The 72,089-nt window shown below is 38.9% G+C and overlaps 1 protein-coding gene across 1 annotated transcript; it reads right to left on the bottom strand.

Annotated features, from left to right (window-relative positions):
- Positions 1-19,345: 19,345 nt before the first annotated feature.
- On the bottom strand, positions 19,346-59,812 carry ALKAL1 (ALK and LTK ligand 1). The gene is made up of 5 exons (XM_068933758.1): positions 59,464-59,812; positions 30,156-30,209; positions 25,050-25,130; positions 23,020-23,096; positions 19,346-20,000 (listed from the first exon to the last, which is right to left on the bottom strand). Exons 1-4 carry the CDS (start codon positions 59,810-59,812, stop codon positions 23,032-23,034), a joined length of 549 nt encoding a protein of 182 aa, XP_068789859.1. The 3' UTR covers positions 19,346-20,000; positions 23,020-23,031.
- Positions 59,813-72,089: the final 12,277 nt, after the last annotated feature.

Genomic DNA, 72,089 nt, shown 5'->3' with positions numbered 1-72,089 from the left:
CTCTGTCCTGTTCCCCACTTCTTTCTTATCTTCCTCATGATACAGGTAATTTCTCATCTCTTTTTACATATCAACACCATTCAGAAGTCATCTATCCAACTTTATCAATTTTTATTAACAGTGTTTTCATTGTAAGCTTCCTACATAATCAATGGAAAGAATGAGCTTCTCCAGTGAAAGATTTAGACTGTAGATTTGGGGTTTATGTGGACTCTCTCAGTGTCACCATCTCTCTCCCTCCTTTCACAATGTAGGGAAATCAGACAACTTTATCCTTAATTTAGGTGGGATGTCTTCAGTCCTAGACACGTGATCAAATCGCAGGACTAGATTCGTAATATTATCCAGCAGCGCTGTTACTTAGAAAATATTTATGAGTGTCTTGGTGTATAGAATTTCAAGTATTGCTTATTATGGGTAGAAACATAAACAAAAAAAGCACTATCCAAATTATTTTTCAGCCTTGTTTTTTCTGATTTTGGGCAAAGCAGCCCATGACATAAAAATACTAACTGCTATGCTGTCGCAATTTACAGTTTTCTGATAACAAGCATCAAATTAGGAGAGGGACACTACTGATAGCTAAATACAAACCATCTAGGGACTTTGGAAAGAGTAATTCTACTGTCTCATAAATCATCATCAATTATTCAACAAGTTATACTTAAGAGAAACATAATGTTAAAAGAAGCGTTTTATTTCTTTTGCCCAAAGTGCAGAAAAACAGTAACTGAAGTGATTTCAAAGATTGTCTATAGCTAGAGAACTATCAAACAGATAAAATAAAGGATATAAGAGTAATAGAAATACAAGAAATAGAAGCTGCCACTTGTTCTTCACAAGAATACAAGAGATTTTACAGAAATAAGTTAAAAAAGTATTAGCTTCCTTTTGAGCAATCACTGAATAGACTACACTAGCAAAAATTTCTCAGTACATTGAAAAGTAAAGAGATTTTCAGATTGTTTTCTGGTACCATTTTGATCCAGAACAGTAACTCCCCTACACAGACGTAGGACTTGTCTGCCTTATGCTTAGTTAAAGATATGTGGTGACAGTCTTAGGTTGTTGATTTGCTTGATGCAAAAGTTTATTTCCTACATGTCCTTACCATTTTTTAGAAGTAGAATCTCAGCTTTCCATCTCTGCTAAGATACAGCATGGAAATACATTGAGCTGCTCAAATAAATCCAAACTACTTTAATTGGCAAGTGATGCCTCATGATTTTATTTGGGTATAATAGTAGTAAGAACATTTTGCATTGCCTGGATACACCAGAACAAGAAGACCTTTCCTTTAAAAATAAGAGGAAGTCATTAAGGTGTAAGGGTAAGGCAGGGCACTGCCTGGACTCCCGGCAGGGACGGATACACAAACACAAGGCACACTGAGGTCGATACTGAGTGTTGATTACCTCTGCATCTGAACAGGGGCTCCCCAGCAATTTCCTGATCGAGGCAATAATGGAGCAGGAGAGTCCCTAGCACCTCTAAGCATCGGTCCAGGGCGAGGAACGCCGGGGTGGGGGGCACTATGTGAGGTTTTTATGAACTACACATAGGCACAGCAAGCATATTGAGCTCATCACTGCTTCTGATTCAAAGCCCAGGTGCAGTGCCACGCTGGCACAGGCTCAGCCACCTGACTGTGGGTCAACATGCCCTGTTGATGCTTCTTTTCCCATGGAACAGTCTGGCTAGCTTCCATCGCCTATCTCCTCGACATTCTTCTGCATTTTCCTATACAAAAGGAAACACAGGACTGCTATGTATGTACTACATGTACTTTCTATCAGCTTACTGTCATTTGATTCGTCTCTTCTAAGTAAGTAAACAACTCACATCATGTGAGCACTTGGTATCAAAAGGTCACTGGTGGTCCTTACATGAAAGTATCACTGCACAGTGTGCTCAGATAGTTCTGGTTGACTGTAGCACACAGCAAGACACAGCTGCAGCAGAAAAATACAAATGCTATGCAGTTTACCAAAAACGGTTTATGTGACTGCTCACATGTTACACACAAGATTGTTGCAGGATATTCTAAGATCCACACTATTGCCCAAGTTGTCTTAGACTATGTACCTGTTCTTACAGTTTTCTAATATGTCAAGTATCCTTCATAAGGCATAACAGTCTACCTTAGTGAACCAGAGCACAGGAGTAACTTGTGAATCTGGATTAATTGGTTTTCAGGTCACATCTGTGCTACAGAATAGAGCATTTTCTTAACTGATGATCTATATAATCAGCCTTAAGATCAAAAAGTAAAAATATATGTTTTATTACTGTGGAACAGGTTTGGCACAGTGGACATGACGGACAAGTGCTGTGGAATGCCAGATGGCATAAACATAATTTTAATGTGATCTTCTTCTTCTTCTTCTTCTTTTTCACATAACTGTAACTTCACATTCTTTGAAGACACACACCACTGGTGTGAATTAGTGCAAATCTGCCCCCTGCGGTCACAAGCCTCTTAGGAACATGACCTTTCCTTATGTCTTCCCTCGTGTTTTATATCAGCTAATCCTTGTCATGATTCAGATATACAAAGGATATATGGAGCAGATCTCTGGCATGCAGGAACTCAAATTTGGCCAAATGAGAAACAGGCCATGCAGGACACAAAGAAGGTCACTTTCATCACAAGCCAAAACTGTGGGAACTGTTCTAGACATTAGCAGACCTCTACGTAGAAGTGGTTCAGCATGGAAGAAGATGCATAGCCTTTTCCATGACAGCCAAAGTAAACAGGGCTAGCAGGACTCCCTTATTTCTCTACTTGTGTACTAGACACTGGAAATATTTGCCTATGTGATGGTGTAATATATAAATTCAGTGTATATAATGCCACCTTGCTATTCACTTGCAGTAATTTAATGTTGTCAGTCATTCTTTCTTGTAGTAATCAGTTAAACCAAAGTGCATTTCTTTTTTTTTAGGTATGTCATTTTAGGCATTGTAAGAGTAGGGGATAGGCAGGGGAAAAAATCACAAAACCCTCTAAAAATTGTGAAAGTCTTTTCTTATCTTATACAAAACTATTATGTTGGCATTCTTTTACCATAGCCTGTTTTTCATCCTCAGACAATTCAATGTTATATTACAGCAAGAATTCCTGGATGTTTTTGAAGTTTTCTTGGATAACTCCTGAGAGATGTTGTCCTTTCCATTTTTCTCTCCTTAGTAATTGAACAGGCCTCAAATAGCTGCTCACAGTCAGTCACAAAATGCATACATCCTATATAGCATTAGAATAATGCCTGGAATGCTTGGAAAAGCATGCAAGTGTTTTAAATATTTTTAAATTTAAAAAAAACATCTGTCAACTTCAGAAAAAGGTAAGTTACACAGAACAGTTGTTCAATCAGTTTGATCTCCTGTCACATATGCAGCCAATAAGAGGGAAAGCCAAAACTGAATGATGTGTCATTGCCTGTTAAGTCAGTAACATAACAGGGATGTTTGGCTTGTTCTTGTATACTTCTGTGCCTAGAACAAAGCTGTCAAGAAATAGTCTTAATTTTTAGTTTGAGGAATAGGAGAGAAGCGTCAACCAAAATAGTTTTTATTCTTTACCCTGGTATAAGGAACTGGCTTCAGATAGAAATGCCCTTCTTGCATCTCAGATTTCGTATAAACCAAGACTATTTCAGAATACTGTACAGTATCAGTAAAATCACATTTTCTTGCAGAGAAGGGCATGACTGCCATATTTTACAATTATCAATGATATTTTCACATAAGAGTGTACCTAACTACAGAGTATAGCTGTTGCCAATGTCTTCATAAAGTCTTATTTAGAAAAAAAATAGAAAGATAGAGAGAAAAGCATAGGATTAAGGCCGGAAAGGATCACTAGACCATCCAACTTTTTATATGTTGCAGGCCAAGACATCTTAATATATTTAGCTACTTACTGGGCTGAATAATTTATGCATTAACCTAGCATATTTTTTAGAAAAGCCTCCACCCTTAATTACTTCCTGATGTTTCTGTAGAATCCACCATATCTCTTGATAGATTAACTTTTAGAACAGGTTCTCAGTGATTTAGGGCCATTCCAAATTTGAATCTGCCTAACACCCAATTCCAGCTTTTGGTCTTTATTATAGCTCTCCATACAGATTTACAGAGTTCCTTTGTGCCTCTCCCTTGGGGAAATAATTAAACATGGAAATCTATTCATTACAGGGTAGCCTTTTACAAATCAACTAAGTAAACTGAGTCCTTTAATCTCTCATTCTAACTTATACTCTGCAACTTCAATACATTCGCATTCCTTCCCTGCACTCTCTCAACTTATGCAACAACTGCATATAACTTAGAGCTGTACTAAATGGACGAGATCAACACTGCAAGGCAGTGCATTACAAAGGCAGCTCCACTTTTACCTCTCAGTAAAAAGCTTGTTAGCGTTTCTGATATGAACCTAGAACTCTTCTCAGAGTGTCTATTTTTCAGGATGTAATCTTTCATTCTGTATATATGGCCTATGTTTTGTACTCCTAGACGTGTGGCCTTGCTTTGATAATATTAAAGCAGTATTAAAACAGGCCTGTCTTATAAACCAGTCTGGTCATCAAGTAATTTATATGACTACCATATTTTCCTAATTATTTACCAATCCTTTTACCAGAAGTAACTTCGTGCTTCCAAATCATAAATCGAAAGTCATTAATGAGCTATAAAAGCATTAATTTCTGTGTATCCTCCTTTCAACAACATTCCAAATGAGTAACAAATCATGACGGGCAATTCCTTTAAGATCAACCTCTTAGCTGGTGGTAATCTGTCTAAATGTGCCTTTCGATGCTGCATAGACAGAACGTAGAATATATAGAACATAGCAGATAAAAAATATTTGAGATCATGGAACTGACAGATTTTACTAAAATGGGAAAAGAGCACATACTACTTCTTCAAGCACAGCTGATTGAATTTGCCCAGTCTACCACATAAAGCTTAATGGGATAAATGTGTCTAGAATTTGGGACAAAAATCAGTAAAAATAGATGTGCTAATAAAGTCATTGCCAGTTGTGATTTTATGTATCAGAAGGCAGTGAGGTGAATAAGCAGCATACTCTTCTCCCATTTTTAATCTTCTGTTTGTTCAGACTGGCAACTTATTAAAACAGATTGCCGCTCTCCCCTTGTTCACATACCTGATTTTCCTCATAGAGGAAAACAGATTTAGCTGGGAGATGGCAAAAAGATAGGAAACATATATTTTTCAGCAAAGACTACCACCACAAAAACAGAGTGCATGCTGATACCAGAAAGCATTTTCAAAGAGATTCCCTGAAATGTGGTGGAAGTGAAATGTCATAGATAAAATCTGTGTTGTTGATTTGGTTGTACCTAGGCAAGTGTTGTCATAAGGAGCCCTTTTTCTCCCCATGCTTCAGGCCTCTCCTTTCCTATGATTAGGTGCCAAAAGGTCAAAATGAATTAATCTCTTTTTTATCAGAGAGAGAGCGCTAAAGCCTGTAGAGAATGAGTCAAGTCTCAGGGTTATACCCAGATCTTTTTGTTACGATGACATTTTCTCCAGTTAACAAGTTACAGGAATTGTATTTAGGGATGATAGATTTAGAGTATATACAGATTCTTCAAGTGAAAGTTTTGACTAGGACTCATCTTCTTTGAAATATTTTGTAAATATCATTTTGCAAACTATTATTAGGCCTTCTGTTGATTTAGAAATACAAATTCTGCATGGCAAGAATATTATTGCAAATGTGCTTTCTCTGGCACAAAGCCAGAAAACATCCTGGTGAAGTAGATATAAGTTATGGGATTTCCATACTAGACCAATGAGAGAATGTTATAGTCCAGCTGTGGCAATAATTCCTGGTAGCTTTCAGACGCTCAATCTTAATAAACTTAAACACTTGTATAAGCCAGATTTATTGAGGCAGCTTCACATATTGTGGTTCTGGTTTAGGATTTTCTATTCTGGGCAGAGCACCAACTGGAAAGATGCCTTGGAAAATGCACTCGCTGTCCACAAGGCAGTCAACTCAAAACATCACACACCTTTTCCTCTTCTGCTCCCTGTCCCCCACCACACAGTGTCAGCATTAAATAACAAGGTACTTCACTATTTCATGCTGCACAAGTTAAAATTAAAACAAAGCATAAGGACTGTGTTTTATTGATTGAAATAGAATGCCAGATACTGGGCTTACACCTGAGACAGCGTGTTTCTGACAGCTCACATGTGGACTTACCTGCGTATCTGGAAATGCTTTTACAGTCCTGTTTATTTCCCATTTTAATTAGGAAAGAAAAGAGATAAGTACACTCTAGCTTATATATCTGCCTATTTCATGCTACATTTTTAACACTCAGTCATACCACCTTGGGTTTCCCTCTTTTTAGATTAATATAACTTGCCTCACATTTCTTGGTTCCCCCTCCAGTGTTCTAGGATGGGTTCCATTTGGATTTTGTTTTATTCATCTCCAGATGCTTGTGTCATTTCTTTAAGCACTTGTTCTGTCAAGACTACAGGTTTCATTCCTCCTCCCTGACTTATTCAGAGAATTTTTTCCTTTGGCATCTATATTTCATTTCTGTTCATGAATGTAAAGGCCTATAATTTAATTCTGGGAGTTCTAACTGTCATTTCCCTCCTTCCAAATTCAAACCAGTCTGGAATTCATCTCTAATGTTTTGAATAATAATTTACACATAGGAAAACAAAACTTTCTTTTCTTTCAAAGAGTATTAATATTCACCATATTGTAAGGTATCCAGGATCTCTTGAATCCAGGGAGACTCTACCTCAGTTCTAGTGTAATAAGCCAGAAGCTGTGCCTGAAATACATATATTCCTCATGCTAATAAGAATCCGAGTTCCTTGTTTCTTCTTCAGAGTTCAGTATAGTGATTAGAAGATGAAGAATATGACTCAGTCAGTGCCTCCTGTTACTATTCAATATAGATGAGGCTCAACACCGAAGATAAAAGTCTCAGAATATTATTATTAGGAAAGCTCAAGTGATGCCTTCAGGTCTTACTGCTAAATGACTAAAAAAATCTTTCCAACCAAAGTCTTTTCTAAGCAAACCAGTAACAGTGACTGACAACACTGCTACAGAAAATTCATCCCCTTTTTACATGGATTATTCTTTGTGTGCTCACAAAGGCTGGAAGATACTATTAGTTCATTGACTAAAGTTCTATCTAACAAAGAATTAAGGTTTTTCCTCTATTAACCTTGCATCGGGCCTGAGGCTATCAGATGGTGGAAAACAAACTAGTTTCCTCAGTAGTCTGACACTCAGTTTGATGTTACCCTTCGACCACGAGCCTGTATATGGATTAACTGCAAGAATAAGAATTCAAGCAGTACCACTGTTATTTAGTTTGCTTGGGAAAACAGAATATAACCCCATAACGTAATCCAGTCTCACTAAGAGCAGTTCAGCCTCATATAAAATTAAGAGCACATTTCTGTTATTCAGGTGGCAACTAAACATAACCTGCTGACTTGAGCACTATGTCATTCTGCTCTGTACCCTGGATCTGTGTGTGGCTAAGCCTGCCAAAGCTCAAGTGTTCAAAATCAGTGTTTTTTGAGGTAGTGTCTGGTTATCGCCTCGATATATGCCATCAGCATGTTTGAGATGCTGCGGCTGCTGCGCACAATTCAGTAAGAGCAGTGCAGGTTAATCTCAGGATGTGAAAAGATGGAGGAACCCTTCAAGAGCAGCTGGCATTTAAGACCTCCTTTCCCCTCACATTGAAAACCTCAATCTCTGATGTCAGTACTTCCGTTCATCGCCTTCCTTTGTGGCACAGGAATGTAAAAGACCTCTTGAGACACAGAATTTAGCTATTACAGAAAGGTATCATATAATCTCTTCATTCATAAACATACTAAGTCCCATCATTAAAGCCTTAATCACTGCCATTAGAAGGCTGTTTCAGAATCTGACAGCTTTCTGCTTTCAGTCCACTTTCTAAACGTTATCCTAAAGTTTATTCATAGCCAACTCCTATACAGTACATCTGCATGCGGTCTTTTCAGATAGCGACTTATGCAAAAGAGTTAGTGATTTACACTATATGGAAACTGCAATAACGATCTCAAGATCATGTATGAGTTGATGACAACTGTGAGATGTGTTTTCAAAAATGAAAGTCTAATCTACTAAACTCATTGCCCCCTCTTTAAAATGTTTTCACCTACTTAGTCCAGAAAATCTCGAGTTAATACTACCTACTTGGTTCAACCTTATGATACTATCAGTACGTTATATAAGCCCTGAAAGACTGTAGAATTAAGGTGCATGGATTTATTTAGCCATTTTTCATAGTTAGTTTTAAAATATTAATCCTAAAATAAACTTTTATTGTTAATGGAAGAAAAGGTGTTCGGAGGAAAAAGAACATCTGTATTATAGAAAAAGAAGCTGCTTTATACAACTGTAGCTAAGAAAGCAAAATAAGAGTTTTGAGGTATTACAGCTGTTTAAAAGCCTGATTACTGAAGAGCTTCCTCATTGTCATAGATCTGATTTAGCTACTGTTCTGCATCTTCCTAAGAAAACAGACAAGTACAACTAAATACTTAAAAATTTTCAATAATATCAAATGGTGAGTATGAATGCAAGTGAAGACTAATTATGAGTGCTGTCCAAAGCACTCTACAGTGGATACATCCATTTTAGTAGAAAGGACTGCTTTTTCTTCCCAGTTACATTGAATAGAAAAAGACAGTTTGGTTCTGCTTTTCCTGAAAAGAGATATAAAAACCCGAGATTCCAATAAATTATATACAATTGATATAAGTTAAGAAGCTTTCTTTCGAATAGACTATTCATGAGGCATTTTGTTATATCTTCCTATGAAGTATCCATTAGTAGTTTCACTCTTGGTGAAAATATCAGAATGGCACATTATGGTTTCCCCTCACTGTCTACTGTACTGGGATCCAATTCCAATCTTACATTCCTGGAACCTGGTAGAAGAATAGTTAGAACACACTTGCACATCCTGGCAAGTTCAAGCATTGTTTTATTTTACAGACTAGGATACAAAAAGCATGATGACTAGCAATCATGAGAAAGGACTTGATCCTCTTAATCTAGACTGTTTTTATCTGAAGAGAGGTCTCTGAATGGGTCACATCTCTCTATGTGGTTTAAAACTGGAGTCTCTGGCACGTTTAAAAATAAATGATGTACTTTGGAATGTATTTTCAAAATAATTCCTGTTACACACCTGTGTAATTGGTGTTCAAACATCCCTGAACACGTTTGCAAAGTTAAGCAAGTTCAGATGTCACTGTACAACTGTGTATGCTTAATTCCACACGAACTTTTACATCAACTATTTAGACATGAGAAATATCCGCTCTTCTTGTCCTTCTGCATGAGTTAATTTGTCTAGAAGTATGAATAATTGTCATTTATATGCAAGGTGCTAAATATCTCAAGTTCACAGAATTTTGGAGATATAAAAACGGTAAGCAGCATTTTCATATAGTGCATGAGTTGCTTCAGCCAGTAACTTAAGGAGAGGAAAAAAAAGTCTGCTTGAAGTTATATACAGTACAGTAACACAATAACATTATTGTGTCCAGTGAAAACATAAAGAGATCATTAAAGACAAAGCAATAATGGCTGATAATTGAAAAGCAATATCTAATAAAACCGTAGAATGAGCTTACAAAGTAAGAAATAATTATATCCGTACGATGATTTAAAAGTTAAATGTAAGTTATAGATTGTATAGATCAGCAGAGTAAGATATAAGGTAGTCACTCTATTAGCTTGTGGGTTGTTTAGTAAGAGTTATATACGTAGCAGATGGGAGGAAGGACGAAGACACTTTGATTTGAAAATTTTCCTAAGTATACATTACCCTCAAGACTGAGTCATCTCATAAAACTGTTTGCTCAGCGGGAATTTTACTCTGAAGTGAAGAGAAATTCTCTCTCTGTGAAAGCTCTCCGATGCACTTTTGAAAGTATTTCATCTCAGTATTTGAAAACCACTTGTTCAGCTGTATTAAACAGAGTTATTTGGGAAAAGCAGACAGTTAACTTACTTACATAAAAAAATCCCTGAAACAAGCTGTCTCATTTTTCAGTAAAAGCATTATAAAGCAGATATTACTGATTTTGCTACTAAGGGACAATTTAGCTGAAAACAGTAAGATTTAGGAACAGGAGCAATTTTAGTTTTGTTGTAATTTTAGTTCTTGACTGTGAAGTAATCCTGATATATCCAGATATCCAGATAGACAGAAAGATATCTGTGCCTATCTCTATGTACCAGATATATAGAAGCTCTATGAGAGGTTACATTTCTAGAAAGTTTTTGCAGTTTTAGGTTTGTGATGATTGTAGATAACTGACCATACCACAAATGGCAGGCAGCCCAAGCTCGTGAGGTTTAGTGAAAGTTTTACCCTCACATTCCTCTGCTTCAAATCTTTATTTTAATTTGTATCAGAAGTCTTAACTTTACAATCCTCCCATTAAAAAAAAAAATCAAAATAGATATAATCTTTACTGTTAGGCACAACGACTGTAGAAAGTTCCACTGGACAAATCTGTCAGCCTGTTTACGAGTCTTCAGGCCAGCTATTAAAAACTTGAAGCTTTAAATGTTTAAAGCTATAGGTGCTCAAACTCATGTTGAAATCAGATCTAAGCTGATCTAATCTGTAGCTTCTGCTAGTCTGCTGCAAGAGTGATTTCAAAGGTTCAAGAGTTTAAGGGTCAGAAACAACTTAAGCTGTGCTAAATTTTCTGTTTACTCAAGGCAGAGATCCCTTAGGTGGCCACAAGCCTGTAAAGGTTCCATCTGAAGGCCTGATCGTCCTTAAAAGTACAGTTTAAATGCAGTAGATACTTCAACCTGCATTAAAGCAAGGCTTTTGACACTGTCTCCCATCACATCCTCCTAGGTAAACTCAGGAAGTGTGGGCTAGACGAGTGGACAGTGAGGTGGCTTGAGAACTGGCTGGATGGCCGAGCTCAGAGGGTTGTGGTGAATGGCGCAGAGTCAAGTTGGAGGCCTGTAGCTAGCGGTGTCCCCCAGGGGTCAGTCCTGGGTCCAGTCTTGTTCAATGTATTCATCAATGACCTGGAGGAAGAGACAGAGTGCACCCTCAGCAAGTTTGCTGATGACACTAAACTGGGGGGGAGAGGCTAACACACCAGAAGACTGTGCTGCCATTCAGAGGGACCTGGACAGGCTGGAGAGCTGGGCGGAGAGGAACCTCCTGAAATTCAACAAAGGACAGCGCAAGGTCCTGCCCCTGGGGAGGAATAATCCCATGCCCCAGAACAGGCTGGGGGTTGACCTGCTGGGAAGCAGCTCTGCAGAGAAGGACCTGGGAGTGCTGGTGGACAGCAAGTGAAGCATGAGGCAGCAGTGTGCCCTTGTGGCCAAGAAGGCCAATGGTCTCCTGGGGTGCATTAGGCAGAGTGTTGTCAGCAGGTGGAGGGAGGTGATCCTGCCCCTCTACTCAGCCCTGGGTAAGGCCTCACCTGGAGTCCTGTGTCCAGTGCTGGGCTCCCCAGTACAAGAGAGACCTGGCACTCCTGGAGAGAGTGCAGCGGAGGGCTACCAAGATGATTAGAGGGCTGGAGCACCTCTCCTATGAAGAAAGACTGCAAGAGCTGGGCCTGTTCAGCCTGGAGAAGAGAAGATTGAGAGGGGATCTCATAAATGTGTACAAGTATCTGAAGGGGGAGTGTCAAGAGGATGAGGCCAGCCTCTTCTCCGTGGTGCCCAGCAACAGGACAAGAGGCAACGGACAGAAACTGAACCACAGGAAGTTCCACCTGAACCCGAGAAAAAACTTCTTCACTGTGAGGGTGACAGAGCATTGGAACAGGTTGCCCAGAGAGGTAGTGGAGTCTCCTTCGCTGGAGATATTCAAAACGCGTCTGGATGTGATCCTGGGCAATATGCTCTAGAGGTCCCGCTTGAGCAGGGAGGTTGGACTAGATGATCTGCAGAGGTCCCTTCCAACCTAAACCATTTGGTGATTCTGTGAAAGCAAATGTTACCATAAACCCTTCAGGAGGAAAACAAGCAACCCAACCCAAATGCTGCGTATTTTTCTTGTAAGATAGGCTCTACTGTCCAGGAAAGAAAAAAGATGTTTACAGTCTTGGATTTATAAAATCCTTAATTTTGTTGTGCTTTTACTCCAAATGTTTATTCAGGAGTGAGGTCTGACATCACAACCTCTGGTGCAATTATCAATTCATAATTTAAATAAAAAAAGATGAGACAGGTGAATAAAGGATCACATAATGAGCCCAATAAGCCATAATAAATGTGTACTATCAGCCTGGTTAGTCTTCCTGACTGATTATTCTCTTTGCGTTATGTGATGCAATGGTATAATATGGGAGGTTACTGTTAGAATGATATGGCAGAATTACTCGTGAGGGATATTTCAACAACATCTTTATCACAGTATATTATTCTGATTAGTTCACGTACTCTTAGATCCACAAGGGCCAAACTGACCAGCTCAGTGACATAAATAAGTATATCTTCTTATAACAAAAAGAATGTGATAGGCTTTGTGTCAAAATTGTTGACCTAAGAACTTAAATAAATTAAAACAATTTCAATCATATATTCACCAGAAAAAGTGCCTATGCTATACTTTGTCTGAATTTTTGCAACCTTCAGGATAAAAACCCCGCATCCCAAAGTGACAAGCTGATTCTCCATCTTCTTTTTTAAGCTTTTTAATGACAATATACTGCAAGGATTAAAAAAAATAAATAAATAAGAAGAAAGAAAGAAACCTCCATCTCTACCATCTGCCAAGATTCTCAGTCTGAACCCTTCCCTCTCTAGACAAAAGCTGGCAGAACACCCACAGCTTTATGGCTGTTTTCATCTCTCCCAAAGGCAAAGATAGTAGGGAAAAAGGCTGAAGAGTAGAACTCAATTGCAACTGCTCCCTGCAGAGTACAAAGGTTATCCCCCGGGTATTTCCCACCATAGTCGCGGGAAGACCCTCTGTGGCTCTACCTCTGCCCTACATTAGTGTTTCCATAGGAGCTACACAGTTCCTGTCTCTTCCTGCAAAATTCCTCAGCACAGTACTGCTGTGACGCTGTAGCTTTCGGGGACACAGCTGCTCAGAGGCTCTGTCTCTTAAGCAGGTTCTCACCCTGTGCTCCATAGCTAGCCCCCCACACACATAGCATGCCTCAGTGTCATGCCATTTTTGGTAGCAGCTTTGATCTTCCTATAGGAATACTGCATGAAAGATGATTTCTCCACCTCCAGAACCAGTATTTATGTTAAACCATGCCAGTTCCTCATTTCCACAGCTCCCGAAGGATTGGAGAGAGAGCTTCTATCTTCATCCCTTGTTACTTTTGTTCTTGTGTGGCTTCACTGCAGATAGTAGCACCCTTACAAAGAGCATTGAGGGCCAGCTCTATAACGTCACTAGTAAATCAGAAGTATATTAAGAAATACTGAGGTCCAGACCACCTGAATTAGAGGGAATACCGTAACACTGAGGCAGATGGCATAGAGGAGCACTAGCAGCAGTGTAAATACAACTGATATGGGATCTGTGGAGTTCCCCTTGCAGCCAGCTGCAAGCAACTATCACAGCTTATTTTCATATCCAAGTTTGTACAGTCCTATCCTTTTCACAGTCACAAATACTGCAGAGCACAATAATGGTATTCCACATCTAAATTGTTCCACGTTGAAGCTGTCAGTGCTTGCATGCATGCATGCAGGATGAAGGGGAATGGTAATTATGGCTAGCTGAATGCTGGACTACTGGTTTGGGGAACTTACTCTCATGGGGAAGTATCAGCTTGTCTGATGCAATCAAAAGCATTCTTGGAAGAAATGAATACTTTTGATGAGTACTTCTGTCCTTATCCCTGATCATTCGGCATAGGAATTGTGGGTAGGTGCCGCACCCAAATTTAGACCTAAGCAGTCAAGCCTCCACACAGCAGATGCATCAGTTAAAATCTCCTCATACCTTCCAGCTGGAGCAGAGACAGTACTGCAAGGCAGAGCATATTTAATGGGACAAGCCGGCAGCAGAAGGGAGAACAAGGGAAAGACTTCAGTTTCTTCTCCCTCTTAGCACTCTCTTAGCTAAGGAGTATATTATGCTTTTGGTTGTATGAAGCAAAATCGGTAACTAATCAATTATAAGTAATTTTTGCTGATGGAGAGAAGTCACTCTGGATAATAGATGAAGGTTGAGCTGTAAAAAGTTACCAATAGACCTTATGATACTGAATGACAGGACAAAATTCATATAGTGAAATTCAGTATGGATAAACATAAAGCAATGCACGTGAAAAAAGTCGTATTACATATATACATACATCTATTTGAAACATACAATGGGTATATAATTTGTATGTATGTTTGTATGTATGCATATAAAATGATGGGCTCTGAGCCAAAATTTACTACCAAAGAGTGAGTTCTGGAAGTTAAATATTTCCATGAAAACATCAGTTCATTTCTCAGTGGTGTCTGAATAACCAAACTGAATGTTACTAGGAAAGGCATATCAGTTATATACATTGCAAATATTTACTAGACGTACTATTTAGGCAATGTATCCTAAGGGAGTCAAATGGGAGAAATGGGGTTCATATTACAGAGAACAAAAGACGGCAGCAAATTGTGCTTCAGAAATAGAAGTGGTGGTATGACCACCAAATAATATAGCATATAAAAAATATCGGTTTTGTTTGTAGTAACTGAGGTAGTGACGATTCCCTGAACTTGTGGCTTCATATACAAAATGCAAAACCAACCACATTCAGCATAAAACTGGACAACAGTTTCCATGATAGAAGAGAGTTCCCAGCCCTCACAAATGGCACTCTGTAGAGATTTTTTTTCTGATACAAGTAAGTAAATGATTCAAATACCAAAGAAAAGGGCAGAATTATAGCACTTTCCAGAATTATGGAAAAAATAAAGACAAATGAACATGAAAGCCAAATTAATCATATGCAGCCAGAGCAAAAGCAGCCTACATGTATGGTAAGTGATTCTGGGTTGGTGTGGACTGCTGAATGTAATGTAAAACCACACATCCTTGGGTCAAAGGGCAGCTTGCAGGCTACCAGATGATATAAACTTGTCTATTGAAATTTAAAAGTGTTGTGTTCTTACCATGAATCTACATCAAAGCTTTGCAAAGTCTTCACATGCGCTTTTCCTCTGGACTTCTCTGTCCTTTCTCTCTGTTCTATCTCAAAAATCATGACATACTGGAATTTTAATAATGACAGTTCATATCTGCTTTTTTGAACATCCAGCTGGGAGCAGAAGATAAGGCTTTTGTACTCACAGGGACAATGAGGAGATAATGTCCCAGGCTACATGGTAAGTTTAGCTGTTAAGATTGTTCAGGAGGAGGGAAGAAACGATGTGTGGGGCAGCAGCAAATATTAGCATAGAGAGTTCACTCCCATATACCAGTGCGGTAAGTGTTGTCTCCGCTCATTCCTTTTATTTGCACCTGTCCTTTATTTCCCCTCAACTTAGCCTCTTTTCCAGCTCATGCTGCACCTGGCCATGGGAAGGCGTATGGTAGGTGGGTGCCCCTACTCTCTTTCCCAGACCAGCAGCCACTAAGCCTTGCTGTTCTGCACCAACCAGGTGTCTCAACTCAGTCTCTCATGCTAAACCACCCTTTGCTGGGTTGTTCTGACATGTGTGGGAGCACTGTCTTTCTTTCTGCTGACCAATACAAAGCTCTAATCCCAGTGAGTTAGGGAATCCCATGAGGGGCGAGAGAATGAATGGGATCCAAAGGGATGTTTGAAATGATTAGAGTCTCTGTGCTTAGCGGTCACCTGCAACCCATATACTCTTCCGTCTAGTCACCAAGTCTCAATTTCAACTTTTCTCTTCCTGAAAAAAACTATAGTCATTTATATAATCTTTCTAACACATGATCCGAGCATATATTAATGTTGCTATTTTACACATCAGTTACTGCACCACCATTTTTACTAGCCTTCACAAAAAGTACCTCGCTGCCTGTGTCTAAGATGATTCTGCAACTTTTCTCTTTGTGTATTTTTAATTGTCCTCATTTTCAAAGCTTCCCATGGTTGTTTGTGGAAGATATTATTGAATACTGGCTACGTGACAAGGGGCATGACGACAAGATCACAAGACCTGCTTAAATGCAGTTAGACACAGAATGTAGGACCTTGGTTTAGAAACTAGAAAAATAATGTAGATACTAGTGTCTTGAGAAAGGTACATGACTTGCTACTAGTGTCCTGGGAAAGGTACATGACTTGCTACTAATGTCTTGGAAAAAGATACATAACCCTCTACTGTATCCACCTATAAGGAGCTTGGCTTTTGCAATATGTATGAACTAATTAACTCTGTTATATAAGTAATAAGATAATTCTGAATAAACTGAGACTTGTTGATCATCATCGGATGTGCTTGTCTCCTGTTGTTCTCCGACAGTTGTTATTTTCTTTTCTCTTCATTCCACGTTGAAAATTCAATTTCTGACCCCTACCCTTCCAAGAATCTCCTTTCTGATCAGAGCCCTCATTGTGGGAAAAGCTCCTTACAAAAATCTGTTTAGCTGTCTTATTGTCTGTTGTCAAATCTCGCTTTGAGTGATGCCTGTAGACAGCTTACAACCAAGCCACCTCACTGATCATCACAAAGTCATTGTTTCCACGTATTCTTTCCTAACTGTATTTTACTCTATGGCTTTAACTTCTTTGAGATGAGGATAGGGCCTTTGTCCTGCATTTGTGTATCACCCCAAAAAATAGCCTGGGATACCTTCCCTGTGCTATGATACAAAAAAAAAAAAAAAAAAACCTATCTATCTCAGCAATAAAGAGAGAAAACTGAATTTTGTTTTATTATCTCTATTTACTTAAGAGGTTAATCCCTCTGCAAATGCCAGGGGATCGATATTATTTGCCTACAGTGGTTTCCATTACAATTTCAGAAGTCTCTGGAGCAATAAAGCTGCTTGAGAAAGGTGACCAAAATTAAGTAGAACAAAAGACTGGAATGGGACATTACTATAGCTGTTAGTCCTGTCCCTACACAATATTCTACATCAGGATAGAAATTCAGACAGACATTACAGGACAACATGGAAGGACATGGGAAAAGTCATAAGCAAACCTAATTATTGAAGTGAAATCATTATTTAGATTTAATAATACGAAAGTATTAAAGGAAAGATAGAAAGGAAAACAACCATGGGTGAAACTGTTCTAACTATAACCCCCCTTTTCCCCACACTTACAAGTGTACTATCTAGTCTCAGGTTCTTTATTGTGCTTCCAAATAACCACCCTCCTGACTTAATTCCTGAAATTTAGATCCATTAACAAACTTCAAAATAGAAGGCAGACACAATATGTTTCATGTTAAATAGTAAAGTGACTATGTTATGCTATCATATGCTTTATGATTTTTAGACTGACAAATTTATTAGGTTTTCATCTAAAAACTACAGTGAATAATGGTGACATATGAAACTACAGAAGGAGGGTACCGAAAAGCTTTTTTGACTTCCAGCCATTCAGAGCATACTGAGCATTAAGAAATCTTTAGGGTCAAATAGAAAAAGAGGAAATCATGAGACAGATGTCTCAAATAACATCTTGCTCCAGCAGGAGCTAAGCCTCACATCATGCCTTCTTCTGGGAAATTAGAAAAACACTTCCTTCACTAATGTTTGCTTAGTATCTTCACAACATCTACGAATCTTCCCAAAGACAGGGAACTGACCACATATCTGCTCAATAGGAAGCATTTTCTTTCCTTTCCTATACAAAGAAAGGTAAAGGTATTGATTTAGCACATTAGATTTTGCTCAAAATTCATCTGTATTGGTTTTCTCAAACCAAAAGTAAGAAAATATGAATAATTCAGTAAGCTTGTTGTTGCCTTAGGTGGAAAGTTCACCCAATCAGCATATTCTAAGTGGTTTTTGTGTTCTTTAGCTTTTTCCCTATGTTTACTTCCTCTTGCCGTCAGCAGACTACAAAATCTCATTGGCAGAGAAACCATTTTTTTTCTGATTCTCCTTTCACTGTTTTCAGTCCCTTGAAGAGATGGACTTTTATTTAAACTGAGGGAAAAAACAACAACAGAAAAAACATAGAATGGAAATATGAAACCTGGAGTCAAGACAGAGGCTTTCTCAGAGCCTCTGATCTCACTCTATTCTGGGCCTGCCTGGCCTCATCCTGTCTTCTCTGGCTGCAGTACTTCTGAACCACTCACGTATTTGTTTTGGCCAATATTCCTGCTATGAAACACATTGCCCACAGAGAAGCAGGGTTATCATCTCACCATTCAGCCACTGTGAGTGAGACACAATGCTGCTGTATCTTCAGTAGGGATACTGCCTTCAACTTGGCTTTTATCAGAAGAACATGATGTCAAAAGGCTTAAGAAACAACTGCATGACGAATAAATACAAACAGCACGGGACAGCCTTCTTACCAGGATTACAAAGGGACTAATTCAACAGCTGTGGCGAAGGAGCTAGTTAAAAACAGATGCTGTAGTGTGGGGAAAGACACTGAAAAATGTAGAAAGAAATGAATGCTTTTGGATACCAAGAGCTAATAAGGCAGCTGTTAGGTGTTTAACAAGGAATCCTATGACTGAATTTCTCTGCTGTTCTGTAGATGCAAAAGTGCTAGCCTTAGAAGGTAAGGGGCTCGTGAACCCCACACAGAGGGAAAGGCTAGAGGCAACATCTAATCTGAAGAGATTAGTTTGAATGTTCAGCTAATCACACAAATTGTGATTGCGCGTAGTTGTCAGTGATGTCCTTATTCTAGGCCTGTTCATAAAAACTTTACCTCATGCCAAGTTTTTTGTAAAGCAGTCATATAACCTTGCAATAGAAGAGCTGGGAAAAATAGATAGCAAATGTTAATCATCATAATTGGATTTTAAATAAGCAACTGTGCTTTGGTTTCTTCCCAAATATTTAAGCTACATGTGTTTTCAGCCAAATTGCAGCCAGATCATTACACTCATTGGTTTTATGACTTTATACTTCAAAGTATTTTCTCCTCTAGTGGGCTCTCTTCACTCTCACAGAAGGTGTCTTGTTGTGCGCAGTAGGTGCACATGCATATGCATTCTACTTTACACCCTAATCAGCTGAAGAATACCTGCAGAAAATTTACATTTTGAAAGTAAAATGCTGTAAAAAGCATGAGTTTGAAGTTCTCAGTGGAAAATTATTTCAAGTTCACTGGATAAATTACATGTGAAATATGAAATACATAACCCCTTAATAAGTTTAAATAACTCTCCCTGAAAAATAGATTATTTTTATGTTCTTTATTCCATCGAAACTGCATTGCAGTTTTCCAGTCTTTATATTTACATTATTTGCAACTCTTTCCATAAGTGCCAGTACAAATGTAACTGATGATAATCCAGAATAGTCATACAAATGTTCCTGAAAGCAAGGTGCATTTCTGAGCATTTTTTTTTGATGCGCAATAATATATATGTATATATTAACAAACCTTCATAATATAAAATATCTTCCACGGCAAGTAAAACTTCCCCACTTACAGCTTATTCAGGTTTCAGTTACATAGACTTCTGCATTTCAAGTTAGTGCAAATAATGAAAGTAAGAGCCTGAGCAAAATGATGTAAATACAATGGAACAAGAGAAACAGCAAAATTTTACCAACTCCCTGCACATGATTATAGCATTTAATTAGTATATTATTAGTATTCTTTATATACAATATATTTAAATAATGGGCTTGTCTGAACTATAGGCAACAAATTTACAAATTAAAATAAAATAATGTTTCACACAAATATGGAATGTCCGACATATATGAATACAAAATGCATCTAGTAACAAAATGTTGTAAATCAAAAAGGTACAAGATGTCTTCTCTGTCTTGGAAGATTTCAAGGCACTTTCTTGGCAAATCAGATTTCTCTCCTTTGTAGAAAGTCTGCAAGAGAAAGGGACATGCCATTTTACAGCTAATTTCAAAACACAGAGGCAGACTGCTCAGTATAATCCTGTTTATAAGTCACAGTTTCCTGTGGATTGTATAAATCTTAAGACTAACAACAGAATGCCAGTGGGTCTTGCCCTCCTGCAAACGCTAATGAGTTTTGCAGTGACAGATCCTCAGTGTTGATGCTAAGAGGTTTGACATGCAGTGGTCCATGCTGCACATGTTACAAGCAGTTTTCCCACGCATATAGTCATGCACATTTCTAGATTCTGGATTCCATCAAATGCTTTATTGCCACTTGCAGGTATCTCCTACCACCACACTGTGTGGAATAAACTCCCAAAAGCTGAATTAGATAAAACTTACAAAGACTGTAAAGGCAAATAAATGGTACAAAAGCATATTAAAATACTTCTCACACTGCGACTGATGCAAGCAGCCTGTGAGCTCCCCCGAGGAGCCTGCACCCAGGGCGCCTCACCAATGCAATGGCCTTCTCCATGGTCCTGAAGCCGAGCCCGCAGGATTCCCACTCAACTCTTACCAGACTTTTTGCTACCAATTTCGTTACAGAAGACTGGCTTTTCCACGATAAAACTTCACTCCTAACACAAATTCACCACATGCCCTTTTTGTTCCCGGGCACTTACAGAGGAGGGAAGAAAAAATGTGCATAATAGGACTGCTCTTACTTTTATGGAGAAAATAAGGCCTATTTTAACACATGCAGACGAAATGTTAAAAAATGGTTGTAGGTCTTTCAAACAGGTAAGCATCCTTCCTGAAGACAAGAGAGAATCTCCAAGACTCCCTCAGATGTTAAAGCAAGGGCATATTCCCTTGTGGAAAACAGGACTCCGAGCATGCCCTCTGTAAGCTACTGTGAGGGTGGTGAAGGAAACAGACCTACTTAGCCAAAAGGTGGAGTACAACCAATTACATAAACACCCTAGAAATGCAGCGTTATTGAAGGAAGGACTCACATCACTCCTGCACTGCCCTGTCTAGTCAGGCGGGGAGGAGAGGGGCCCGTCACCCTTCCTCCTTCTCAGATAAATGTTTCTATTCTAAGAAGAAACTTGGTAAGAGAAAACATGAAAAATTGAGCCTGCCTTACTTCTAGTGGAAACTACCCACTCGCTATCTATCTGGTAGAGGAACAGAGCAAGGGACCCCATACAGGCAGCAGGAATACGCTCAGATCATAGCTTTACTTTTCTCTGTTTTTAACAAAGTAGATAGAAAGTCAGCCTAGATACAGTTTTTAATGAACACACTGCACATGAGCTGCTAATGTTGCTTACCATTTAAACCTTCCCTTCCTCACACATCAGCTCAATGAATGCATTTTTGACAGGTAAATTAGAACAGCTGCATTTGCAAATCAGGAGCAATTTTTGATCCTTTTCATGTTATAAAGCTGGAAATAGACTAGGAGAGATGTTTTTGCACTTTGAATACGGAGGCAGATCTTTGACTCATCCTCTTGAAAGAACAGGGGGAAAAAAGTATTGGAACACTCAGAAATCTTTCTAGAACACCTGAACCGTGAACCTAGAAGAGGAAAAGGGATATAGATGAGGGAGGAAAAAAAGAGACTAAATAGGTGATAGGAAGTGCAGAAAATTAGATTGGTGGGACACTTTAAAGTTAGAAGAAATTTGAAAGAGAAAACTAACAAATAAGCAAACAAGAATGTTGGGTACCCAAAGAAAATGAATTAAAGAAGAGCATTCAGAAAAGTCTTCCTTCCCTTAGTCACAAAAAGAAGCAATTTGCAAGAAGCAAATTGGCAAAGCAGTGAAATCCCTAGTTAGTCTCTGGTTCAGTGCCCCAGATATATTCAAAACCATCTGGAAGACCTGGAAGGTAAGAGGACAAATAGACTGCAAACAGTTAGGAAAAGAAAAGGTGAAAGAAATTATTATGTCTTTTCTTCACAGCAATGAAATGTTGACATATTCTTCTAAGTTTTTTCTTACAGTCACTAAAATGGATCCCACCTCCACTTGAGAATCAAATCAGCTAACGCTGACTCACATCCTACTCTTCTTATTTTGATTAGTATAAATTGAAGTCTTGATGCAGGAAGAAGTGACATATACAACTCCCCCAAGCTCCAGGCTTGCAGTACTTGTCAGGAGGCGGTGGGGAGAGGAAACCATGCTACTTTCCAATGATATCTTTAAAGATATTTGAATAGATTTATTTTCCCCAATGTTTATAGTTTATTGCCCAATAGTAACTAGTAGTTTTTCAAATTAGTCTGAGAAGTGTATACATATTGTATACATATTATTGATATTCAAGGTACTTGAGAAAAGAACTCTCTCAAAGACATTCCTTTTATCAGTGGTACCACTGTTTAAGTAACATATTTAATATGCTATCTATAAACACCAAAGGACTTGTACCTTCCACAGCCTGTAACTTAAAGTCTTTAATTTTGTCATATCTTTACATTCAGTTTACTCCCACCACCATGAGGTGGTGTTACCCTTAGTAGTACTCAGGAGAAGCTTTGGGAAAATAAAGTGACCCTAGAGATAAATGAAATGACAGGGTAGCTATGAAGACTGCACTGGCAGACTTGACAACTAGACTTTCTTCTTCTTCCATGGAGTAACAACAAAGCTCTCTTACTAAACAAAAAGGCTGAAATTAATGTGCTGATGAGGTCTTCACGCGTTTTTCTCCCTCACCAGCCAGGGTACTTCTCAAAAATTTTGTCAATAAGTCGTGACCCAGAGCATAATTATAGCCTACGGCGCCACAAGTTACTGGTAGGACGTTACAGTGGGGTCAAGCACAGAGGTATGTGTGCTTCCGTGTATTTCTGTGAGAAAGCAGTCAGTCCTTAGAAGAGCACAGCACTGCCAGAGCTGCATGCTGATATACTCTATTAATACAACATTTCTGTATGCACTACTGCTAACAAGGTAAATGTATATAGGAGATCATCAGAACATGCAACAAGTAAGAAAATGGGGGTGGGGGAGATTATACTTACATAGTAAGCATCCTAGGACTGTGTACATAAAGGGCTCATTGCTAATCTTGTTAGCAATCTTGCACACCTTTTATAATCTATAAAACAAAATTATCCACAGCAGTAATGAGCATCAGTTGCCAGATATCCTGGAAAAACTGCATAAAATTAAGCATGGAACTTGAACTAGAACTTCAGACACTCTACACAATGAAACTATTTTCTGATGAAAATTCATGAAATTATTTGTGCAAGATGCAAAATTATATTGTACCTCATCCCAGTTAGGGCTCTTGGGGAAAGGTCAGTGAAGGCAGCAGTTCATTTTTTACTAGTTAGCTTCCTCCTAAGAGGTAGAAGACCAGGTTGAATTCTCAACTTCATCTGAAGGAACTTAACTTATTAATTGGGAAGCTGTCCTAACCAGAAATCTATGAGGTATTTTGAGGTGCAACTTTCTTCTCTTACTTGACAAGCATTTGTATTTAAACTTAATAGAAATTGTGCCCAACTGCAAGAGACTGGGCACAATGATAACCTGGGTTCAATGTTTCAGGAAATGTTTATTTGTACAGAATATAAATGTGTCAGTAGGATGCAAAGTGACCCATCTACAGATATTCTATAGCAGCTAGGGTTTCCCTGAAAGAAAATTTCACATCCCTCTAAAGGGATAGGAAAAGATCCTGGCTATGGTCAGCATTAATAGCTATTCTGAAATCTGAGTGTTTCATAAGATGGAGACAGTTCTGAGGATTTACCCTTTCTTTTTGGGTCTGCTTTGGGTTTGGTTGAAGAAAAGGATAAAAAAATCTGCTTTGGTTTTAACCACATTTTTTATTTTACTTTTCTTTTTTATTTTGACAGTTGAACTTAAAAGTCAGTTCTTCTAATCTTGTTATTAACTTTAACAAAAGCTGTTTAAGTAGAAGAGAAATATTATGACGGTATTTCTTCATATATAATGTGAGGCAACCAGAGAAGAAAGGGAAGTCCAAGTAATATCCATGTACCATGTATCCATGTACATAAGGTATGCAATATGCAACCTGCATGGTATTTTTGTTATGCAATAGATATAGGTTTACCTTCCTCATTATGCCTGCTTACAAAGCTGTATGTTTATCCTTTGAGGCTCGTCTACATTCCAAACTCTAGTCAGTGTAAGGGCTGATGGAGTCAATGACAGTTCTATCTCTTTCTGAAAGCCATCAGTTTCATTACTTTTTCCTGCTAAGCCCTGAAAAATTTCCAAGCCATAGTACTCCATGGCGTGTGCTTACATATCACTGACAGATTTACCTGTTCTAATTAAATGATATTGCTTATTTTCCATTCGTTGTCTTTGAATTGTCCATCGCACTATAGAATACCGGAGTAAATTCTCTTTAAGAAATTTCTATTTTGATTTTTTCTGTTTATTTTTTCATTTAAAAATGTCTTAGGATAGTTTTCTATTTCAGTAAAGCTCTCTGGCAAATTTGCATTCAGGCCCTGTTAAAGTAAAACTGTTTATCCCACACTGGAATTTTGTCTGCTAAGAAGTGCATTTATCAGTATTAGAAATGATGACTTAATTGATTCTTGTTCTTTAACAGTGGGCAAAAATTAGAAAATTTTCATCACAAATGGGCATATATCGAAAAACAATATAAAGCCATGCTGCTCATCTTGTAATGAAGATAATTTGGGGTTCAGCTTTTACCTCATAGCATAAATTAAAGAGTAGAGCTAAAAGGAGAGGGAGAGAGACTATGACTTTATATTCCTCCCCCTGCAAAGGCATGCCTGTCTGGTTTTAGAGCCTAGTTTTAATTTCATCTATGCCAGTCACACTTAGAAGGAACTCTGTTACGTGTAACTAACTGTAATTGCAGTAATATAAAATCTTTGTCGTTTAGAAGACTTTGAGTATATTGTGTAGTACAGTGTTAAATTAAAGAGTAAAAGTTACAAAAAAAAAAAAACAGTACATCAAACAATTAGCAGGAAAAGCAGCTTGTTTAAAAAAAACTCTCATAGAATTAAAATGTCCTTTAGTTGCTACTTACAAGCTGGTGTTGAACAATCCCTTGTGTTGTGATACAGTCGGTGAAAGTGCTTGCTGCACTCTGATGAAAACGTGACTGGCCCTGTTTAATAGGAGGCAGAAGTTAATCACAAAACATCAGTGAAATTATTTTGTAGCTTCAAAGACTGACTTCAACACAGAGAATTAACGTTAATTTTTTTGATACAATCATGCTTAATCCTTTAGTACAACTTAAAAAATTATGATGTACCACAAGCAGAATATATGTGACTGAAATAATGAAAGAAATACTACTACTGTGTTACTATGAGCATGATCTGGATAATAGAAATATGGCCCTTGAACATGACAGACTAATTTTGCCTTGAAATTCCAGTAATTCAAAATTAACAGTATAACTTACAGTATGGTAAAAAATAGAATGGTATGGCTATAACAGTACTTAGTTCGCTCACTAGCCAGTATTCTCATATAGAAGGAACAATGTAGAAGAAATGTGCATACTATTTCTGAAGTTACATAAAAGCAACATTTTAAGCAAATACAAGTTTCTAAGCCCTGGAAAGATGAAGTATCTTAGAGTTACAATTGGTATGTGGAAGATTTATGAAGTTCTTAATATACAATGTGGGTGTTAAGAAAAAATTACAGCTAAATATTATATAGGAAACTTGGGGAATGAGGAGAGAGCAGTAGCTGTTATTTACCTTAACTTTAGTAAGGCTTTTGCCACTGTCTTTCATAACATCCTCATACACAAGCTGATAAAGTACAAGCTAGATAAGTGGTCAGTAAAGGTAGATTGAAAAGTGGATAAACTGCCAGGATTAGAGGGTTGTGATCAGTGACATGAGGTCTAGCTGGAGACCAGTCACTGCTGGTGCCCCCAGAGGTCAGAGCTTCGGCCAATACTCTTTAATATCTTCATAAATGCCCTGAATGATGGGACTGAATGTACCTTTGGCAAGTTTGCAGATGACACAAAACTTGGAAGAGCAGCTGATGCACCAGAGGGACCTGCCATTCAGAGGGACCTTGACAGGCTCGAGAAATGGGCCGACAGGAACTTCACAAAGTTCAAAAAAGGGAAGTGCAAAGTCTTGCACCTGAGGAAGAATAACCTCATGCAACAGTACATGCTGGAGAATGATCTGCTGGAGAGCAGCTTTGCAGGGAAGGACCTTGGAGTCCTGATGGACAACAAGCTGAACATGGGCCAGCAGTGTGCCCTCCTGACAAAGGCAAGCTTAGACTGCATTAGGAAGAATGTTGCAGCAAGTCAAGGGAAGTGATTCTTCCCTGCTACTTAGGAAGAGGCGACATCTGGATTACTGTGTCCAGTTCTGGGCTTCCTAATACAAGACAGACATGGACGTACTGGAGCAAGTCCAGCGAAGGGCTGCAAAGATGATGGAAGAACTGGAGCACCTCTCATATGAGGAGAGGCTGACAGAAGTGGGAGTATTTAGCCTGGAGAAGAGAAGGCTCAGGAAGAGATCAATGTGCATAAATATCTGAAGGGAGGGTGTAAAGAGAATGGGGCCAGGTTCTCTTCAGTGGTGCGCAGTGAAAGGACAAGAAGCAATAGGCACAAACTGAAACACAGGAAATCACACGTGAACATAAGAAAACACTACTTCACTGTGAAGATGACAGAGCACTGGAACAGGTTGCCCAAGGAGGCTGTGGAGTCTCCATTCTTGGAGATATTCAACAACGAAGCGGACAGGGTCCTTGATAACCAGCTCCAGGTGACTCTGCTCAAGGCCCGGATGATCTCCAGAGGTCTCTTCCAATTCCAACTACTCTGTGATTCTGTGAACTTGGTTTCCTGTTAAAGTAGTCTTAACTGCAGACCTGCAGTGGGCAGCATGGCTTTTAACGTTCGGCTGAGGCAAATCCCCATGTTCCCAGGATGTAAAGTGCTGTCTCCCTGCTTTTCCAGCCTGTGCTTCCTTTTCTGTATATATGGTCAATGTCATCTATCTGCATTAATATTTGATAAAAACAAATAGCTACACAACTCTGCAAGTTTGATTCTCCTGTTCCATCACACCACTGATCTCCAAACCGTGGCTCGTATGCAACAAGTTGCCCGAGAGTCCTTCCATACTCACTGATGGTCCCAGGAAAATATTACTAGTGGGATCCAAGTTGGAAAGGACAGCAAAGTATAATGTCCACATCATGCAACTTGCTCAGTAATACTGCCTTTGAGAGCTGGGGACCAGTTTTCTGTGATTTAGACAGAAAACACTGACACTAACTGAACAAGACTAAATTTAACCTGCATCTTCTAATTTCAGCACATTTAGTAGTCCCAAATAGGACTTTATAACTTATTTCAGGCTATACTACAAGACGATCCACATATGAAACATGGCTGCTTTGACTGACATTACAGTCAGAAAAAGCTGCTAAGCATTTCTGGGCAACAATTATTTATTTCACCACTTGGGAGGAGATTTACCAGCCTGGGTAAAACGTAAGAAGCCAATTCTACCTGGGTAGCGGATCCACAAACTTAACAGAAGATTCTTTACTATTAGAGTGAATGCACTTGAATATTGTTCAGTGTTAACAGTGAGATGTAGATTCCCTGGGATATTTCAGCCATAGATGAGCTTTAGAATAAACTGGTCAAAGCAGCCTTTGCAAGTATAAACTGGAAGACTATTGCTACTTTTTATCCAAGAGAATAACTAAGCTTTACAGAAAGTATGTAATTTGAAATTATCTCAGATATACAGATGTAGCACCAGCTTTTGTCACTAAATAGATTCCATGTCCCTTCAGATAATATATGGTTTTCCAACTGTCTTCCTTGCCATCAAAAATAGTCTGTTAATTTTATTTGTGCTTTATAGGGCGATATGTGTCAGCCGTGTTTCCAAGCTGTATTGATAGACAGCTTTATAAGTCACAATATTATTTATAATTATTCCTAGGGTCAAAGTTTTTTACATACAGTTCTCATTTGGCTTAAAAATGTGTATAATTTTCTTGGCATATTAGAAGTGTAGAATAATTTTCTTAAGTTAAACTGTAAAGATAATGGACTGTAAAGATGATACTGATTTCCCCTTCCTCCCCTCTTTTTCTACACCTCCATTAATTTAGGATGTCCTAACACTTGAACTAGTAAGGAATGTATCTGAATAGTTTATATAACTAAGGTTGATGGAGAAAGGATTATAATTTGAATGGAATCAAGAGAAATAAAATTAGATTGTATTTTAAGAAAAAGCCTACAGATTACAGGAGCTAATAAAGCTGTGGAACAGGAAAAGCAAGCAGAAAATACCATCACCAAAGATATTAAGAGCATAACTGGAAAAAAAAGAAAGAAAGAAAGAAAGATGTAGGCAACAGTTCTGGGCCAACAAAGAGATAACCTTCAAGAATTTTGGATTGAACCTATTTTCCTTATTCCTTCCAGCCACTGTTTGTCAAATAACTTCAGAATTTTGATGGCAACTACTCAGGCAGAACAGGACTATACATTTAATCAGTGCCTTCAGAAATAGGTCTTTAAGTATTTTTTGGCATTTCTCCTTTCTGTGATTTAGTTTTGTGAAAGATTCTTCCACTATTGTTTATGAGCAATGAAATTTGTCCTGTGTGCATTATTTAGCCTCCCACAATTCTTATATTGTGCCTGTAACGGTAGCTGAGCAGTTTCCAAAGTTAAAAGTGAAAGAGAAACGGAGAAATGAAATCAGATAAGCAAAGCTTTCTTGTCTGTCGTCCCAAGGAGAGTAATTTTCAGTATTTCAATGCTATATATAAAAGCATAACTGGAATATCAATGTTCTTTTTGTTTTTTTCTCATTTGGATTGAAAACGGTGAGGCTTGTAACCATTCTTGTTTACCGTAACAGTGAAGGGCCAACTGGGTGTAGCACATCTCCTGTAGATGCTGTTAGGTTGTAGTTAACAGCTGGCAGAAAGATCCTTAACTTTGTCCTCATGTTAAAGGTTTGATAACAACTATCCCTTGCAAAGCAGATAACAAATGCTTTTCTTTCTTATCAAGGACTGTCATAATTACCTCCATTTCTCTTTTTCCTGCTCCAACAGCCCTCTATTTCTCTAGTTTTTAGTTTCACTAGTCCCAATATCATTTAAATGCCCCAACAGATTTGCAGTGTCATAATCATCTGAGATCTTCATTTTTCTGAATTCCAGACCATTTGGAGCAAGAGAACAAAGACTCAGAACCTGTGTGTTGTTGTCGGCAGCTTTTTTGCTTATAACCAGAAGGTACAATATTTTTGCCAGTAGTTACAAAATAGAGTCCCAAAGACAGTACGTTATATAATTTCATCTCAGTTTTAAAGTATGAAGAAGTATTTGATTGTAATTATCTCGAACTTTCATATATGTAACAGTGAATGTTTTTTTCTGATTGATCTTTTCTGATTGATTTGAACCGATTTGACCTTTCTATATTCTATTTGTTTATCTCGTTAAGATAAGTGTCCACAAGGATAAAGCATGAGATAGAGATAAAAGACAAAAAGTGCTTCCCTACTGCAGTGAAAAGTTACACAGGCACATAGATCTGTTTCTGAGTGGTGTCTACAGCCGAGAGAGAAGCTTTAAAATGAGTGGACTCAAATATGGTAGGACTGACAAAAATTACGGACAGAATACATATATATTTAAAGATAAAGATATACTGAGTTCTCTTGCTGAAATATTACTGATGCAGATAGGTGTTCATATATATCACATATTTTAACATCATACTATAATATATAGGGCCATACATTTATACATTCAATGCAGCTGCAAATCAACATCCCCAAAGTATGGTGAGGTAAAGGAAACAATAGATCTGAAATCATGAATTTTTTAACTTACCATATTTTTAAAGATATTTTAGGCTAAGTTACTCAAAGAGAATCAAATCTGCATGTGATTAGAGTCCTTTAAAAATTTCTAGCACTAAATAATAAAGATTTAACTTCAAAAATGTTAAATTCAGTGCAGAACCTCAAAAAAGCTAATGATGTGACTATTTTCTTGTGGCTACTTAGGATATGCATATATAGGTAAACTTTCTTGTGGCTACTTAGGATATGCATATATAGGTAAACTAAGAGCAAGTACCTTGCCTTACCTGTAAAATGCTTTATGAACTTGTCTTTTAGACTGGAATCTCTTGGAAAAATTTCTGAGGAGGGAAGAAAAAAAATTATGTATGTAGTAGAGGGATTAAAATAAAAGCCGTGAAAGCATAATATGCATAGAATTACGCTGTAAAGACTCACAGTAACTTCCCATATTAATTCGTATAATTATATCCATATAATACTCTATGCTTTGTGTAAACAACATTAAAAAATGTTTCAGGTAATTTGCAGATTAATGCCAAACAGTCATCCTACAACATACTATCAGATTTTCTGTCAAACATTTCAGCACGTCTTAGGGCTGAGCTAAGCTATATTTTTAGAAAGACCCTAAATAATATGAACATGTTATCATGTATTACAAGTATTTCAGTACCTATGCAAATTATCTAAAATACCTAGATAAATAGAAACCAAATACCATACCTTGGATTTTGAAAAAAGAGGTAACTGAAAAGGAAGATCTCCCAGAGATCATCTAAGATAAATGAGCTGTGTATATTTTCCTTGTCAGTATTAGCCAAAAAATAGTACTCCTCTCCTCTCAAAATTGTTGTGAATTTTAAAATGTTCCCTTTCCATAAGTGATTTGATTTTTCCACAAAACACAGAAAAGAGTACCTATCTCAGAATAGCCAAAGGAATCAGACAGAATAGAAATTTCAGCTCACACAAATACTCTACTCACTAGGGTGTTTTGTCACGGGATGCTGCCTCTGGCTTACAACTGAAGCTTCTGATGCAAAAGTAGTATTTTCTCAGGACTAGTGCATTTTCCCTAAGTTCCACAGCTTTTCCACTGGAAAATTGTTTTCTTAGAAAATTCTTAGGTGACTGTAGTCATAACTGCAGACAGTAGCCACTCTCTCCCTAAGAATATAACAGCATGTCTTATGTTATTTTCAATCATTGTATTATCCTTCTGTTTTGTCCCCAGTTCCCACAAACAGTAGAAAATTGCTTTACTTGTATTTTTGTTTTATCACTAGCAATGGATTGAAGTCTAGTCTGAATTAAAATTTAGCTCAGAAAAGAGCAAGTTGGTAATCTGCCACAATAAATTCTTACCACTGGCTTTAGGCAGTTTCTAAGGGGACATACGAATGTATTTTTAGGCTTGGATTTTAACCTAAAGTGCCCAAGCCTTATTGAAACTCAGCAGGATTAGGGGACCTAATTTACTTAAGGTTCATTGAAAATCACAGTCTTAACTGGCATAATTTTAATTTGTTTCCTCATTTCAAGTGAAATATTACCCCTTCCCAATTAAACTTAAAATGTTATGGACATGAAATTTCAGGTGATTTAAAATTATTTGGAGTGAAGCATATGAAAAGCCCAACTAGTGAAACAGCTGCGTGAGTTGTGAGTGGGATGCCTTGAGTGAGTCAGTAAATAGGAATAACCAGTCTGGTGAAATTTCACTAAAGAATAGACCGCTCTTGCTCCGAAAAATAACATCTAGAGCTGTGTCCATTCAAAGTCTGTAGAATTTGCTGTGGAACGTGAACTGCCCTTTACCACATAAAACTGTGTAGGAATAGTCTGTAATACAACTAGTATCATCAGAGAGGACAGCAGGCCAAAACCCTACCCTTAAATGCACAGAAGGTAAAATAGGGCAAAAGATTTGATGCCCAATTTGATGCTTGCTCAGGAAAGAAGCTAGGAATGTCAAGCATGAACTGCAGCTCTAGCTCTGTCCTTAAGCCTTAGAATGAATGCTGCAGGGTCTGCTTCCCACAAATAACCTACATCGGCCCGAGAGTTCACACCAGCTCAGTTATGCATGTCCCAATAGGGAAAACTAGGTCAGTCTTGAGTTGCAAAGTGAATGAATGATCCTGATTGCGTGCTGGTTTCTCCCCTGCTGTGGCTGCCATCCCTCCAGGCAGCAATCATCTTTTCACCATGTGCCCATGTTTCAGCTCTCTTGAAGTGTCCATTTTGTTACAATGCAGTACTTTCGCTTGGTAAAATATGTCAGTGAGCTGCTAGCCCTCTACAAAGACAACCTAAGCTCATTTGTATAAAAAGCATGGGCAGGCACAGGTTACTGGAACACTTCTGTCCACTTAATCTAACAGCAGGGGCAACTCGGCCTGAACTATTAATTGCTCTACACAAGTACAATAATCACATTCTGTCTTCCAGCAGCATGAATGGACTGTGGTACTATTTATGAGACCAGGCAAACTGGGAAATCATCCCTGCCATAGCTATTTCCTATTTTTTCCTCAAGGACAGGTTTTTAGAATTGCCCACTTCGAACAGCAGCAAAGTCCGCCTCTCTGCACACAGATGTGAGGCTGAGTTCTCAAAGGACTCAGTATTCAAGCAAATTAATAAACACCCGTTTGAATAGGATACTTATCACTGGCTCCCAGCCAGATTGCAAGGCAGCCAGAAGCAGGATCTCAAGTTCATACAGGAAACTTTTATCAATCAGTCAGTAAAAAATCATCAAGACAGAACCTCTATGCTAGGTTATTCTGGCTTCTAACCAACTCTTAGTTGCTCCAGTCATATTTCATGTGGTATCTATCTCCTGTTAAGATAGATATCTTAATATCTACTCTCACAATGCAAGTTAAATTCCTTTGATGGATATTAATTTCACAAAGGAAAAGCACCACCACATAACATAAATAAGGTGGATGGGCAAAGTATTACTAAAACTCAAACAATATGAAGTGGCACTAGGCAAACAGGAAAATGAAAGAATAAAACTCTGTAAGTGTAAAATCCCCATGAAAAAGAAGTATTGAATGGAGTGTTGATTTTTGCCACAAGACCATGTTACATAGGTTGTTAATATACAGTCAGTACACTGTCTAAATATCACAGGCCATCACATGGGATGTGGTAATTGTTTTTCATCATGTTGTAGAATATTCAGCCTGTGGCATTCCTGTGCCCAAACTTACAAAACCTGTGCTGCTCATGAAAGAGATTATAGAGGAGTTAAAAGGGACTTGTGCCATTGATACGTCAGATTCATCCTCAGTATAATCCCATCTTATAAGCATAAAAAATCTTCTTAATTCAAGGATTTCTTTCTTGTTTACTTTAGGGCCTCTATATGTGGCTTTAGATAACTATTTTTCTGGGGCAAAATACCACCTATCCTACACCACTTCCACAGTAGCAATGGTCGTGGAACACTGTTAACGCTGCTAGGACAGATCCACTACTGGTCTGCTGCCTAAAGAACCGAGAGCATTTTTATGCCAAAAATCATGACAAATTTTGAGAGTTTTTCAGGTCTGTTCTACAGATGGATGATAAAGTTTATACCACAAATTTGGTTCTAAACCATCCAAACTTTTAATTCTCTTACCCCTAGGTATGATATATCAGGGAAGGTCTTGGGGCTTCAGGTAAAAGGCCTCTGGATCTGCCAGAGTTTTATCCCATATATGGGATAAACAGGGTGACAGCGAGTTATTCACATAGCTTGCTTGAGAGCTAGGCTGGTCTGGGCTCAGAGGCAGGGAGTAACAGCTGCTCCAGCTCTCCCCTGTAACCACCCCTGTTTGTTTTGCTCTAAACTTTCCAAAGTTGATTTAAACGACTCTTGTTAAGCTATCCCCTACAAAACCATTCTGCGTGCTTTTCAGTTGTTACTAAGCACTTCATAGCTGAGGTAAATGTTTAATTTTTCACTAATTTGAACACACTCATAGACAGTAAGAAGACTAAAAGAGCCCAAGCCCAGGGCTCAGGCAGCCACTTAACCTGCAGTATGGATATAGCTCCTTGACCTGGCATGGGGCATTTCATCCTTCTGTGCCTTTGGTGTCTCTGCCTTTTGCCTGTTCAGCAGGTGCTGATTTTTACCCTGTGTCTGCATAGTGTCCCGTGCCATGTTGCCACGAGCATACCTGGAAAATTCATGTCCTGCTGTAGCACAAATAACAAGAAGAGATGTGCTCGCAGCACTGAAACAAGGCCACGTCTATGCAACATGGCTCGTTTGCTCGGGGTGTGAAAACTCCACATCCTCAGGTGATATCCCCTCAGCAGAAAAATCTAGATCTAAGCTTTGGTTATTCCTACAGCAGGCAGCCAGAGAAGCAGTCTCCTTCAGAGAAGCAGTTTAAATGAGCTAGCAAAAACTGCTCCTTCTGTTGGTGCAGCCTGGGTCCGCACCAAGAGGCTCTAGAACGTCCCCGGACGCACTGAACTAGCAAGCAAGTGTAGAAAATGTGAAATGTCAGAGCTCCGGCTCTACTTCGTTGGCTACGTTCCTTCGTCTTCCCACATAGGAAAAAAAAATCATCAAGAATTTTAATATTTTTTTTTTGTGAGAATATTCATGCATTGAAAAAAAAACCCAAAACCCAAAGGATTTTTTCTGATTTTACAAATATAATGCATATAGTCCAAGATATGTTATCAGTGTCAATAATAATATACTTATTTATTTATCTTTCAATGATTATATGACCTTGACTTGTTTTTTTATTTACTTTGGCACTGCCATTTTGGGGTCATATAATTGTCTGTTTTCAGCTAGGGCAATGCTTTAGAATTAGCCTTAACTCTTTCTTTTTTTTTTTTTTAATATTTTGCTAGTCTTATTTTGTCTTAGTTATATTCCTGTCCAAGTCAAATTAATTTTATTACAAAGCAATACATTTCAGTAGGTTTTGCTTTACCAGTCTTACAAACTATTTTTCCAAGTCTCATTTAGGTTTATCTAGATTTTGCACAGCTGTCACATGTATGATCTGATGAAAATCTTAGGTTTCCACATATTTTGTTTAAAATTATTTTAGAACCGTGGCGTTTAGAAAACATATATGTTTTATTGTAAGAGGGCAGAAGAAAACTGTCAGAATTGAGATGCTGCTGACTCTTCCATTTTTTTAAACTGAGATGTTCAGGCTTCCAAAAATGTCATTTTGGCATGAAAATAGCATATGATCCTTTTTTTTTCCTAGAGGATCACTTCATGTCATGAAACTACTTACAACACAGTATGTGTTAGCAAAGTTTTAATTAAAAGTGACAGTTTGAAGGACAAGACTCTTCAAAGCTTCCACTTAAACATAGTCTGTATTTATTTGTAGTATAGGAATAAATCTTGCAGTGATTGAAATACCATGCTTCTATAAATATTGGAACATTGTCAGTAAAACTGTCAGGAGTACTTGGTAAAAGAGAAATAGCCCATTTATTTGAATGAGTCTTTTCTTTACCAGAAACTCCCCACAGTGCCTAAAGATGGGGATAGCAACCCTTATCTACTGTGACAGTATTACAAGGTAAAACATTAGAAATAGGTTTGCATAGATGAAGCGGTGCCAGGATGGAATTTGTTTATGTAAAAATAAAATGTGCGGTGATAAATGTGATAATAAAATCTTTCAAATGCAAATTCATGAAGACACTAGTAAGGCCTCAAAAGGACTTAAGCAGCAGAGATGAAAATTCACAGAAATAAGAGAAAAACGTCCAAGTGAAGTGATATACTCCAAAGACAAGTGAACGGAATGACACTGCAATGCCAGTATAAAAGCATCATCAGTGTGATTGTACTTTTTCTTAAAAACAAATGAAATCTTTAAGAAAACAGGGCTTTTAAAGAAACCACAAAAGATATTCAGAAATCATAATATCTGGAATCATCACTCCTCTGCTTCATTCTAAATATAGAAAAATTTCTATAAATGTTAGGAAGGGATGAAAAGCTTCAGTAGAAACAACTTTCACTCAAAAGCAACAAGTGAAATAGAAAACGGTACAAAGATAAGGTATCCTAGTGGGAAAAAATATTAACATTCATTTTGATAAGAGTAAGGTGTGATGTCGAGTAAACCAAAGGCATTTGACTACAGTCAGTGTCACACATTTACTTGGAACGGGTTTTGCTGAAAAGGCCGATCCTTCTTTGTACCTTTTCAGACCACAGAGGTGGAACAGACCTAAGCCCCAAATGGTCAGGAATGGAGGTATATCATTCTGGTACATTAATTCCCGCCCAACACTCTTGACTTCTTTGCAGAAATTTGCTGGCTGGGGTAGGATAGGCTAGAGGGTTATTTTTAAGAAATTAAGTGTATGTAGCAGGTGCATTGTGCTCTCCTAGTATGACATCTGATTTATTTACTGGCAGCATCTGGATCTAGGCTACTCTGAGGAACCATCTGGCCAAAGACGTTGTGCATAAATGGATCAAGAAGCATGGACACAGAGATCCGACCCAAACGGTTCTGCTAGATGGAGACAGTAAAATGTGGACAGTACTGTGGGTAGCTGCCACAGGGGGTCGATCCCATTTCCTGGCAAAGAAATTTGCCACCCTGCTGGTTCCTGGTGCTCTGGAGAACGGCTGCTAGAGCAGCCTCAACAGCCGCTGATATTAAATAGAGGTGGATTAATGAATGACATATACTACTGTATTTAGTACTCTGATGAATTTAAATGTCTTAATTTCCTGATTTCATCATCATACTTTGGCTGGGAATATTGCTGAAAATTATTACTCCTGGACCCACAGCTGGACAAAGGTCTTGTCTGTGAATCTGAGGATTCCCAGCCGTTTTGGTGATGTTTCACATTTCACACTTGTAGCTGCTACTATCCCATTGCAACTAGAATGGTATTACTTTTTCTTCTGTAAACAATAGCCGTATTAATATAGATTTAAATGTTTGTCTGGATCCTCATGTGGTGTCTGATACAGCACAGAAACAGAGTACAAAGCTCTTTGTTTAAAAAGTGTGACATTGGTATTCCTTACTCAGGGTCCAATAATTGATTCTGGGATCTGTCCGAGCATGCTCTATATCCTCGGGACAAATTTGCTGTTGTGTTACAACTCAGTTCACAGTCTGACATGTTTAATGCATTTTCTATTGCCGTTTTCCATAGGGAGGCAAGAAAACCATTGCTTTGTGCAACAGAGAGCAACTCCTTCCATCATTAAAAATCATAAATCATTAAACATTTTCTATTATTTTTATTATTTCTATTATTTTTTGTTAGAAATAGCTGCCAGGTGAGAAAATATATGCCTAAATGATATAATTTAATTCTTGTTAGTCTCCTCGGTTGTGGTTTCTACCACATACACCGTATTTCTGCTTTGATTTTATTCTTTTTCTTCCAGTTTTCCATAATTAAAAGCTTTATAATAACTTTTAATTGCCTCAGTAACTTGTTTACATATGCACACACACACACACACACACACACACATGCACACACGCACACACACCCTTTTCCCCCTGCAGACTTGCAACTGACTCCTTTAGAAAAGATAAAATATCTATTTGTGTATTCTGAGAAGTCATTGCAGCAGTACTGCTGTTAACATACACCATTCCCACTTAGTGAATACATTTAGTTTGAGACTTTGATGAGTATATATTAAGTTTCACGGGACACAGATAGAAAATAATTCAATGCTCCAGACTGATTCATTCCTTTCTCTATGTAGCAGTATTGTCTGAAATTCGAAATTTATTAGATGCTAACAAGTGGCATGTAATGAAGATTTCAATAAATTAACAAAGATTTTTAGCATTTCCTATCACTGTCTGTTCCAACACGTGAAAAATTATCTGATATCTTAGTATTTTCTCAAAAAAAACCCACAAACCCCAAAACAAGATTGTTTGATTTCACAGAGGTCACACTGTCTGCTCAAGAGAAAAACCTAAATTACTTTACAACTGCATACCACTGCCATCTACTGAATGTAGAATGTGCTGAATGCACTTGCGCTGCATTTGTTAGGTTTCCCGTTTACTCCCCTTAACAAGAGCCATTCTTTTACTTCTCACAATAAAAGCGTACTCTAGAAATTAAGGGTTATAAATAGAGTGCAACTAAGAATTTGCCGTGAATGATTTGGTCAGTTTATCTTCTATTTTCCTAAGAGTAGATATAAATAGTGTTTTAAACTCTTTGGATTTATTTACTGTTCAGTATTTTGACTTTATTTATAGAGAATATTTGGAATTCAAACTGTGATACTTGATTGTACTTCATTCACCAAGTCCTACAATGCTAGTCCATGTCAAATAAATGCTTCCATGTTTATTTACTCGTCCAGACTTTAAAGTATGTTTCTAAGGATATTTAAATTAGTGATTTACTTCCCCTGATATTCATTCCAGTAATATTTTTCTGATGTGAGCATGGCAAATAATATCGCATTTAAAAAGTTGAGTAATTGATATCTTTAAAAATTCTCTCAACTTTAGTTATGAAATGGTATGGTGTTACATATACAAAATTAGACATGTATTTCTGTAGAATTTATTCTGTAACAAATAGGTATGAGGAGCTTGAACGATAAAGTGGGATGTGACATCAGTCATATTATGACCTCCAAGAGAAAACCTAACAGTGCCTGCTTTCACTATGGCTGATACAAGTTTACCATTTCAGTCACCACTGGCAAGAGCATAACATTCAGCAAAAACAAAAATGTGCTAAAGATAGCCATAAAATGAGGTACTAGCTTCGTAAATCTGTCTTGCATTTAGTCAACATCTCTACTTTTCTTCTCTCTTCCCTCTGCCAGCCCATCGTATATGGTGCCAACCATTCATTCTTATCCCAGGGTCTTTACTGGGCTACCTCACTCAGCTCTTACTCGCCGTGGTAAGCCTTGTCTACATCAGGCGTTCCCTTAAACCCAGTGGGATTAATATTCACGTGGAATTCTTGGGGGAGTGATGGGGGCGGGGGGAAGAGGGTAACTGCACTCTGTCTACTTCTACCAAAATTACAATATTGAAAATACTAAACATTTTGCAAAATAGAAAAAGCATTGTAAGAAGGGATTCCTAAAACAGATCATAAAAACAGATAAGGACACCTCCTACAGAAAGTAGCAAAATGAGAAAAGGAACGTGTTAAAAATATATATAAACAGCAAAGGCATGCTGTTTTCCTAATTCAGCCTGCCTTGTTTTTGTCTAGAACTATATGTTTATATGTTCTGGAAACATTTGTTTCAGGGATTGATATTTGTGCGCTACAATTTGGCATAGATTTGAAATATCCCATTTCTAGTCCACCCCCCTTTGTTTGGAATGCATTCTTTTTAAGATTTCTAAAAATAGTCTTGAAACAGTTTGAGGAGTTACATTTTTATAATAACTGGGGTCACATTCCACTCTCACTCATCAACACCCCATTAATGGAATTGCAAAGGTATTACAGAAGGTTTTTTGGACCTAAATATTTTTCAGTTGACTATCTGTACTATTACTACAGCGTCGTTGAGATGAGTACCAAGATAAGGTACTAGAAGACTAACTTTAGAAATTTGATTTAATTCGGTTGGTTGTATACCCTTTACTTTAGCAATGGGGCAATAAGTCTTAGCAACACTCTTATAAACAGTATGGAAGACTGTACATACTAGAATATAATATAAATAGTAACATCAAGAAGCAAGGCTAACGTGACTTGGAACTTTCTTCAAGAAGAAAGAAATATTTATTGATCTCTGCTAAGTGATAAACAGGCAAGACAAGTCTTACATTAGCTAGGAACATTCCAGTTCGTAGAAAAGTTTATGAACAAGCTTCTAGGACATGTTGCCTGAAATAGCAGATGGCTGGAGTTAATAAACCCAGTAGGTTCCAGTCATATGATTCTAAGTGTCAGGTACTAGGTTTAATTCAATGAATAACTGTCCCATAGACACGCTGTGTACTATTATCCCCATTAGGTCACAGCCTACAGGTGCCTAAGACAGAGGAATTTCTCCTGGAATCCCCACTACTCTCACCCCCTGGAGTTCTTTTGATTAAATGCTATGTATTATACAAAGACTACGTAAGTTTGTAAAGATATGACATGAGGATGGGTCATATAAAACACACACTTTTATCCTCAGTAGGAAACATATTTGTTTGTTACAGTGCGTTCTTACTAACTCCTTCATTCTTTGTTTATGCCAATTTATTAAATGGTGTTAGTCTCTGAACTGATTCAATTTATTTATTACTACAATACAAAGGAGCACATGGAATTAGAAATAAAATGTCTCAAGCGCCTCGTCACATTTCTAGCACAGCATAAATATGTAACAAATTCATCTGGTTTTTTTTATGAGAGGAATGTCCATTATTTAGTTTTGATGTTCCAGGTCTTAAAACACTACTATTTTCATGACAAGTTATTAATTAACCTGAGGTGTATGTCATGAAGTAGTTTTAAAAAACACTTTCTTTAAGTGTCTGTTTCCAAAATGTAAGGAGTGCAACTGTGATGCTTTCTCAGAAGACACATGTATGTGGTGATTCGTATGAAAAACTGAGCTTCATGTTGCACCCTACACAAGAAAACAGAAATTCCAAACTTTCTTCACTGCTGCAGTTTCCTCTCTGTTCATCTGTGGTAGAAAGTGAATGAAAGTAAAGCTTCTCCTCTCCCTTAGAAAGCTAGTATTTCAGCTCCTAATCCATGTAACTCCTTTACTGGACATCATAAGACACAATGAAAGCAAGTGCTCAGGTCAAAGCTCCTGTGCTTTTACCATTAGTTTCATTTCACTCTTGCTAATATAGACCCTCCTAGGCCCAATCTGTGTGAAAGCTGCCTTGTTTCATGCAAGGGAAGGGAAGGTGAAGGTGATACAAAGTCCTCAGAAGTAAAGTTTTGTCTCTAGCGTTTTACACTTCAGATGAAATTAGTCCTTCAACAGAACCTTTCACAAGTTCTAAATAGTAAGGGTAAACAAAGCAAATACATACTAACTTTGCCTGAGTTTGTTTTTTTTCCATGCTATTATGCTGCTGCTGCTTTGGAGGGATACAGAAGTATTTTTTCTTCTATAATCCAAATTTGTGACTTAGCTGTCTACTAGGGAACTTATGAGACCACTTTTGATACAACACAACTCCTGGTATTGTCTCCACATGGAATAGTTTGGCATTCATCTTCTACTCTTGACAGCACCTAGGCAGGATAGAAAGCACAGAAGATGGACAACTACTTATCGTTCCTGTCCGCAATCATACGGACAGGATTAGATTATTCAAAAGTTATGGGGGAAAACTATTTTTAAATAAGTCTCTCCAGCAATCTGAGTAGTAGAGAAGGCTGATAGGCTGAAAAGCAAGTGGCTTGAAAGATTTAAAGAGAAAAAAAAAAAAAGAAGCTACAAGGACATAGAGCTAGCAAACTTAGTCTGGGGGTAAGGAAATGCTACCTTCTAGAACAACATGAGAGGGAGGAGGGATGCTTTTCACCCTTCTCAGATTACTAGTGACAAAAACCAGAAAAAAATAAAAAAGTTAAAATTCAATGATAAGGGATTTTTAAAATCCTAGTATACAGCTTGTGTCCATTGAGAGAAAAACAGTAATCAGAGGTAACTGAGGCTGCTGATACTGTTAGTAAATTGTACTGTGTAAGGGGAAGTAAGATTTGAGCAACAAAAATGCCTTCCATATCTTCCATACACTTGATGAGACATGAGGGAGCAGAGCTGAGTCTTAAGAGTATAGGGTCTACGATCTGATCAAATAGCAGCAATCCCACATCCTCAGACTGGACCTCTGCCAATACATGAGACATGAAAGCAACGGAGTACAGCAAACATCCAGGAAATCTCTTATGAGAAAGTAGGGGTTTGAATTGCCTTCTCCAGGGAATTTGCTCTACTACCTCCGTCAGGTGCCTTTATTTGTTCAGGTTGTTGTGGACATCACTCTCTAAGTAGGCACAGTCACTCAGATGGCCTGCGGTGAGAGAAGTCAAGAGGAAACACAAGCCAGCACCTGGTAAGCCGTGGGGGAGAGCAGGACTTACTCTGATGTGAGTGCAAAGATCTCCGCTCAGTGCAAGGTGTCCTGAAGTGAGGAAGAGGAAGGATTTCATTGGCACCAAGTAACTGTCATGGGAGGGTGATAAAGATTATTCTCATTCAATGGCAGGATCCTCCTAGCTGTTGGGAGAGCAGCGGTTCCTCCCTGCTCATTCCCTGTTCTTCCTTAGTTATCGCTCTTTGCCTCCTCCCCTTCCTGAGCTTCCTTTGGCCTTCTTGCTTTGGCTAGACTCCGCCAAATTGCAAATAGGATCAGGGAGTGACAGGAATAGTTAGCAGCAATCGTTGCTATGAAGACAACTAACAGCATGAACAATAATTCCAGGGAGGCCTTCCCACCTCAGCAGAGCACTGACTATTTACAGCCTGAAAGAGGTTGCCAGCCTCCAGTTCAACACCCTCCTAAGGGCAGCAGATCATCCCTAGAGTTATCTCCTCTGAGCCTGGGCACTGAACTGCGGGAAAGAAAGAACCAAAGATGAAGGAAACTGACTCACTCGAGCTATAGATGAAGTATTTAATCAGGCCCAAAGTGCTAGGGAGAAGAGATGGAGAGGATAGTTTTCCTGCTGTGAACTACGGAGGTTTTCAGCATTGACAATGTTATATTCCTCCTCCTGCCTCCCCAGCCCTTTGATTTTTCTTTGCTTAACTCATTATTCATTAATGGAAAATAAATGCCACGTGCTCAGAAACTGTACTTTCAGTTGTGAGGAAAGCAAATCACATATTGCTGCTGGTTGAAAGACTGCAGTCATTATTATATTACATATTCAGTATTACATATTACTGAATATTACATATTCAGTATATTGAATATTGAGTATATATATATATATATATATATATATATTCAATAGTATTGAATATTACATATTCAATACTGAATATTACATATTCAGTATTACATATTCAGTATTATTATATTACATATTCAGTATTATTAATATTATGATCGTCATCATGAGTTTGGAGAGGCTGAATCCCTGGAGTCAGGAGATGGAGGTGCTTGCACCAGTGGGGCAGCCTGAAAGCACTTCTGTAACACTTCTCCTGGCCTCTTGTGGGCACTCAGCTGAAACAGCTCTTTGGTATCCCCCCTTCTTTTTCACCCTCCCACACTCCAAAGCCCTCTGTGGTGTGAATACAGAGACCAGCACCTAAAAATCTAATCTAATCTAAGTAGAATTTTTTTCCATAGTATCTTCCAAGGGTGTCCAGAAATGTGTTACGATACTAAGTAATTTATTTATATTCCATTCATTTACAGTGCCATCAGTAACATGTTATGCCATCAGTCATTCATTATCCAGTCAGAATTTATAGAAATATATGTCAGTATGTAAATTGGCTACAAATCTTTCTAAATGCTTTTCTTCCTGTCACCTGTCTACCAGTATTTTTTTCTGTCAGTAGAACTGAGTGCAGGCTCTTAGCCAGGTAATTGAAATGCATTTTCAGCTGCACAAATGAAGCTTTCTCCCAACATCCTTTACTTCCCCTGAATGCAAGACTAATAGTCAGCTCTAGATAATTTTAATTTTCATTATATCTAAACGATCATTTAAAGTTTTCAGCTGCCACTGTCTTTCTTCTGATTGTTTACTCACTTCTGTAGAGCCTTCATGATTAAATATGGGTTTTTTTAATCTAATAGGGACTTTTAAACTGCCAAAGGAAACATGCAATATTGTGAGTAACTATATAAGAAAAAAGTATTTTATTTGCTTATATTCATAGAGGTAATAAACCCCTCTGACACATTTGTTAGGGAAGAAAAAAATAAAATTTTCATGATAAAGTTATCAGATTAGTACAATTACTCAAGAAGATATTTTTAAGCTAATACCTTTGAGATGGAGCATAAGCATAATTTTGAGGCTATCAGAGATTTCATCTGAGAATGCGTTAAAAGGAGTAAAATAGGTATAAGTCTCAATGTATCTCTGAAATTGGCTTCTGTCAAAACTGACATCTGAAACTGGAGTTCCAGTTTCAATGCTTGTAGTCTTAGGTGTCACTGTTTGAAATTTAATATCAAATTTCAAAGCAAAAACCAAGAGCAACTAAGGAAATAATACATTTTGTTTAGAGTCTTAGCTTATGTCTACAGTAATAAAACACAAAGTATTCCTAGCAGCTCTCTAGGACTCCTGACTAGTACAAGAAATGATTCCAGCAGCTGCATTATTCACAAGTACAGAATTTTGAGGGCTGAGAGACACTAGAAGAAGAGCATGGCCTCATTCTGTTCTCCTTGAATTCAACAGAAGCAAAAACAGGTCCTCAATCTGTGTGTAATTCACATGATCTACTTAGCTAAACAATTAAGTCACAGCTCTGACATCTGATATTTATTTTAAGTTCTTTGAGCTAGATTCTCTTCTCTGAGCCAAACCTTTTTTCTATTCTGGTGGCACAAAGGCTTTAACAACCATGGATTTTCCCAGCTGGAGATTCTCCCAGCATGAATAAGTCTTTACCTGTCTGGCAAAATCAGCTTTCATGTTATTTCCTTCTCTTTTGCACCCTCTGAACCCTAGCCATCTTCTATGCAGAGGAAGAAGAGACCCGGTTACAGCTCTGGTTACCATGCTCCAGACATTCTTAGCCTGCGTACTTGCCTCTTCAAATTAAAACTGTTTAGTTAATTTTAAATAATCAAGAAGCTATCTTAACTAAAGTCAAAGCATAGTCTGCTATGATGCTCTTTTGCAGTATTTCATAAGACATGCAATTGCAAATCCATCCAAAATGCATTATCCATGAGACATCTCTGAAGCTCATAACCATTATTAAAATATAGCTCACTCTTATCTGCGGAGGCCATGCTTAAGATATTAAGCATGTTGCAAGTTCATCCCAAAATAAAAGACCCTCAATCCAAGAAATGAAAAAAAAATCAGGATGTGGTCTGTTGCTTCTTATTTGAGCTTACTTGAGGCAATGCTCCACTGTGGAGTTGATTTGCTGGGAAATGTGAATCTTCACAGAGGGATTGCCCCAAAAATACACTGTGGGAAGCAGAGGAACAAAAACTAAGCCACTTTGAAGACAGCACCAATTACTCAAAAGCTCATTCATGTCTTTGAATATATTTACGCTGTCAAGGAAAGAATCTGAGTCTAGTGTCAAGACGAGGTGCATCCACCACCAACATGCTAATCCCTTATGCCTGTGCTTATGTCACCCTTTTCCTAAACTCTGGAGCTCTCTGGAACACAAAACTCAAGAATATGCTGATACTCAGCGTAGGATCAAGCTCTGCATGCTCTGTATACCTTTTCAAGCATACAGTGCCAGGAGTATCACAAACAGGTATGAGTACAGCTTCTACTAAGCACCACTGTGGCTTCAGCCAAGTTACAGGCATTAATGGGGGTAGGAAACATGTGAAACATTGGTCTCAGGATGCCTAAAGTCATATCCGAGGCCATTTTTCACATTCAGTATAGGCTCCGCCTTGGACAACTGAAAAGGCATCGAGTTCAGAAGTAACTGGAAGTAATCAGATCTCCACCAAATTGCAGGTAAGTAGCGGAGTACGCACAGAAAGTATGTCTGCTCTGTTCTCTAAGAAGAAACTAAACATCACGTGGACACCCCCCTTCTTTTGCTGTATCCCTTATACCTACAATACAATACTGTTGTACCTTCTTTCTGGACAGAATCCTATTGTAAGGTGTGATCTTCAATAAACACACCATTCATTATTTATAACTACCAACCACATTTGACTTCTCAACACGCACTGGCATATAGTGGCCCAGCTAATAGTCTTATAGCTTCATTACTAAAACTTCAGGCCAAGGAAACAAGTCAACTTGGGAGGTAAACAATATCATCAAAGAATAACACTCAGAATGCAGCGGTCCTTTCTGATTCAGTGCTTTCTAATCAGCCACTTTCCAATAATTCATTAAGACTTGAATAAAGAGGTTGAAATGTTGGCTTCTCCTGGGGCTTCAGCCAACCATAATGAAATTATAACGGGATATATTTACAAGGCTGAATAACAGCTATAACGATGTTTATTAGTAATTCTTCAATAGCTGCTCAGAAAGCATATTTGTATTAGCTAATCCTTGCCTGTGGAGACCTTTATATTTGTTTGGCAAACGAACATTGAGAAGCATGGATTTCCTTTTTTTCCCCTCTGTAAATCCCCATTTCCATCAGAAAATGCTATGGGATCAAGAAATAAGACAAACATAGTGCATATTTTTACTCTTTTGCTATTGCTATTAGGGATCACTCAAGAAAACAGTTATAGCTAGAATGGAAATGGATCTAGATTAACATATTCTGACAGGTTTTACATTTACTAAGTGTTTTAAAAAGAAATTAGCAACTATACTTTGCATTCCAAGCCACTTGAACAGCAACACAGATATAAATACATACAATGTGCATAATTCAAAAGCATCTTTTTTCTTCCTTTCCCCTCTTTCAGAAGGATCAGAAATGTGACCTTGGTAAACCCCGAAATACACACCTATTTTGAAAAGCAAAAGAAAAGCCATGAAACAATTACAGATTCGATATATGACTTCATCTGAAAGAATTATGTTTTCTTCCAAGAGATTCTAATAAATAGACAGGTTAAGATATCCCTCAAGCAACTTAAATTAAAAAGCATAACCATATTTTTAATAGTAAGTTGTGAATATATACTTCACTCTTTCAAAGAGGAAAGATGTACTGCAATAATAATTGTTCATTACACTATAAAAGGATAAGTTACTGAAAATAATGAGGCACAGATAAGAACAGCTAAACTGTTTGAGGCATTAATTTATTGAAGCTACCTTTTCCTAGCTATACATTTTCCATAGCAAATAACATCTTCCATTCATTTATCAGCTATTTGAAATCACTCAACTATCAAGGCAAATATTTCAGTTGAATCCACAGACTCCAAATTATGCCCAGAAAGTTATTGAAAAGCTCTTAATTGAAGGCAGAGCAACTCTTAGTATCAGATGTAGAAACTAGATGTTGCTAAATATGAAGTGCAAATTGACTTCTTGTAATTCTGCAACACTATACATGCATTCTGTTTTAGCTGTCACGGCCCCTAATAAATGTAGATTCTAGAATGTCTGCATAGATTAAACACAAGAACAGCTGCAATATATCAAAAGGAATATATGAACTAGTTAAATCATCTGAATGAAAGCTGATGACATGTGCTTAACTGCATGCAAGCCAAACTCAGCACTGACAAACCGAGGCAAACTCTATTGGAATGAAAGGAAATAGAAGGGAGCCTGCCAGAGCTGAATTAGGCCCTGATCTTTTTGAAATATGAATAGGCTTCAGGTTGCTTGCTGTGCAAATGATAATGTTGAACTGTATTTTACATTTCCTATGCTTATTTTAGTAAAATTTCTACTTCTTTCTGAATCAGAACAGATTCTTAAATACCGGAATAGATTTATAGTCCGCAGAGTCTCACTTACAACACAAGTACTTTATTCTATACTGCGATCTTAAAGGTGTTCCCAGTGAACATATACATGTTTATACCTACACTAAGGTTACTTTACTCTGATCAAGTTAGATAAAGACATCTTATAAATGATAACTGGGATCAACATGTGTTATTTGAGTATGAAATATAAATGCATGAAACAGAGTAAGCCATTTAGACACATTGATAATAGAGGTCTTATTCCTAGGAAAGATAAGCAGACGAACAATACATGCAAACCACATAGATTTTGCTGGGCAAAAAATGCTGGCCCTAAACAAAAACAGAAAACATTTTACATACACTGGGGCTGAGCAAGTTCTATGTTTCTTTGGTGTTTAGTACTGTTTCTGCTATTATAATATTCTGGTACTCTGAGATGGGGAATGTAACTGCAGAGAGAAGGAACCGGGCGAGCACAAGCCCCATTACTCTCAATGTAATGTTGTACTCTATACTAAGATAAGTATTATCTTGTCTGTATTATATCTCCAGACTTACTTCTTGCTTCACTTCTTACTCAGACAGGAGAGGAACAGCTATTGTAGACAAAAGTAAAGAAACAGAAGCAAGGCTCCTCTGAAAATGTTGCTAACCCTAGGTCCGTGGATTTCAGTATAAATGTTCAGTTTAGATCTGCTTTTAAGGATTTTGAAAACCCTGATCACAGCTGAGATAAGGGATCCTCTACTGTCCTGTGCAGCTGAATCACACGTACGCTGAATGACTCCCCCATGCATGTGATGTAGAGTTATCCTCTTCATGAGTAGGTCTGGGTGTTGAATTTGCTGCACCTATACAGTTCTTATTCCCATAAATGATTTATTTTTGTAGTAATCACTTCTCTGGAAGATCATCAGTCTGCCATCCAAATTGTCTGACATCTAGAAAAGCAGCTTGTTACTGAAAAATGGGAGGAAACCTGGTTATGTTAGCTATTCATGCAAGACACAGGATTTGATCATATAGTAGGGGAAACATATTTCATGAGATATCTCACTAAATTATCACTAGCCAACAGGTCTATTCAAAGTGGCAGCCCATAATATAAAATTACAGTGCTCCAGATCATCTTACAACCTACAGCATTTCTCTAAAGATCACAAGAAACCCTCATATTGGTATATTTTGGCAATGAGCATTTGTACAATTTGTAAGAGATGAGTTCTGAAAATATTTTTCCTAAATTTCCCTTGCAGAATATGCCAGTTCCCCTGTGGACTTGACTAAGGAGAATAAGGATGTAGTCATGAAACTCTCATTGTTCCATCTCAAAAAGATCTTAATGCTAAATTTGGAAATGAGACTTTCTCATAGTGTCTAAAAATATTCATACTTTTCTCCCAAGTGTGAAGGAAGAGATTTCACATTTTTTCTTTTTTTCCCCATCAAACTGAACTTTGTTGCTTGTATGACAGTACTCTGCACAGAAGTCAAGAGAGCAGTTTGAAACAGAAACGTTCAAGAGGTTATGAGGACATTAAATCAGATAACAATAAAAAAGAGATTATTTCTATAATTAAATATATCACAATATGTGTAGGGAATACTGACAAACCACTTAAGAGGAAATTTAACAGAGCTCTGTAACGACTGATACCTCTCTGCAATTGGTAGGATTAAGATTGTAAAATACACTGGGTTTGTAATAACTTAACTTGCTTGACTGTGGGACAAGCAGTTGGAAGCTCACAAAGATAATTACAATTACCAGATGCCAAGTAATCTGTAGGTGGGGGCTGTGAAACAGTCGCAGATAATACAAGCCTAGGTTGGAAGGCACCAGAAAATGATGTCAACAGAAGTCTGCGTGAAGTTTTGTGCACGATAAGCTCTAAGGTAGTCAAGGGACAGGCCCCACCAAATAGGTACAAAGCTGTTATGGCTGAGCCTTTGCCAAGAGAGAAGAGAACTGTTACACCTTTACTAGTGCTGGATGGGGGCAGAATTAAAAAAGGTTCTTAAAATATTTTTCCAAAATCTTTTCCAGCCACAGCATATAAGAAAAAAGTTTATTTGCTTATATAGTTAGAAGATTATTACAGCTTTCTTCTCAATTGTTTTAATCCAATGGGATTTAAAGGTTTTACTAATCTAGCACATATATCCAGTGCTGCTACATATACTGATGAGGATGTATTTCCCAACACTTCATTTCAAAGTTTCTTTCAACTGAGACACATACAGCTTGATATCATAAACAACAAGAGTTAATGAGAAGGAAAAAAAAGTGTCTAACTGCCTTCAGTAAGATTTGGAGAAATTTTGATTAGTCTTTTGCTTTTCACCTTTATTTTACAGGGACATGTAAAAAGGAGAATATCATTTAAGTAGAAATATCTTAATTATATTTGTGCCATATCTGTGCTAAAATTGTACCATATATGGAAGGTAACAATGATTGCTTTAGCTATGCATATTTAAGTATGTTTATCTTCACCTCAAAGACTTAGATTCCAAATCATGTAGTAACACAAAACATACTAAAATGAAATCTAACCAATTTAGTTGAACTAACAGAGAGAGGCCTAATAGACTTTGAAGAATAATTATTACAAAAAATTTTTGAAATATTCTTAATATAGAAAGTCCTGCCTTTCCTAAAAGTATTATTTTGTGGGATTATTTAACCATTTTAACTGTATTTTTAAAAAATAAAAGATTAAGATTAATAAGTATCCACAGTTTCTAACTTCACATAAATTCAGTTTAGATCTCTCCACCACCCTTTTATCAAAAGGGAGAAGATAAGCTTGTTTTTTCCATTAGTGCTAAGGTTTGTATTAAACAAACATAGGTTTTAGTAAAAGCAGAGGGGCAACTGCACATCAATAAATTTTGCCCGGTAGTCATAATAAAAAGAGGATAAAGCAAAAATGGCCACTAACCAATCAAATGCTTGGATCCTTCATGTGTCAAATCTCGTTTATATCCTAGGGATAAAGAATTGCGCCCTCCGTACGTAATCAATTTTCAATCAATTCTCTCACTAGAACGACTGTGTTCCGACTGATTGACATTTAAAAATGCCCAAAACACAAATGAATAGCCTATAAGACTGCCCTTAAAGTAATAAGCTCTAATTTAAAAGTGAGAAAATGAAGTATGCATCCTTATATAAATCGGGAAAGCCTAACTATCAACCGAGGCTAACAGAGGAGATGATTGGCTTCACTTTTGCTAGCAAAGTACTTTCCATCGGGTATCTTCCGATTTCTGGTTCTTTTGCAAGTTCCATTTTGACATATTTTCCTCTCCAAAGGAAGTTTCACTCCTGGTCCCACGAACAGGGATTTTTTTTAAAGGCTAAAAAAAGAAAAATATCCTGTCACAGAAGATTTGCTTCCAATAAAAACATACCACCTTTTTCTGTGTTCACGTGTGCATTTTACATGTTACATACAGGCACAAATCACTATACTCTTTTGTAACAGTCTGCTTGAATATTCTCCCTCATCATCAAAAGCAAATGTAAGCAACATACAAATTATCCAAGAAATGTTGCTTTTCAGTACAACGCAAACTGAATGCTTTTACTGAAAAGGAAGACATTTAATATAGCTATAAGGGTGCAATTGTTTATTATGATTTGGAGCAAGTCTTACAAAACACTAGCCAGTAAAAACATAGGATTTGATCACTTTTTTAGTAATCTTTTAGTGAAAAGTACTAGATAAAAATCATTGAAAACTGTAATTCTGTAGTACAAATAATAAGAGGGGTATTTCCCCCCTACTTTCAGTTTACTTGGCGAGAACATCTCTAAGAAGAAGTGATCAACAATTCAGTATTCAGCTTCAGGATCCCCAAACGGCCAGTGTAGATGTCTATTACAAATGGAATCAGCTTCCCTTTTCTCTCTCCAGCCTTTCGGTGGGTATTTTCCTAGACGGTGTACCTTCCTGGAGTTCCTCGTTGATTTTGAGGTTTTTCTCATAGCTTTGCACAGTGATTATTAATATTCAATGATTTTTATACTGTTCTAAGCACTTTGGAAAATCCAGTCTACACTGATAAGTCACATTTATGACTCTCAAATCATAGGTAGTACTAAATACCATACTCAAACTCTCCTCTAAACTCATTTAAAAATATATGTTTATGTATATATATATATGTGTATATTTACAGTTCTCATCTTTTTAAGTATTTCTTGAAGTAGACATGCTTACTTAGAAATTAAAAACATCTCCAGAAATTAAGCAGTGTATTTTAAAGACTAAATCCTATCCGCCAAACAAAAAACGTATTGCAAAGCCTTACACCTGTGTATTACCATTCTTCCATCTCTCAGAGCCAACCCCTAGTGGATTAGTACATGAAATAAGAAAGTGGTAAAACACAGAGACCTGCCATTCTCTTTTGCTTGATAACCAAATCTTCACAGTGAAGAAAAAATACATAAGAAAATCAATTATTTAGTTTGATCACAGGCATAGCGCCAAGCTAGAAAAATTCAAACTGCCAGGTTTGAGAAATGCCTGCCAGAGTTCCTGGATTACAGGCAGCTATGCGCTTGTATCTACTCTGAAGGGAAATCTCTATTTTATTTATTATCTGCTTCCCCGCATATTGGAGGAATCTTGGTGTACTTCAAGTACCAGTCCTAGTGTAATTTGATGAGAATCCTGACATTCATTTTTGTCAGACTACAGCTGTACACATTAGTACTGCTGTCTTTAAAACTTGAAATAGGACTTAAAGAAAAAACAGATCTCCCGTTATGGAATAATGAATAAATTACTGACTTTTAGTACATAGGCGCTCAAGAAAAGAGCTTTTGCATTTGATGAACTCATATCTTGCTCCTAGTCTGGTTTATCTACCACTTGAAATGCTTGCTTCCCTGTATACTGCAACTCCATAAGGTCTGGTCCCTCATGTGCCAGTGCAGCACTCAACATCATGTCCCCCTCTACAAAGTTACTGAGCTATTTCATTAACATTGCTACGTTTTCTGTATGATCCCAATCAAGGTATTTCATCTGATACTTTAAATCTCTACTTCAGACCAGTTACGCAAGCTGTCCTCATTTGCCTTTCTGGTAACTTATTGTACTAGCAGCCAGTTGAGTCCACAGCCTAAAATACATGATCAACATTAATATGTGGGTTCTGTAAGGTATCAAGCACCTCAGTTTGCATTATAATTAATGGAGGTTAAGACGAGAGCCCCTTGGAGAATCAGTATAGTCATTGAAGGACTACTTTAATTGATTTTATTCTATTTTAAAACTCAATGTAGATGACATACTTTTTGTATTTGCCCACTCATTAGCTGTCGTGGTTCATCCATGGACTTGACATTCTCCAGATGATACTGAAGACTTCTAGCTTATCCTAGATTTCAGATTCATCTGTCCAGTGGCCTACCTCTACGCCCTTGCAATCATCTTTGACAAATACACAATGCTATTGTTACAAGCCATACTGCACAAGACACCCAAGAACCAAGCAGCTAGGGAAAAGAAAGGTATCAGCAGAGTAACAGGTTGTAAAGGTATATTCATGAAGCAGTTGAACACAGTGATAGATCTGAGCATTTGAACTGAACTGAACATTAAGGGAATACACATTCTCTGCAGTTTTGGGGGCTTATTTAAACCAGAAACTAAGAAACTTGGCATATAAACTAGATGCAATAAAATCAAGGACATATGTTACAGTTGTGCGCAACTATATCGAGAGGTAACAGTTTCCAGAAGGAAATGCCTGGTAAGAAATAACAGCTGACCTGGACAAAAGGCAGTAAAGTCAAATCAAGGCTCATTCCATTAAAAAATAGCAAATATGTTGTTACAAAAAGCATATACAGATATGCACATTGTCAGAAATAAAACAATTGATATGTGGAACTATATATTTATTACAGAACACAACAAACAATGAATCATTAAAAAAATATTGGATATCAACTTGTACTGGAGAATTTATCAAGGAAAATTTGATGATGACTTTCTGAGAGCAAAACAGTACTGACTACAATAGAATTAATGAAAAGCAATTCCTTCTCCTCATCCAAATGAAACACTATAGAACATAAATCTATGCCGCGTTCCTTGTATTTTTCATCTAGAACTGACACCTAATCTCAGTACCAACAGAGATAAGGATTGTTTCAACTGAACTCACTGGGACTGTTTGCATCCGTTCATCATGGTGTGCAAAATACCCACACGCCCTCCGACCTCACCTCAGCAACCATTAACCTGGGCTGCACAATGCATTGTGCATTGCACATATAGATAAACAGCTTCCAGTAATGTGCATTATTCTTAATGCTGGTGCATTGCAAACTTGCAAAAACTTCAAAGTAAATGACATAAATGAGAGGTGAGAAAAATGTCTCAAATTCAGACATTTCATTTCTACTTTGAAACATTTTTCTCGCCTGTCAATCCTCCAGAATATAGTCCAGTTGAACAGATTTCTTCACAAAACAAGAAAAAAACAGAACAGGCAGCTAAGCTACAATATACTTGGCATGACCAGGTCTTAAAGAAAGTTCTTATTTCAGAATAAAAGGACACTAAAAAGTTTCTTCACAGTCATTACAAAATAAATATGTGAACTGATTGAAGTTTGAAGGCTCTGCAAATGTCACATGGATGTTCTGCCTCGAGGAATAATGTCCAGTGATTCACTAGAAGACAATCAACTACGGTTTCGTTGCCGTTTGTTGATTCCATGAGAATGTATTTGTTCTATTTTAATCACTAGATCTTATATATACATATGTATAGTTATAATTTTACTTGCCTATCATGTCCTTCCCACTACAAATAAATAAAAAATATAAGCCCCTTAAACTGTTTGGAGTATCTATTACATTAAGGCACAGAAAGCAGAATAAATCTACCTGGTTTTGTTCCAGAAAAGCTTATCCAACAACTTCATAGTAAAAATAATTTATTCAAAAGATTCAGATATGGAATCAAAATTAATTACTGTAATCAAACAAAAATTATTTTGATTTTTTTAATATAACAAGGATAATCTCCTTTTAAAATGATGCCATCCGCTACTTTGCTAATTTCTGAGGTGACATCTGTTTTGGTAAACATGATTTTGCAGGATGTCATTTTGATTGACCCTCATTTTCTTTTGTCCCTTCAGAATATACAACAACTCCTATTTGCACAACATACTAAAAAAGGCTATTTTATTATGAGGAATAATAGTTGGACAAGATGTAAGTATTACAAAGTACTGTGTGTGTTATGCCTTAATATACATTTTAATTTCCTAGAGATAAGGTTTACATTCCTCATTGGTCTCTTTTTTTTTTTTATTCTAGGTCTGTAATTACATTCACTGAAGTAGTTAATACTAACCGCAACCAGTCTTACAGAATTAAGGATTTGCAGCTGTAACTACTACTGCACTTGCAGGAGAGTTTTTAAGTGAGTAAAAATAACAATTTTTCATATGCCTTACATAAGCTTACACGCTTTTGATTCAGCCACAAACTAAAACAACCCTCAGACAGATCTTTCAAATGTAGCTCATTACAAATGGTTACATTAGCACCGTGTCATGGGACAGCCTACAGTTTTCTTCTGCAGATGTGTATGAAATTTTGGCATAAAATTCAACTTTTATGTTTAACCTTAAAGTTTAATATTTTAAGTGCCAAATTCTCTTCTCTGATATGTTTTTGTAAATTGGAAGTAGAAATGCTCAGAAGGCTAATTAGAACATATTGGTTAACTGAGAGCAATATTTATCTTCATTCTTTTATGCTTGAAAAAATAATTAATCCAAATGTTTTAAAAAGCCTCACTGGTCTCCCAGCACAAAGACAAATTTCAGCCCCTTTCCTCTTGTAAATTTAGATAACTCACTTCTCTACTGTTGTGGTGAAACCTTATATAAGAAAAGAATAGTTAATATAGAATTTTTACTTGCCAGGACTTATTTAAATCTAGTTACATGGAAGCTGTTTTGGTTCTGCAGAATGCATTTGGTTAAAGGTAACAAAGCAAATCTCAGGAGACTAACAAACTGTTCTTGTTCCCCCAATATGATATTCAAAAATAACCTCATACTGAATCCTACCTTTGTGAAATTATACGTTTGGGCACTTCATGAAAAACTGGCTTTGTCTGGACATCATGTAACTTCTTAATGATTGAAGAAAGCACAGTCACACGTCGGGGGATAGTTATGAAAAGGAGGACCCATGAAGAGTTTTCAATACTAGGCTTAAATACTTTGAGACACTTAATGCAAAAAAAAACCCTCAAGCATAGAGATGTCATAGAAATCAAGCAAAGCAAAGGATGTTGTGACAGAAAATTTAATCCCACTAGAAATAATTCAAAGGAACAACTCGTATTTTTAGTAACATCCTAACAGAAATCCTAGCAAAAGATGAAGATTGCCTTTTGGTTAGTTGGAAGATATTATTTCTTCTGAGTATACTCTTCAGAAGATATGCTCGTTTATTAGTAAGGTCATGAAGAAAAACACAGAAGGGTCTGTGTGAGAGAAGACTTCTGAATAAGTAGGGATAAAAGGGAAAAGCCGTTAAGAAAGCTGATATGATGGTGAAACCAATGTCTTTATTTCATAGGAGGATAACATAACCTTCTTGGTCCTCCAGGATTCATGCTACAAATATTTATAAGGCCAAGAAGTACCTGACATGCTAAATATCCCTGACAAGAACCACACAACTTGCTATATATCCCTGTTGCCTGAGGAAGGAAAGGCCTTCAGAGACAGCTGTAAACTACTTTTACAACCACAGCAGCTCCACCGTCCCAGCAGGGCAGGGAAGAGTTGATTGTCCCTCCTATTTCAGCGCTGTCGGCAGTGGCTGTCCATGCTGTCTTGCCCCCTTTCTCCCCAAAAGCCCTGTGGGAGTGAGGCATTGCTGTTATTCCCATGCTATAGCTCCAGCCTGGGACCTGCCTTTCAGTGCCCTGGGAGCCGCATTCAAACCAGGAGTCATAGATCAACCACTTTGGTTTTATATAACTTTACATCTTATTTACATATCTATGCCTAAGGGGTACATGGAGGATGTCTGGCATCTCATCGCACACTTCTTTGCTCAGACTTACTGAAGACACCCCCTGACGCTGTGCTTTTAGGTTAAGGCCTGAGCTAAACGAGCAGGTCACCATGCAGTAAGGAAGAGGTCCCATTCCTGCTCATCTCCTCACTCCCCGTCATGTGCTCCAAGCACTTTCCTTGCGCTGCTCCTAGAATTCACCTAATCATATGTTACGACAGCTCACTTCACTAAGCAAACACCAAACTCACTCAGAAAAATGAGAAATTCAGAAATAAAGGGGAGGGGGAGGACTTCAGATCAGTGAGTTGAACTAGCTCATTGGGTGGTTAGACTAGAGCTAGAAGCAGTCCTGAGAGGGAAGGCGGAGAGCAAGAAGAGAACAGGAGGAGAAACAAATTTCAACCTTTCTGCTACAGCAAGTTGTTATTCAGCTCATTAGTAATATGGAGTAGCAGCCTGAGAAAAGGAAGAAAAACATACATAATGCTGCTTCCATTCTCTGTTCTGTACATGTCTGTGCTCTGGACGCTTTGTGTTTCAAATGGAAGAAGAAATAGGATTGCTGAGTTCTCTTTTAAAGTAAACTGTTGGGTTGGATTTTCTGCAATAAAAAAAGACAATCTAAATATGTAACTCTGGCTTTAAATACTTGGCTGAGTAGTTGGCTGAATGAAATACCTTCCTGATTGATGTAGAAGTTGGCCATTCTCTTCAGCTGACACTCAGGTGCTGCCAGCTGGAGTAAAAAGTTGTTAATGTGTTGGTGACAGGACTCATAAGAAAAAAGTTGAGGACTTGTAAGAAAAGCCTACTGCACAGTTATCTGCCACAAAACAAACACCATCACTAACTTATATCCTCACTATGTGTTTTGAAAAAATGAAATGAATGTGAAAACTAGAGTATTTATTAAACTGTAGATCTGCCCTTTGTAGGTCAGAGCGGAAGCTAAGTGTATGGCTGCCCATAAGACATTGAACCCGCCCCTGTGACAACTGGAGAACTCCTCTATTTAAGCATGTTTAGCAATTTTATCCCTTTTGCAAGCACTATATTTATTAAACTAACAATTAATAGAAAGTAAAGCCTTATTATGTATAACACTGACAAATTCAAGAAAAATCCCCTTCAAAGTTGCATAAGGCATAAATATTTAATAATACTTTAGACTTTTAATACTTTTGCAGTCCAGTGCAACTATTTACAGAGTTAGCAATAAACATCTCTACTGTTGTCCATAACAGACGTTTTCCTTAAACCACCTGATACTGGTAACAATTGCTTTCAGGTTTATACTTTTCTTTCCTTCATCCTCTTGAAAAGGTGATATTTTGTATTCTTCCTTGAAAAGTATACATTGGGGAGTTGCTCACAGCACATAAAGAATCCAAGCCACTGTGAATAATCACTCATGACTGTTCATACTGATATCCAGCAGTATCTGCTTTTTAACGAGCACGTGAAACTATCACAATCTGGTTTGAGCTGGCTTTTCCTTAACTGCCACCTGAGACTTACTGCCCTGAAGAAGCAAAAAAAATCTGACAGTTCACTGGGACACTACAGCCACTTACAGCTGGATGGACAGCTCAGTACTTGGGGGAGATCACACTCAGCAGGAGCATCCAAGGCCAAAACTTTAATTACTTTTTGCCTGATTTGAGTTCTTTTAGTCCAGTTTCCTCAGACTGTATAGTGATCATGCTGCCTGCCCTACTGATCAGTTCTCTCCTACTAACTTCTACACTTGCCACCCAACTTCAATTTTTCAGAAATGGCAAGTTTAATCTTTCTTAAAAATCGACCACAGGACAGAGAAGGGCAATTCTACCAGTGCAGCTTGGGAAAAGGCTGCATCTCAGCTTCATCTATTGCCAGACATCAGAGAATCCACAAGGGTGCTCTCCAGGGACATAAATCTCTCAGAAACCAAACTTCATTGCTTTCCCTGATTTTGGTTTCTCTCCTGTAGGGTCTCTGACAGGCAATGAGATAAAATGTTAGTGGTCTACAGCCGAGACAGTCACTGTTTGATTTCCTTTCCACTGAAGTGTGTCATCCTAGCCCACACAAGCTCCTTACGTAGCTTTACTCTGTAGCAGAAAGTGTTCTTTGTGGCTCTGCACAAAACTAGTTGCTCCAGAGGTGACCTGCCTCCTGGCTGAGCACAGTCTGTGACCATCACCAGGCAGTTGTGCTGGCCTTGAACTGCCCCCGCTTGTCACAGCCAGACCTGACCTGCGCTGGCACTCGGGATGGCTCCCTGTGCCAGCACCCACCTGGGGGACACAACAAGCCCCACAGGCCCACAAGAAGTCAGATCCCTGTGCCCACCCCAGCAAACCTGCAATGCACAAGAACCGGTCAAGGTGAAGAGGAAGTTTAAAGCCTTAAGTCCGGACATCTGGATCAGTCATTTCTCTTTTTGTTCAAGACAGAAGCTTCAAGTCAGGGGCTTCCTCAGAACTGGCTGTGTTGCAACACAGCAAAGTTAAGAGCTTAAGATACTCAGAGGGACTGCACATGAGCTTTTGCAACAACCAACCTCCAAGCAAAAGCCCGAGTGACCTGATGCTCCCTTCTCCCCTAGGGTCCCCTCAGGGGCTGAGCTCCCGGCGGGAGCAGTGCCAAGGCCGCAGCAGAGATAACAGCGCAGCGTGGAGCAGCCCGCGCTGCCGGGGGTCCCGCACAGCAGCGGGACCGGGGGCGACCGCGCCGCCCGGGCCGCACCAAGCAGGGCTCGACCCCAGCCGGGGCACAGCACCCCCCGGGGCTGCCGCCACGGCGGTGGAGGCGCACCCCCTCGCCCGTGGGATGCTCTGCTGCCCCGTCCCCCCGCCGCTCGCTCCCTCCTGCCTGCGGGGGGGCCAGCGCGGGGGCGCCGTCGGGTCTGGCGGCGGCGGCGGCAGCCGCGCAGCGAGCCGCGGGGGCGAGCGGACGGGGCTGCGCGCCCGCGGGGGGCAGAGCAGCGCGGGAGCGGCGCGGCGCGGTGGCCCTTACCTCCGTGCCGGGCGGCGGCGAAGAGCCTGGGGGACGGCGGGGCGGCGGCGGCGGCGGGGGGTTCCCGGGGGGCGGCGGCGACGGCGCGGGGGTCGGGCGGCGGGGCGCCGCCGCCGCTGAGCCGCCGGGAGATGACCCGGTCCCGCCGGGGCGGGCGGGGCGGCGGCAGCGGGCGGCTGCCGTCGGCGTCGCCGTCGCCCAGGGCTTGGAGGAGGAGGTCGAGGAGCGCCCCCCGCTCCCCTCCCGCCGCCGGCAGGTCCCTGCCCTCGGCGCCCGGCGGCGGCGGGGCCGAGGCCAGCAGCAGGAGGACGATGGCGGGCAGCGCCTGGCGGTTCTTCGCCCCTCGCATCTCCGCGGCTCTGGGAGGAGGCAGAGAGCACAAGGCGGTTAGCTCCGGGCCGCGCCCGCGCCCAGCCCGCTCCGCATGCCGCCGCCGGGGGCTCCCCCGCGGGCGCGGAGGCGGTGCGCGCCCGCCCTCCGCTCCCGCATGCGAGCGCCGGGCGCGGCGGGCGCAGCCCCGCCGGGTGCCGGGGGGAGGCCGGGCTCTGCGGCCCCGACGGGCCGGGCCGGGCCGGGCCCTGCGCGCCTCCCCGCCCCCGGGCGCCCGGCTGCCTGGAGGGCACATTTATAGACACGGATTAGAGGAAGGGTTTTAGCCCAGCCGCGCATATTATTACAGGCTTGGCAGGGGATTTGCTCGGCTTTCGGTGCCCCAGCGTTGCGGCGCTGGGGGTAGCCGCCTTACTCGGCCCGCGGGCGCGGAGCAGCGCGGTGCGGGTCCGCTCCGCGGCTCCTCCGCCCCCCCGCCCCGCGTAGCGGCGCCGCCTGCGCTCGGCGGCCGGCCGGCAGCCGCACGTGGAAGAAGGGCGCAGCGGTTTTCGGAGTGAGAGCTTACGGAAGGGTAGTCGGACGGAGTTTAGTTATTGGCGAGGCACATTGGGAACCGCTGCAAATCAGAGTTTAAAGGGCAAAAACAATTACGACAGGCTGAGGCTTCGAAGGCAGTGCCTAATGCCCCGAAGTAAAGCTGTTCTAATTATAGCAAACAAATTAGGATTAATTAGGGAGGGGGAAAGGAAAAATCAGTTATTGACAAACTGCCTTATCCTTGGTCTCTCTTGCAGCTCCTCTTTGGCGAAAGAGTTAATAGGAGCGGCTGCGGAGCAGGCTCTGCCCGACGGCCTCCGGCTCTCCCCCCCCGCGGCAAACCCGGGCCGTGGCCGGGAGCAGCTCGGGCTGCCCGCGGCCGCCGCGGCCCCCGGCCGAGCGCCCCTCCGCGAGGGGCCGTCCGCGGGCGCTTACCGTGGAGCAGCGGCCAAGCTTGCGCGGGGCTCGCGGGCTGCGGTGCGGCTCCCGGCACCGTCGCTCGGGGTCGGCGCAGAGCGCGGCCGTCGGTGCTGCGCCCGGAGCGGGGGGATGCGCCCTCCACGGCCATGCGCTTCGCTTATATAGTCCGGATCGGCGTCGTCGTCTGAGTACTATCGACTTTAGGTGGGTGGCAGTCGTTGGAGGCACCTCTGGTAATCACTCTTGGGCTCAGAGATGGTCTTTTCTGACAAACTTCCTCCTCCCAGTCTGTCCCCCGGTGGATGGCAACCGCAAGCCGCGTTTGAAGTGGTTCTGATCTATTTGTGAAATTAGATTTCCCTGTAGATTGGGAAACGCTTACCAATAAAGCTGCCGGCTCAAGAGATTAAAATGTGCTTTAACTTAGTGGGATTCCCTTGGGAATACAGCAAGACAACTATTTTTTTTTCTCTCTCACTCTCATTTTATTGAATAAAGAAGCAAAGTCTGAAGTGTCTATAAATTGAACAAATCCTGGTGTGCCAAGGTCCAAACTGGATCTATGTTGATGGCTGGGAAAGTGGTAGGCTGTCTTTGGTGCGTGAATCTGTAAACCAAAGACCTGGTAAAAATGTATATTTCTTCAAAACATTTTTTTCAATTTTTGACAATAAAATCTAATGAAAGCTAACAAAAGATAGTGATCCAATAAACCAGTAATCCCACAGTTTAACTTGCCTTCTAGAGCCATACAAATGTAAGCAAATGATTGGAGAATGAATTCTCTACTTTCAGAGAGTACTAAATACAAATGGTCTTGGATTAGACAGAAAAACAATACAAATTAAAAAAAAATATGTATGCCATACATTATGCCAGAATTTCTACTTCATATTTTGACAGAATTTACAAGTATAACTCATTGACAGAAGGTACCATTGAGCTCATCATTTAATGAGCGGAGGGGAAAGGACTTGAAATATCCTTGAATACAAGAAAATGGGGATTTCAGGGTTGAAGGAGGTTTAAACTATTCTACATAGTTTAAACCTGTTTGACATATGACATATGACATTTCCCTACAAACTTTTTCTCTGTCCCCAAAACCTCTGTCATTCAAACCCATCTCCAATTATCTGTGGCACAGCACACACAGGGCCGTACCTCACCGGTTCCATCGCCTCTGCTGAGGGGAAGCCGGCTTCTGCTGCACATCCTGCTAGTCTTGTGCCACCTTCCAGGCAAGGGGAGGAGATACCACAGAGTTTGGGAATCAACCCAAGTTTAACTAATGGAGGGTTAGAAAGGTTACAAAGTTACCACAAATCTTTTCACAGTGGATAACCTATTTTGGCCTGGGAACTCCCAAAGTACCAGAACGGGGATGGTGCTCTTTTTCTCACTATGCTGTTTCTTGTGCCGACCTGTTTACCAGGAGGTCTATAAGAAACTTTAGTCAAGCTGACAGTTACAATGAGTGAATAGAAGAGCTTACATAAACTGAGAAATAAAGCAGCATTTTTGTCTACAAACTCCAAAGCAAATCCCAAAACTCCTCTCCATTTTGTCTTAAATACTTATTTTGTCCTCATCTTGCCACCACAGAAGGGAACTGAATTGTTCTCTAGAAATGACTAAAGTATAACTACCCTGATTTGAGCGCCTCTGCCCACTTTCATAGCTTATCATGGATAAGGTTTACATCTTCTTTTAGCCTTGGAAGCAGGTCACACAGAAAGGCACTTTTAAGACAGAAAAAGAATTTTTGTGCTCATAACATACACATTCTTTAACCTAAACAATGAGGATTTAGGGATTTAAAGCTCTGTATCACAGCTCAGCTAGGCACCTTTACCATTTTGGGCCACCCAGTTTTGCCCTTCTCCTTTATCTCTTCTTGCATCCTCCTTTGGGAAGAATTACATCCTTCTTTTCTTGGATTGATATTATACCCACCCAGAGAGCAATATAATGTTTTTAATTACTGTTTTAAATTAAACCAAATTGACATAGTGGCTGCCTCATTTGTTACTTTTTGCATCTAGACTTTCCTTTCTCTATTTTCAAAAGAATAAACATGAAGTCAAGAAAACAAGAGAGTGGGTGTACCTACAAAGTAGCTTAAGAGGCAGAACTATCAGGCACTGAAGTTACTGCAGTGATTCCCATTCAATGCTGTGGAGTTGGATCAAGCCTCTAAAATAATGAAAAGAACCAATTAAAGCCACAGCACATTTAAATCACAACTTTTAAGTAACTTTTCCAGACTTTTTATGCTCAAAAGCCTTAAAGACGTACCCGAAAAAAAAGGATTTATTTTCTACTATTGTGCAAAGCCTTGTCTCTTTTAAATTGTTTAGATATTTGCACTCTTCAGAGACTATTTTAAAGAATGGCAACCAAAGAGCAAACACAAGAAGATGAAGCTTTACTAATCCCAGGCAATTCTGGCAGGTCAAAAACCCATTCTCAGGTTGTGATCACATTTGGCCCTTTTGTCAGTGGCTATAATGTGCCTCCTCATCATTATATGAAGAAAGAATCCCAGCATGAGATTTACATCAAAGAGAGGAAACCCTAATCTTAAGACTAAACTCATTATCTTATTTAGGAACTAAAAACATGTTCACAGTCAACCTGTGTAAGCATGGTTATTTGCCTCATGTAGCCCATATATCTAAATTAGTACATCAGTTTTCTTTCCTGCGGTATATTCTTTTTCTTTTCTGATCTATCTTAGCCACAATTCCATGTATGAGTGAAATTAAAAGCAAGCTGGTTAAATCAAAAAATCTTGGGGCTGACAGGGACTTTGAGAGACGATCTCTTGCTTTCCATTGCCCAAAGCAGAATCAACTATACCTAAGTCATTAGTAAGAAACCTAACTTTTAATTTTTCCCATCAAGCTCAATTACTGCAACTGAAATTCATGAAATGAACTGTTTGAAAGTGTTGGTTTAGTAGTGATATTTTACCTTGAGATTTACACTGAAATATAAAAATTATCCAAATGTATTCCCAAAGCACTGACATAGATAAAAAACAGGCTAAAGAAAAGACTTTAAATGTAGGTGTCTCACTACTGCAGAATAAATCTGTCAGCCAAAGTTTTTCATGGCCACTCAACTAAATCAAGAGGAAAAACAGAGCAAAAACCTAGTTCTATTAAAGTCTATGGCTTTGATGTCATAGTTGACTTTGATGAGCTGGGATTTAATGCATGGTGTCACTGAAGGAGAGGTGACAAAGTGAAAAAATACCTAGAAAAAAATGAATTAGGCAAGGTAGTAATTTATAGATACCTGGAGTAATTTCTGATAACTAACAGAAGATTCCATCTGCTTTATAGATCACATAGAATTTCTTAAAATCAGAGTTTTTAAACAGCCATATATATGTCTTCTGAGGGTAATATAAATAAATAAATAACCTTGGTCAGTATAAAAAACCTGCCTCAGTGCAAGGGACTCATTCAGATGATTTCTTGAGTATCTTTTGCAGCCCTTTATTTCCGTGAATTTACAATTTTTTTTGCATTTCTGTAAGCAGCTTTTAAGCCATAGGACATGCTAATGAACTGTTTGACAATGGAATGCCATTCAACTAAAGAAGAGAAACACTGTTATGAAGGTAGATGCAAGAATCCGTGTGTCATATATATATATATAAAACTGAAAATTTCATTTCTTGATGATATTTATGCAATAAAAAATATTCATGCAGGACTCTTGGCTGAGCAATAGCCAGTCTGACCAGAGGACCCTTTTGAATTGCTTGCAGTCCGTTCCACTATTGTTGATGTGGATGACTTGAAACCAATTATTTGGTTTCAATTACTCTGAAAATTGACAGTTTATCTTAGAAAAACTCCAATAATTGCTTATTATAAGGCTTATTGTAGGCTTCTGGTTTGGCCAGAATTACTTTTAGGAAAGGTACACCAGACCCTGCAAGAGTCTGGCAGCAGGCATCTGCTTTTGTCTTACTCCATCACCAAATGGAAAAGAGGTATCAAGTATTCCTACAAGTTTAAGTCCTGCTCTTTCAAACTCAGTCCTGGATTCTGAGTTGTATCAGACGTACCACAGAAGATAAAGGCCTATTATAAAGGGCATGACAGCTTGTTGTAGCTGTCTTTACAGCTGTCAAAGAACTAATTAACAGGCATGGTAGGATAAGAATAAATCTTTTGCCTGACACAGGAGATATTTTCACCATTCGCCCTCCATGACAGGAGACAGGAGCTTACTGACCTCACCAGAAAGCCAGCTGGTGACCAGAATAACTTTACAGGTGACAACGGGTTCCTTAAGAGCACTATCTGGCCAGCAAGAAGACCATCCTCTAAGTGACATTTCCATTTCCCTTCAACAAAATCAAAAATTTAGTAACATTTTTGGACTTTTGGCAGATAGGGCATTATCAAGCAGAAGATCTTACACTCAAATCCTGGAGACTGTGATTCAGAAAAATTCTTTGATTTCCTCTCATAATGAGAGCCTTGATTTGGGGAACACGGACCTAGGGATTTTTGGAGGGAAAGGTTCACTGACAATACTGCAGAGGGAGAGTCATTGCAGGTGTTCTGCACTGCAGATTGGCAGAAGAATTTAGAGCTCATCAGCATCCTCTGCTGAGATGATTATCTTTGGAAGAAAGAACACTTTGATAGGAATTTGCTGCCAGGAGTAATCCACAATGGTAAAAGAAGAGGCTTCAAAAGTTTTAGGACAATGAACTGTAGAGAGAAAATGGGAAAGTCACCTAGCTCAGGTTCATGCCACTTCCAGAGCAGAACTTCAGACATTTGATGTCCTTCCATATAGAAAAGAACTTTCCTGTTAATATATTACATCTAGGATAAATTTCCACAGTGGTCTCTTATGGATTACCTCTGATTTCCTGTCTGACTTCTCAGTAGGCCAGTGATTGTATTGGTAACCCCAGAAATTTCAGAACTAGTCAAATCACTCTGATTTGATGACAGCAGAGACAGACCTCAGGGGTTTCCTAATAGAAACCAACAACCGAGCAGAAGATGGCACAGCCTGTGTAGGCCTATACATGTACAGAGACGGTCAGATGTACAGGGCATGTGGCGCAAAGTTCCCAGACTTACTGCACAGTGATGTTGTCAATGCAACAGATTTCTAAGAAACATTTGACTTTGTGAGACGTGGCAATTCAGTCAAGAACTTAGAAAATTAACATGACCTGAAGTCAGTGGATTAAAAACTGGTTCACTTACATGTTTCATTACAAGAAGGTAAATAGGTTGTCATCATTTAGTTGAAAGCATGTAAATCATTGTTGATCTGGGGAAAGATTTTCAGCAGAAATCAGTTTTGAGCCTGCCAAGTAATAAAGAAAACTGGTCTCTGTTGTAGGCCAATTTGAGTGCTAGACCAAGAGGGAACCATCAATTCAGATCCAGTCAGATGCAGAGTGAAGCTATTTGAGTGTGGACTCAAATCTGAAAACCAGTGGCTCTGAAAAAAAAGACATAATTAGCTGAAGCAATGCTGTTGGTGTCCAGAAAGAGGAATCCCAGCTAAAACTTTCTCATGGGTGACAGTATTCAGATCTTGTACAACCCCTTCCTCCATTCCCTCATCCTCAGGTAAACGAGGTATCTAAGGGATAGAAAGTTGGTCCATGTTTTTCATCAGGTGACTAGAGAAAACATGGGGTTCATGTAATAGAAATTGAGTAAGTGAGTGACTTCCAGTGACTTCCAAGTCCACTTGGACATATCCATCAATTACTTCTAGCAGACTGGTTATTAGGTACGGCACTGTTCTGTTAACAGAGGGAGTGGAATCAATAGATTTCTTCTTTTCCCAGATTTCTTAATAATTTTCCATCACTAAAATAATAGAGCTTGGAAGAATGTTGGATAGTAAGATTTACCTATTTTTTTAAGATGTCCATGCAAGAAAATAAAAATTAATTTGTGAAAGTCCTGTTACAGAGAATATCATCCTACAAAATCCTATGCCTTTGGGCCTTATAAGCCAAAGAAATGAGCTGTTTAAATTGTTTACATCAGCTTTTGAATCCTTTTAGAGATCATGCCATGTCCTTGCTCCCAACTGTAGCTCTTGATGATGAGCTGCACAGACAAATTATGCATTATGTAAAAAATGTATTTTTTCTACTAAGTTTGAAATGAATAACCATTTCACTTTGTTTTCCCTTCTCTTGTACTAAAAGATTAGACTGTTGAGGAATGCAGCTTCAAAATCATACCAGAAGAGAAACAGGTCTTCCTAGCTCTTTCACTTGTGTCTCTTTTTGTCATCTTCTCCTATTGCCTTTCTATCATGATACTCCTAAATCTGAAATAATCACCTTACCTATTCCTTTAGCTGCCTCTGTTTCTCCTTTGCATGCACTGGTTGATCCTGCCTTTCTCTTTACTCCCATCTATCCCCCACCTTATTCTTTTTCTTTTAATTTGAAATGACATATGACACTACAGCTGAAATATCAAACATTTTTACACTACAGTTTAATGTCTCTCATGCAGATTTTACACACCCCTTATATTTTTAAGAAACAGAAAGCTATATATTATATTTTTTTTATTTAACAAGGAAAAGAAGAAACCAGGCTAAACACACACACATTTTCTGTTGGATATTTGTTTCTTGGTACCCAAACTACAGCAATTTAATAAACAAGGTAAGTAAAACTTCTTTTTATGTTTTAATCTTAATAACAGTGATTGTTTTGTTAGTGGTGGTGTATTTTCTTTTCCTGTGCTTTTTCAAACCAGCTTGGACACTTTTAACAGAATACAGACTAACTGAATAAGTAAATCAGGAAGTGAGTGATCAAGCTGTGTTAATTACAAGTTGTATTGTTGTTGGGGATTTATTTTTAGTTTAGCTGAGACCAATATTAAAACTGTAAGTTGTGCTGAGGTTGTACATTCCTTATTCTACCACACTTGCCACACTTATGGGCAACATGAGCCTAAGGGAGCCTGTTTAATAAGTGCCTGTCTAATAAGTTCGACTTATCCCTTTTTATGCACAACTGAAGTTTAGATAACCTGCTTTTACATTAGGCTCAACTCTCTGTTGATACTATGGATCCTGCAATGGAAAAGAAACCCTGCTGGTGTAGAAATGGCAAAATGGAACAGAAAAAAAAAAGAAAAGAAAAAAAAAGAAATATCAATCCCTTGAAGTCCCTAGCAGGACTAATACAAGGTACAGCATGATGTTGCATTAGAGATTTTTGAGAGCTCTAAATGAGCTAGCTCAGCTACTTGGAAGCAACATTACTTGCAGCAGTATGTTAGGCCCCTTTCCAGGCTCAAGAAAGCATCTGACCTTGTTCTGACGGATAACAAAATGTGGGACTGACAAGTAGCCAAGAGATTGATTCCCGGATGATGAATCAAAGGCGCAGGGAGAGGGGAATCTTGCCCTGTCTAAGGGAACCTCCCAGGGCACTAGTGAATTGCATTTATTGTTTTTGGTTGATGATTGCTTTCTGGGTGATAAACGCCAGGTAAAGCCTATTCAGAGGGGCTTTTTACCAAAATGTCTATGGCAATTATGTGCCTGAACTCAAGGACAGAGAGGATGGCCTATGAAATCCACTTCCAGTGATTTACCTACTGCTCAGTTTTGCCTCTCAACACTACTCTGTTCTTCATAACCAGAAAGTAACATGAACTTTTTTTTTATACTTTGTTAGAATCTTTTTGGCCTGTTTTCCTGAGGCAATTAATTCTCACCTGATTACATTATTTGTCTGCAGCTTCATGCACAATTTAAACCAATATAATTTGGAATGGCTGCCAAAAAGATCAATGCCATACTCTGCATGGCTCTCACCACTGAATTTCTGCCCTTGAGCCACCTTCTCTGTTATGCTGGCACAAGAGTTTAGGTGGTTGCTTGCTGAACTGGATCAGAAAACTGATCCAGGCTAAAATTAGTCCCCAAAAGGCTTTAGTTAGTTATTAGTGCCCCCATGCAGCCTTCCATATAACACACAGCTGCTTTCATTGATGTGAAGAAGCAGATAGCACAGAGCTATGAGGAGCTGGTAGCAAGGGAGCAGCAGAACTGCTTATTTCAGTAGCAATGCTGACTTATAGCATTCAGAAATACATGGTTGCATACGAGACTATGATGCTTTCTGCCCATCCTAATAGTGTTTGAGTCCATTGGCCATTTCAGCTCAGCTGAAAGAGGAGCAATACAAGATAAAGATGTCCTCACAGTTCTCTGAACACAAGTAGCCAACGTGGAGGGAACACTTCATTAGCATTCCTGCTATGGGAAATTACTTTTAATTATTACTTTTAATCTGAATGTAAGATTACTTTTGCTTGCTAGACATAACAATCACACAGTTTTTGACTTGAAGCTTGAAGCCTCACAGGTATAAAAGACTCCAACCACACAATTCAAAACCATAGGAAATCTGGCTCCCCTGGCTTCCTACTCTCTGAACTGTCCATTGTTCGAGGGAGCTTAGTGGGCAGCGAAGAAGCTATGCTATCCAGATATGGATACCCACTAAGCCAAAATGGAGGCATAGTGATTCTCACATGGGTTGCCCAAGGTAATTTAATTTCCTAAATCTTAAGATTTAGAATTTAGGAAAGGTCTCAGCAAAGCTTTCCTTCATTCTAATTGCTTCTGAGTAGTCTTTCTCTGGAAGAGACATGCCAGGATGTGCTAAGTACTTTTACCTTACACAGTTACATGTGAAAGACCACAGAGCAGAGTTTTAGCTGTGATGACAGTAGTCTGTAAGGATCTGAACTCAGCCCACTTGAATCACAAAGTGCAGGCCTGAGGTGCACCTCTGAGGCAGTGTTTTATATGCCTGCAGGCATATTTCCAAATGCTACAGGGCCTCTTGACTGCCCCTACTTCTGCCTTGTTCTTCAAAATGCTGCTCCAAGGAAAGCTGCTGAACAGTGCAAGGGACTACAAATCTTGCCCTCTTCCTTCCAATGAGGTCAGGAGAAAATCCGCTCACCAGGATGCTGGACCCAGTACTGCGTTCATTATTGCTACATCTCTCCTGCCTTGTATCCTGTTTTCCCTCCTCCACAACTCTGATTTCATTATTCGTGCAGGAACTGGGACATGTTGCTGAACAAACTGCACAAGCCCCCTGCAGCAGGTGTGCAACTCATCTGCTAGGCAGTACCAAGAGCACAGTAATGCAAAAGTGAACCTAAAGGTAGACAAAGGCTATATTTCCCAAATCCCCTCTTTCCATCACCTCTAAATAAAAGAATATAAAATAGATTTCAGCTGCCAGACGTGACGCTTTAGAGGGTCTTTAAAACGCTGCGAAAAATCTGTTACTAAAGCTAGTGGATCTAAGATAAGCAGATCTTCTTGGCCCGGACAAAGACCCTTAGCTGTTTGAGGAGGAAGACTAAGTCTAGGGTTAGCTCATGCTGCTTGCAACATATGGACCTTTACTAAATCTGATTTGAGTAGGTTTAACTTATTTGAATGTAAGCCTACCACACATTTGGAGAGTAATTCAGCTTAAAAAAAATCCTACAACTCCCTTTTTCATCTGTATGTCAGTGTCAGCTCCATAGAGCAGAAAAATAAATACTGCCGACAATATTGGCAAAGAAAGAAGAATATAGACATCTTTGACAAACGGCTTCAATGACACAGCAAAAATACTCCCACTCCCTTGTCCTAAGCAGCTACTTATTTAAAATATACTTCACAGGTGCTCTAATTCCTAGCTCAATTTTCCCCTAGTAGAAGACAACTAAAACAAAAAAAAATGATGCAGATCTGCACAACATGGACTTCATTATTCCTTTAGGCATCATTGCCTTTTTCACTCCTACTCACCTCACCTTTGTCTCTATAGTTTCTTTACATGTTGTCAAGTCTTTTGCTCATTGTAAAAGCTCCTTTTCTACCACTACTCTTAACAGTAATAATACTAAGTGACTCAAAAGAGAAAATATAGGTAGGAAAGACAGAAAGCTGAGTGGAGGAGATAGATGGATAGAAAAATTGATGGAAGGACTGTTGAGTGAATGCAGATGCAGTGATATAAGAAAGAGGAAAGATGCAAGGCAAGGAAGGGTTAATAGCCTGAAAAAGCCTGAGTCAATGCAGAGTAGGAGGAGGTGATTGATTAAGAAGGAATAAAAAATGTTAGTGTTACATGGAAGGAAGAATTTTGTTGCAGTGAAATCAGAAGGGCAAGGAAAAAGAAATGGAAAGGCAGAGAAAATCTTGCAGCGGGTGAAGGAAGGAAATTGTACTCCACACCTTTTCTATAATGTGAAGAAACTGAAGAAGAAATGAAGGAATTACAATAGATTAGGTAGAAAAGATGAAAAGAATAGTAGGCTGGGGGAGGAGAAGAAATTAGAAAAAGCAAAAAAAAAAAAAAGGTATTGATATATGGAAGAGAAAGAGCTGAAGGATTTGGTATGCGTCTGAAATACTATATTCACTCTATTTTATTGAAAAATGATGATGTCTTTCCACAGAAAGAGTTAAGTCTGATTTGGATGAACAGAAAAAAAGGAAGGAAGGAAAACATCCCCAAAACATTTTTAAGTTGGAAAGAGGGGCACTTAGAAAGAGAAATGCTACTTTGAAACATAGGAATTTACAGAGAAAGACTGTTGTCAAAGTGTTATCAATGTTACAAGTTACAATGTTATCAAGTGTTACAAGCCTGTAACACATATAGACACATATAGACACAGAGTCAGATACATTCCATATGCTTTCCCTAGTATGAATTGTCTTAAATAGATTCATTCGGTATGTTAGCTTGATTTTATTCTATTCCAGTTGGAAAAAAAAAATAAAGCAAAACATTTAAAACATTTTCCTTGGCATAGGGAATTAGACTGGCTTTTGGCCTGCTACTCAGACACATGAAAGACCATGAAGTTGGCTTTACTGTTGCATAACCACAGATGATATTCTTTAACTATTATCTACTCATGAAACAATCCTGAGCTTTTATAAAGTGACTCTGAGCATTTCTAAAGCATGACACATTCATAGTTTGCTAATAGCTAAAAAATAAAGATCTTGGCTTTTCAGGAAGGATTTCCAAAAAAATTACCCTACTCTCTTAGATCATTCGTATCCTTAGGATACGCCCTGCTTGCTTCTTTTTTGTAGTGCCTGTATGTCTGAGTGTCATCAGCCTCCAATACCTCCATGGTTTTCCTTTTATTTTTCTCAGGTCCTATTTGAAAACTGTTCTGAAACCTTTATACATCTCAAATGTATCTTTAGCATGCATTATTACAGCATAGCTAAAAGACACCTGTGAGAACAGCACTTCATTATTCTACACG

Source organism: Struthio camelus, chromosome 2 (genome assembly GCF_040807025.1).
Source record: "Struthio camelus isolate bStrCam1 chromosome 2, bStrCam1.hap1, whole genome shotgun sequence".
NCBI lineage: Eukaryota > Metazoa > Chordata > Aves > Struthioniformes > Struthionidae > Struthio > Struthio camelus.
The sequence above is the reverse complement of the archived record's forward strand: the minus strand, read 5'-3'. Positions and strand labels throughout refer to the sequence as shown.

Bases quoted from the DNA above. Each gene is read 5' to 3' on its own strand.
- ALKAL1 (XM_068933758.1), bottom strand. From the start codon at position 59,812: ATGCGAGGGGCGAAGAACCGCCAGGCGCTGCCCGCCATCGTCCTCCTG. The intron at 30,210-59,463 runs GTAAGGGCCACC...TTCCCTCCTCAG, and splicing joins CGCCGCCGCCCGGCACGGAG to AAATTTTTCCAAGAGATTCC. The intron at 23,097-25,049 runs GTAAGTAGCAAC...TTTGTTTTATAG, and splicing joins GGATTGTTCAACACCAGCTT to ATTATAAAAGGTGTGCAAGA.